This window comes from Equus przewalskii, chromosome 12, assembly GCF_037783145.1.
Source record: "Equus przewalskii isolate Varuska chromosome 12, EquPr2, whole genome shotgun sequence".
NCBI lineage: Eukaryota > Metazoa > Chordata > Mammalia > Perissodactyla > Equidae > Equus > Equus przewalskii.
In genome coordinates, this window is record NC_091842.1 from 25640262 (window position 1) to 25703050 (window position 62789).

The following is a 62789-nucleotide window of genomic DNA, read 5'->3' on the forward strand; positions in this document are numbered from 1 at the left end:
AAAGCAGTTTGCCTATCACCATCCTCCCACATCTTTCTGTACACCCGGCTCATATACCAGTGACCCTCTGCAGTGACACTATGGATCCCATACTCACACCTCCCGTACCACCTCCACGCTCAATGGATTCCATTCTCCAAAATCTTTTTCTCTTGCCACCATATTCTCATTCGCTCAATATAACTGATTTCAGCTGAACATCAGAAGGAAACGCCAATTAGAATCAGTAATATATGAATAATTAGTAATTTAAACTATACTTACTAATCTCAATAATTATCTGATTGGTGGGTTTTAAATAGTATTACAAAGAGAAGCAAAAAATATCAGGCAAGAAACACTGTATAGGTAGATCGACCCTTCCTGAGAGTCGATCTCCCAGCATACACAACCCTTCCTCCATCAGGCCTCCCCAAACCCGTTTCAAAACACACATTCTGCGTTCTTGTACCACATATTCATTTGTCCCCTTCTACATACTTTTAACAGCACAGGTCTGTGGAGGAGTGGTCATCTGTAAACCAAGAGACTGCCTGTAGAATAAATAGGCTTAGTCTGGTGGAAATGTCAAATACAGGTGTGACATGTAAATAAAACTGAACCTTCAGCTTTATTGAACCACTGCATCTTCCTCCACATTCTCTCACAAACCATTCATCTGGAATTAGATCTCAAAAACCTCACTTTGTTCACAGGTGATCTCTGGCATTTGCCTTCATCACTCAAGCTGCCATTAACAAATAAAATCTGCCTATATTCAGTATTCTGAACTCTTGCTATGTCTGAAAAACAAACATATCAGCATAAAGTGACTTTTCTCCTTCAGGAAGTGAAAGATCTTATTGCCTTATCTGCACCCTTTAAATCATCCAACCCAGGGAAATTGACTCTTGAACTTCAGGATCATGTGAAAAAAATCAACCGTACCTTACAAATATCCAAGAAAGGCAAGTATTTTGCCCAAAAGTTAAAGTGTGTGTTACCAGATAAGGGTCTAAGCTAGTAAGTATATAGATTTTATTAGCTTTTGACTTTATAGTAACTCATTACATAAGTAGAAGACACCTATTTCAACCTGTTTAACCCTAAGAATTTTGCTTTAAAAATATATTAGGATACTATAAATGCTTGCTGAAACTGTAAGTTTTTACCAACTCCAATACTGAGTAACCACCAACTGTAAGTGAGCAAAAGTGAGGCCATCTTGTTATGCTAAGTTGCCCCAGCCCCTCTGTGTGACTACTCGCTGCTTTGCACGTACTCTAAAAAATTGAAATACTCTCCTGATTTATGGCCTCCTCTTACAGATATACTCACCAATAGCTTGATAAATTAAAACTTTGTGCTATGAGTTTCTCTCCAGGAACAAGCTGACCACAGGTGGGAAACACACTTATAAGTATTTATCACAGCTGACAGAAGAATAGAACAATAAAAGACCCTGAAGTCTGTCTGGCTGAAATAAATGCCCTCCTGATCCCCCCATTTCCCCATACAACTACCTCAGGATTGAGTAATTTTTGGAAGATGGTATTTTAAAGACACTAGTTGTCATCTTCCCAATTATGCCGGCTAATTGAATTAAACATAGTTCCTTTCTCCATCCCTAATTAACTGGCTCAGAACACGGCAAGCAGAGAGAGCCCATTGCTCAGTATCACTACTAAGGATCCTTAACCATACTAATCAGTCTCATTCCATGAGGAAAAAGATAGTGGCCAATTGTTTTTACAGACAACACCTGATTCACCTCTCATAGTACACTTAGGCCATAATACTCTTATAAATCCAAAGCATGTGCCTGTAAGTACCAAGCGAGTGAATTTAAGGCTCAGGAAGAAGAAATTATCCAAAGAAATTGTGGAATCTTTCCCTAAAAACTTCTTCTTCAAAGGAGGGATTTAAGAATAATTCTAGATAAAGACTGAGAGATGGCACTGCAATTTCCTTCTAGTCCCAGATCCTTACTGGCTGATATTCACTGATCCTCTACGTGAGAATTCCCTTCAAGTGGCATCAATTCAGCTAAAAGGTAGTTAATTTCAACCTAAGAATGTGTACACATTTTCTCCATTAAATTCAAAAAATCAATGACAAGTTGATTTTCAGAAATGTTTGAGGACATTTTAAAATACAGTAGTCCTATCTTGAGGGGAGGGGAACAAAGAGAATTTTACTATCTAGTCAGGGCACAGGGGAAAATTGTATATACTCTAAATCTCATCTCTCAAAAGTCTCCCCTAGAAACTCCAGGACCCAGCTCTTAAAAGCTCAAGAGCTAAGAATTAACTTGCTGTTTCTCTTTGCTTTTAGCTGCAGCCTCTACTTCCCTGAGGCAGTAGAGGCCTAGGTCTGGTTTAAACTGGGGAAAAGCAAGGGAGTCAAGAGATTATTGTATTCTTCCAGAAAAACAGATAGGTGAATTTGCACTAAAATCTCATATGATGGAGCTCCACTGTTCTTCTAACCACAAGAAACAACAGTTTCTGGTGTCCAATAAGTTCAATGAGCTTAGGCTAAGAAAAGCCCAGAGTCTGGAACTCAATGCCAGAGTTTCAAGAAAACTCTCTCCCATTGTATTGACAGCTGGGATAGTCAAAATGGAATCAAGTGTCTCATAAGGTACGTTCCCTGTTACTTAAGTAGAATTTGTTCAAGAATTCCCAAAGACTGGGCCGGCCCGGTGGTGCAGTGGTTAGGTCTGCATGTTCCACTTTGGCGGCCTGGGTTCACTGGTTCGGATCCCGGGTGCGGACATGGCACCGCTTGGTGTGCCATGCTGTGGTAGGCGTTCCACATATAAAGTAGAGGAAGATGGGCACGGATGTTGGCTCAGGGCCGGTCTTCCTTGGCGAAAACAGGAGGATTGGCAGCAGTTAGCTCAGGCCTGATCTTCCTCAAAAAAAAAAAAAGAATTCCCAGAGACAATCACTGGGAAAACCAAGAGAAATGTTTTAAGAGATCACAAATGGGGACAGACATAGGCTGATAAGAAAACTATGGCATTAAGTAGTTACAGGGCTGCTTCTTTTAGTCCTGGCTTCCTGATAATTCAGTGACTACTCTCTAAAGTGCTTAAAGATTTTTCCTGTTGAAAAATTCAACTGAGTTTTTGTTTTGTACTTAAGCCAAAAATAAATAAAAATCTAAAAAATATTTGGGAAGAAAATTTTTATAATAACCAAACCAAGTAGCAAGGTCAAACGATTAGTTAGAAAAGCACAGTGGACAATGAATTTATCTTGTGCCTGATTAATTCAAAATAAAGATTAGAACTATTCCAAGAGAAATGTTCATGACAGAATTCTTTCTGCTCAATATCTTTATATATTTCTCATTCTTTAAAGTGGCTTAAAATATTAATGTTAGCTATAAACAATTCAAAGCCAATAAGTGAATTTAACTACTGTATTACTATACCTCATTTTGGAGCAAATTCACGGTAAAATATCTTAAGCTTGGATTATGTAAAAGTATTTATTTATTCAAGAGCAACTAATAAATTTTTGTATCTTCACTTTTTAAGACAATGTACATGACTTTTATTGATACATAATTTGACAGAAACATCTTTTTTGATACACCTACTTATTAAGCAAGAGATTTACTAAGAGGCAGAAAGAGAAAGTACAGAACACCAACCTTTAGGGAACAAATTTATTTTGATTTTTCTGAAAATATCAAGAACTACGAAAAACAAGCTGAATATTTGGCCATACCAAAAACAAAATAGAAGTAAAAATAACATTCACAAATCATGTTTAACCTTAGAGAAACATGTTTTAAAATACCAACTTTAACACTCTTTCCACCATAGTGCAAAACAAGTTTACCAAACGACAACACAGAAGTGGAGCTTTTTAACTGACATAATTATTTCTTTTTTAACAATTGGCACCTGAGCTAACATCTATTGCCAATCTTTTTTTTTCCTTCTTCCCTTCTCCCCAAGCCCCCCAGTACATAGTTGCATATTCTAGTTGGAGACCTCTTTGGTTGTGCTATGTGGGACGCTGCTTCAGTATGGCCTGATGAGCAGTGCTAGGTCAGCACCCAGGATCCAGACCCCTGAAACCCTGGGCTGCTGAAGCGGAGAGACGCAAAACCCCAACCACTCGGCCACAGGGCTGGCCCCTAACTGACATAATTTTTTAAAATAAAAATTAAAAGAAAAAAGGCATTGAATTCCCACCCTAATCTTGTCATTTATAAAATAACGTATTCAACTGTCAGTGGAAATAAACCTGAAAACAAATCTTGCAACGAATTATTTTATATTGGAGCAGAACACAGTATACTTGAGAGCTGAGGAAGAACACGTTTTTGTCACACTCAGGTCTTAACAAATACTGATAAATTCAAAAGGAGATTAGAACCAAACCACTAAGCCAAAATCTTTTGTGGAGTAGCTGCTTTCACAAAGTAAAAGGAGCCCCGTTCCACAGAGTTCTATGTTCTGTAAGCAGATGGCCAATTTTACTCCCAGAGTCTCAGAGAGTCTCGCACCATGAAAATAAAAGTATTTTTATCTTGGACAAGTCTGATGAAGGAAATAAAACCCTATCCTCCAAACGACACTTTCAAAGCTCTTAACATCCTTTCAAGATGACTTCAACCTATTAAGAGCTAACTTTCTAAAATATCTAAAGATATATCAGGAAGTTCCAGCCTGTCTGCATTAGCAGGCCCCTCAATTCCTCTTTGCCCCTCCCAAATCCTTCTAGCCTGGTTTGCCAAGCTGGACCACTAGCTAAGAGGATAAAAACATATGCCCACATTCACTAGCCATTAAATAAACAGCCATTGGTGCAGGAAGTCTTAACATTTATAATACTTCCAAACTTTTTAAAACTTAAAAATAAACCCATTTCCAAAAGCTAATTTCACAACCCCTTAATATTCTCAATCTGGACATCTTATTTTGTAGCCTTCTTCGGTGTTTGTCTTTTCAAGTTTTTTCCAGTAGTTTTACCCTGGAGGAACCCATGAAAAACTTTCAAATTAAAGGAACGTTCATGGTATGTGAGTGTGAGCACTAAGTTGAAGGAAGCTCTTGTTTCCCGCAAATCCAGAACTGTCTACTCCGGACTCACAGAGTTCTTTCTCTTCTCTCAAAGACAAAGTCTCAGGCTAAGAAGATTTAGCGAAAGGGTCCCTCACCCAGTCACACACCAGTGTTGGGGAAAAGGAGGGGAAATGCTATTGAATTTGGCTCTGCAGCTCTTCAAGGATAGCTTTAGTAAGGCTTGAGACACTGCTATTTTTCTTCATTCTCAAGCCCAATGGTGTGGAAACATTTCAAGAGTTCCTTTGCAATGTGCTTGTTCCAAAGACTCAGTTTCTTTTTTATTAAGAAGCTTATCACTTTTAGGAAAAAAAAATTTTCTCCAGGATCTCGCAGAAACTTGTTCATACAATGAAAAACATCTGCTAAAATAGACTAGTTCTAGCTATTCCTTATCTTCAAAGCATTCAGCAAAATCTCTAAGTACTCTGGCAATTCACCTTTCAACTCAAATATCCTGTTGAGACCTCTTCCTCTGATAAGCCACTGGATTTCTGTATGTAGAAGATTTTAGGTGCTCTTTGGCCAGGCTTTAGTTTTGGGTTTTTTTAAAACATTCTTACATAAAATGGGTCTTTAATAAAGTTAACCAATTTTGTAGCATTATTGAGAACTTTCCCCATTTTCATCGCTAAATATTTTATATTAGCACTTCTCTGTGAAGAAAGCAGTGTGCTGTAATGTCAAGACCAGGATTTTCTTTTATTAAAATGAGGCAAAACTTGTCATGGAGCCAATCATTGATGGGGCAGCAGGAGTACAGATGACAGACCTTTGGTTTTCAGATATGGGGACCCATTAAATTTATATTTGCCTGTGTCTGGGAGGCGCCTAGCAGCAGAAAACGTTTTCTTGAATTTCAGTATCATTTACAAATCTTACAAATTCTACAGCATGACAAATATTCGGCTAAATGTGTTGACACGTCAACACAGATAGAGAAGCTGCTGCTTTTCAGTTAATTATACAAACCTCTTTAGCATCACATGATGTCAATTTATTAAATTGAGAGTACAGTCATTTCGATTCTTGTACTGTTTCTTGCCCTAAGGATTGGAATGTTGGTATTATTAGATTCTTACCAACTATGTGAATTTTTCTTTCCTAGAATAAATTATGCTACTAAATAATTTGATTACTAAACCTTTTCACTGAATGTGATTTTCCAACAAAAGCTTTACTGTTTTATATTCCAAAAGCCATTTAAAATAATCAACACCTTTACTTATCAAATGGCTATGATTTATAGTTACAATTGCCGGAAGCACTAGATTTCTAAGTTGCGTTCCACAGACAACATACAATGGAATAGGACAGCTTGGATTTTGAGTGGCTATAAAACCACTGAGAAGTAGCTTTCCTGTAAACAAATAATTTTTGTGTCCCTTTTTGCTCCAGTAAACTGTAGTAACTCAGAACACTTAATTCTTCATCACTAACCTTATAGGAAATGTCTGCAGTTTAATACCTAGAATGGTCCTCCTCTATCTCATACCTCGCCTTCAAAAACTGCAGCACTGGACCGTCAGATCTGTTTGTAACCAACAAATGTTAATAAAATATAAAAACAGGCATAATAACTAAAAAAGAAAATCACAAAAAATAGAAAAACTTCACAGAACAATTCACTTCTAACCTATATGACCCATGTTTTTGCAATGTTTACAACAAAGTGGCAGGGGACAGCTGAGTTGCAACACAAAAAAATTCCTTCCTTAGAATGAAAATTTCCCTCTGGGTTTATCTTTCACAAAGCTTGTTTGCTCACACTAAGTCAACTGGCAGTGCAGGAGAGGCTAGGAAAGGTAGTTATAAGGGAGAGGCCATCGTCATCCTCCTACCACTCTCCTCTCTGTGCAAGTGTTCACCAATTATCCACAGCTTCTCTTAGCTCACCCAAACACATGTGGGTGACTGCATGCTGCCACACAGAGCAGAGAGAAGACTGCTGAACAAAACTGTTAACAGGGCTGCTCAATCATTGTTCACCACTGTGAGCACAGTATTATGCAGCACACACAATTCAAAAACTGTATTTTCAGTCACAGTTTTATATGGAATTCCAGAAACATCCCACAGAACCCCAGTGGAGAAACTCACCTCCAACATTGATCCATTTTTTCCCTCTGAGAGGCCATTTTCATTTGACTCACATCCTTCTGTGACCTGACTTGCAAATTCAGGTTTAGCTCCTCCCTCATTCACCACCTTAGTCTCAGATATGGTTCTGTCTGCTCCAGCTCCTCACCATCCTCTGGTACCACCTGCTCCTTACCAGTTATTCGACCCTTCAGCTGGGTCATTTTGACTAGATTTGTCACCATATTCCAATTTGAGATTCTTCCCATTTCCTGCTTGTGCTGCCTACTGTGGGTTAAGCTGTGATGGTCTGAAGCATTCTTCACCACCTCCCGGAGACTATATTTTCTAACATATCATCTTTCACAACAGTCAGGCAACAGGCAGCTTTAATGATTTCTACTACCACTGTGTACTGTCGATTGCTAAAATCCACTCTATTTTCCAAATTGAGCTGTCAACTATTCCTGCAATAAAAAGAATAGGAAACAGTCTGAGAAAGATACATGAAGCTTGATGGATACAAAAACAATCTTTCATCTCTTTCTGTTTGGGACTTGTTAAAGTAGTATATATACTAATACCCTCACCGTATATATTCTAGTCCACTACATGGACCTCAATGAAATTCCATAAACTTTTTCAATAAATAAATACAAATGAAATCCTGAGAAAGAGTTTTTTGTTTTTTGTTTCCCAAAGAAAATTCAATCTTGATTTGGAAAAGATTTAATATCTAACTATCAGGAAATCTGATATGCAACATATTGAAATCAAGTTACGTTGGATATTATTTTAGGGCTTTTTTGAAAAATTTTTTTTTGGGGGAAGATTAGCCCTGAGCTAACTACCCTCAATCCTCCGCTTTTGCTGAGGAAGACTGGCCCCGAGCTAACATCTATGCCCATCTTCCTCCACTTTATACTTGGGATGCCTACCACAGCATGGCGTTTGCCAAGCGGTGCCATGTCTGCACCTTGGATGTGAACTGGCGAACCCCAGGCCGCCGAGAAGCAGAACGGGTGAACTTTGCTGCGCCACTGGGGCTGGCCCCTATTTTAAGGACATTTTTATGTACTTGTTCTACACTCAAAAACGTAAGCCTTAAATCTTTAAAAACAAATTCTTAAAAGCATGAACAAGTATTTACTGTTGAACACCAATGTAAAATCACTACAGAAACATACCTGCCAAGTATTTGATAACTTCTGTATTCAAGTGACTGTTTCTTCAGGATTTGTAAACAATTCGAAATGTCCCTTTGTTTGGAGCTTTAAACCAGGGTTCCAAAAATGTTTCTCCTATTTTTTCCCATTCTTCTAAGAAAGCCTTGCATGTTCCTGAGATGGGTAACATTCATAGAATAACCCAAGTCATTGACTTCTTGGTTTTGTACATATCCTGGAGAATATGATCTACTAATTTCTCAGATTCTAAATAAAGAAAAAATCAGCACAGAGCAAACAAATAAGTTAAGAATATAAGTTCAGACATTTTAAAGACTCTTCAGGGGCTAATCTGGTGGCATAGTGGTCACACTTTGGCAGCCCAGGGTTCCAGGGTTCAGATCCTGGGCATGGACCTACACGCTACTCATTGAGCCACGCTGTGGTAGCATCCCACATACAAAATAGAGGAAGACTGGCACAGATGTTAGCTCAGGGACAATCTTCCTCAACCAAAATCAATCAATCAATAAAAAGACTCTTCAAACTCTTCTGAAATGAATTTTCATTGGCCATGATGTACGTTGACAGAAGAGCAGCAGAAATTATCATAATGAATTTTAAATAGGTCCAACTAACCAGTTTTCCAATTAACACTTCTTCAGTGCCTACTATGTATTAACACTGTATCTAATATTTTAACTCTTCAGTATTATACTGCTTTCACTAAAAGCAATTGTTCCTGAAGACATTGGACTTAACATTTTTGTGAAGTCTGATTTTACCCAACACCACCACCATACTGTTTCTTTTCACATAACAATAGCAAACATCAAAGTAACAAACATTACATAGGACACTTTTTACAAAAACAAACAAAACAACATCTGCAAGTCCAGGAACTCTCCCAAAACATTCCATTATCCATTAGCTACATTTGTACAGAAGTCTAGATCTCCAACTGTGGAGGAGTCCCAGAACCACGATTTGCACAAGATCATGATGTAGTCCTTATGCCACCTCCTGACTACATACAAGTCTTTTTTGTGCTGCTGGGTGTTTTCAATAGTTTTATATTAGTTAACTGCATTTCTAAATACCTAGAACTTCTCATGATTTCCAACTTCTTTTAAAAATTAGAAGATCTGGCCCTACCAGGACTACATTCCCAAATGGCTGCAACCATTCCAAATCAGCCAGCAGCCCCAGCAGCTGTCCCTTCAAACAGAACTTGTATTCTTGTTTTGCCCAAAGTTACATACAAAGAAAGTAGCAAAGCCAGGTTTCCACTTCACCACCCCATTCTACCTCTCTATATGCCTAGTGCTAACCACTCCATATGCCCAGTGCTAACACAGTGTAGAGAGGATGCAATCAAATGATTAACTGGAGGCACAACCATGAAGCCATTTTGTAGGGAGTGTTCTCTGAGACAGGGAGGTGTCCAGATATTATAGGTCCAATACTCTTAAGGCATATTGGTCAAAAATACCTAGCCCAAGTGTCACACCTATCCCAAATGCCACAACAGCTGATGTCAAAAGCTATAATTAACTACTTATGTGAAACTCCCAATGGCAGATGGCTCAATATTGACAATAAAGCTTTTAAGAGACTGAGACATCACTCTCCTCAAAATGCAGAGGAAGAAGGGAGTTCCCTCAGACTGCGGTACATATAATTTATAAATGTTTTCAAGGAGTGACGTCAGCATCATGGTAGAGTGAGCTCTTCCCTTAGACTCTCCTCTCTAAGGTACAATGAAAAGGACATTCATAAACCAACAGAGGACACTTACACAACACAAAAGACGTCTGAGAGGCCCACGCAGCCAAACATCTGAAGGTGGAGGTGCTGAACCCCCAAGAGGAAGTGGAAGGAGGTAAGGGCATCTCCTCTCCCTCCCCCAGTGACAGTGATCCAGGCCACAGGACCACAGGCGGCTCTTAGAGGAGAGAGGGAAGGGGTGGTTCTCCATGGGAACACCTTACTCTCCAAGTTGCCTCACAGCCCATGGGAAGGTTCCAGACAGAAGTGGCTAAGCTACTCTGGGCGGGTCTTCATTAAATCAGCATGCCAGGAGAGCAGATAGCAAGGGCAGAGCAGGAAAGCCCCCAGGATGGAAGCAGGTAAAACAAAGTGCCCCTCCCACTGCCCAGTGCTCCAGCTCACCCAGTCAGTAAGCGGCCACACATATGTTAGAAAAGCAGCAGCTCTGAGCTAGTGAGCTGGGGATCACAGCGGGCTCAGAATACACAACTCTTGACCCCCATCCAGTGGTGGCAAGTGGAAGCTGCAACCAGATACTACACTACGCAGAGGCACAAATTTATGTCATCAAACATTATGAAGAAATATATTAATACTCCAGAAGAGAAGAAAATGACAAGCACCCAGAAATCAATCCTGAAGGCAGAGGAATTTATAATCTAAATGCAGAGAAGAATTCAAAATAGCTACCATAAAAAAAAAAACAACGAATTACAAGAAAATACAAATAGTTTAATGAAATCAGGAACATTATTAATGAAAAGTGGTAATTCTTTACAAAAGAAACTGAAACTATAAAGAAAAACCTACCAGAAATGTTGGAGGTGAAAAATACAATGGTTGAGATACAGAAAAATCTGGACTCCCTGAATAACAGAGCTGATATTCTGGAGGACACACTTAGTCGTCTGGAGGATGGGAAATATAGCAATGCTTTAGATGGAGGAGGAGAGAGAACTAAGATTAAAAAGAGATAAAGAAATTCTCTGAGAAATATCTGAGTTGATTAGGAAATGCAACATAAGGATTATAGGTATTCCAGAGAGAGATAAGAAGAAGAATGGAGCAGAAAGCTTATTCAAAGAAATAATAGCTGAGAACTTCCCAAACCTGGGAAAGGAGTTGGAAACATAAGTGAAAGAAACTAACAGAACTCCTAATTATATCAATGTAGAAAGACCTTCTCCAAGGCATATACTAGTAAAGCTGGCAAAAGCCAATGACAAAGAAAAAAATACCAAGGGCAGCAAGGCAGGAAAAAACAACTTACAAAGGAACCCCTATAAGGCTTTCAGCACACTTCTCAGCAGAAACCTTAGAGGTTAGAAGAGTATGAAATGGTACATTCAAAATTCGGAAAGACAAAAAATTACAGCCAAGAAGACTCTATCTAGTGAAAATATCCTTCAGATATGATGGAGAAATAAAAACTTTCCCAGACAAACAAAAGCTAAGGGAGTTCATCACCAGAAGACGCCCCCAAAAGAAGTGCTCAAGAGACCCTCAAACCTGAAAAAAAAAAAGAAAGGGCTTACAAAGCCTTGAGCAAGGAGATAAAAGGGTAGACAAAATCAGAAAATTGCAGCTCTCCATCAGAAAAGGTTAGCAAACAATTAAAACATTAAAGACAAAGGGAAGGAAAACATCTAAAATAAATATAACCTTGTCATTTTAGCCATAAACTCACAAGACAAGATGGAATAAGTTGTGACAATAATAACTTAGAAGGGGGAGGGGAAAGGGATGGAATCAACTTAGTCTAAGGAAATAAGAGGCTAGCAGAAAACGGACAACCTCATCTATGAGATTTTTTATATAAACCTCATGGTAACCACTAAACAAGTAATCAGAACAGAGACACAAATGATAAATACAGAGATAACTGAGAAAACCATCATAGAGAACTATCAAAGTGAATTGATAATTGGAAATACATGGGACGAGAAACAAGGGAAATGCAGAAGAACCGGGAAATGAGTGATAAAATGGTAGGGTTAAGCCCTCACATAACAATAATCAGTCTAGATGTAAATGGACTGAATTCTCCAATCAAAAGACACAGAGTGGCAGGATGGATTAAAAAACGAGACCCAACAATATGCTACCTCCAGGAAACACATCTCACTCCTAAAGACAAACACAGGCTCAGAGTGAAGTGATGGAAGACGATACCCCAAGCTAATGGCAAACAAAAGAAAGCAGGACTTGTCATATTTATGTCAGACAAAGTAGACTTCAAGATAAAACAGGTAATGAGAGACAAAGAGGGGCAACATACAATGATAAAAGGGACACTCCCACAAGAAGACAGAACACTTCTAAATACTTATGCACCCAACAGAGGAGCACCAAAGCAACTATTAACAAACTTAAAATGAAATATTAACAACACAATAATAGTAGGGAACATTAACACTCCACTTACACCAATGAATAGATCATCCAGACAGAAAGTCAACAAGGAAACAGTGGAATTTAATGAAAAACTAGACCAGATGGACTTAGTAGATATATAAAGAACTTTACATCCAAAAGCAGCAGAATACACATTCTTCTCAAGTGCACATGGAACATTCTCAAGGATAGATTATATGTTTGGAAACAAGACAAGCCTCAACAAATTTAAGAAGATGGAAATCATATCAAGCATCTTTTCTGACTATACTGCTATGAAACTAAAAATCAACTACAATAAAAAAGCTGGGAAAGAAACAAATAAGTGGAGACTAAACAACATGCTATTGAACAACCAATGGATCATTGAAGAAATTAAAGGAGAAATCAAAAAGCATCTGGAGACAAATGAAAATGAAAATATACCATACCAACTCATAAGGGATGCAGCAAAAGCAGTCCTAAGAGGGAAATTCATTGCAATACAAGCCCACCTTAACAAACAAGAAAAATCTCAAATAAGCAATATTTTATACTACACCTAACAGAATTAGGAAAAGAAGAACAAACAAAACCCAAAGTCAGCAGAAGGAGGGAAATAATAAAAATTAGAACAGAAATAAATGAAATTGAAACAACAGAAAAGTAGAAAGGATCAATGAGATACTAATGAAGAGTTATGATAGTAACAAAGAGATATGAAACAAAGAGTTAGTTCTTTGAGAAGATAAACAAAATTGACAAAGCCTTAGCCAGACTCACTAAGAAACAAAAAGAGAAGGCTCAAATAAACAAAATTAGAAATGAAAGAGGAGAAATTACAATGGCTACCACAGAAATACAAAAGATTATAAGAGAATATTATGAAAAACTATATGCTAACAAATTGGACAATCTAGAAGAAATGGATAAAGAAGAAATGAAGAATCTGAATAGACCAGTCACAAGTAAAGAGAGAAACAGTAATCAAAAACCTCTGCAGAATTCTACCAAACATTCAAAGATTTAATACCTATCCTTCTCAAACTATTCCAAAAAATTGAGGAAGACAGAACACTTCCTAACACACTCTTTGAGGCCAACATCACCCTGATACCAAAGCCACACAAGGATGACACAAAGAAGAAAATAGACCAGTCACAAGTAAAGAGAGAAACAGTAATCAAAAACCTCTGCAGAATTCTACCAAACATTCAAAGAAGATTTAATACCTATCCTTCTCAAACTATTCCAAAAAATTGAGGAAGACGGAACACTTCCTAACACACTCTATGAGGCCAACATCACCCTGATACCAAAGCCACACAAGGATGACACAAAGAAGAAAAATTACAGGGCAATATCACTGATGAACATAGATGCAAAAGTCCTCAACAAAATATTGGTAAACCAAATACAGCAATACATTAAAAAGATCATACACGATGATCAAGTGGGATTTATACCAGGGACGCAGGGATGGTTCAACAGCTGCAAATCTATCAATGTGATACACCACATTAACAAAATGAGGAATAAAAACCACAAGATCATCTCTATAGATGCAGAGAAATCATGTGACAAGATCCAACATCCATTTATGATAAAAACTCTCAATGAGTATAGAAGGAATATACTTCAACATAATAAAGGCCATATATGACAAATCCACACCAAACATCATACTCAACAAGGAAAAACTGAAAGCCATCCCTCTGAGAACAGGAACAAGACAAGGGTGCTACTCTCACCACTCTTATCCCATATAGTACTTGAGGTTCTGGCCAGAGCAATTATGCAAGAAAAAGAAATAAAAGGAATCCAAATAGGCAATGAAGAAGTGAAACTCTCACTGTTTTCAGATAACATGACCTTATATATAGAAAACCCTAAAGAATCCATGAGAAAACTATTAGAAATAATCAACAACTACAGCAAAGTTGCAAGTGAAGGGGTTCAGGGCAGGCTGCCCCAAGATGTGCCACTCTGGTATGTGGACTATTTTGAGCTGAAGACAAAAAAGGATCTAAAGACTCAGGAAGAGCAGCTGACTTTCCCCCAAAAAACCACCTAAAAGACTTTAACATAGAAGGTGTGTTCCAGGAAGGAGCTCATACCATATGATAGCTATAGTATGATGTAAAATAGGTGTGATAAAAGGACACCAACAAACTCATTTTTTTGACATAGCAAAACCTGTTTAACAAACATTTGCATTCCATCTCGATGTAAAGTGTCTTCCTCCCCTTTGAAGCCCCAAATCACTATCCCCAACATCCTCCTTGTCTGTAGCTGAAGATACTTAAACAGGCAGCATCAGCCAGATGGCTGAGTTACTCAGTTTCTTCTGTGTTTCTCCCGTGTATACACGCTATTAAATGTTTGATTTTCTCTTGCTAATTTGCCTCTTTGGTTATTTGGCCAGCCATAAGAACCTTAAGGAAAAGCGGGGTTGGGGGGGGGGGGTAGGGTGAGGAATTCTCCCACTTCCCTGACACAAGGTACAAACTCAACTTACAAAAATCAGTGGCATTTCTATACTCCAAGAACAAACTAACAGAAAGAGAACTCAAGAATACAACCCCATTTACAATCACAACTAAAGAATAAAATATCCAGGAATAAATTTAACCAAGGAGGTGAAAGACCTATACAATGAAAACTAAAGACATTACTGAAAGAAATTGATAACGACATAAAGAAATGGAAAGATATTCCATGCAAATGGATTGGAAGAATAAACATAATTAAAATGTCCATACTACCTAAAGCAATCTACAGATTCAATGCAATCACAATCAAAATCCCAACGATATTCTTCACAGAAACAGAACAAAGAATCCTAAAATTCAAATGGGGCAACAAAAGACTGAATAGCTAGAGCAATCCTGAGAAAAAAGAACAAAGCTAGAGGCCTCACAATCCCTGACTTCAAAATATACTACAAAGCTATCATAATCAAAACAGCATGGTACTGGTACAAAAAGAGACACACAGATCAATGGAACAGAATTGAAAGCCCAGAAATAAAACCACGCATCTACAGCCAGCTAATCTTTGACAAGGGTGTTAAGAACGTACAATGGAGAAAGGAAAGTCTCTTCAATAAATGTTGTTGGGAAAACTGGACAGCCACATGCAAAAGAATGAAAGTACACCACTGTCTTTCACCATACACAAAAATAAACTCAAAATGGATCAAAGGTAAGACCTGAAACCATTGAACTCCTAGAAGAAAATATAGGTAGTACACTCTTTGACATCTGTCTTAGGATATTTTCAGATACCACATCTACTCGGACAAGGGAAACAAAAGAAAAAATAAACAAGTGGGACTTCATCAGACTGAAGAGCTCCTGCAAGGCAAAGGACATCAGGATCAAAACAAAAGACAATCAATCAATTTGGAGAAAATATCTGCAAATCATATATCTGACAAGGGGTTAATCTCCATAATATATAAAGAACTCACACAACTCAACAACAAACAAACAACCCAATCACAAAATGGGCAGAGGATACGAATAGGCATTTCTCAAAAAAAAAAATATACAGAAGGCCAAGAGACACATGAAAAGATATTCAACATGACTAACCATCAGGGAAATGCAAATCAACACTACACTAAGATATCACTTACACCCGTTAGAATGGCTATAATTACCAAGATAAAAAATAACAAATGTTGGAGAGGATGTGGAGAATAGGGAGCCCTCATACACTGCTGGTGGGAATGTAAACTGGTGCAGCTACTATGGAAAACAGTATGGAGAATTCTCAAAAAATTAAAAATAGAAATGCCATATGACCCAGCTATCCCACTACTGGATATTTATCCAAAGAACTGGAAATCAACACTTCAAAGAGACTTACGTACCCCCATGTTCATTGCAGCATTATTCACAATAGTCAAGACATGGCAGCAACCCAAGTGCCCATTGACTGATGACTGGATAAAGAAGATGTGGTGTGTATACACACACACACACACACACACACAATGGAATACTACTCAGCCATAAAAAAGACAGAATCAGCCCATTTGCAACAACATGGATGGACCCTGAGGGTATTATTTTAAGCAAAATAAGCCAGACAGAGAAACACAAACACCACGTGATTTCACTCATATGTGGAAGATAAACAAACACACAAACAAAGGGAACAGTTCAGTGGTTACCAGGGGAAGGGGGTTGGAGACTGGGCACAAAGCATGACGAGGGGCACTTATATGGTGACGGACAAATAATAATGTACAAGTGAAATGTGACACTTTTGTAAACTATTATGACCTCAATAAAAAAAGAATATCATCAATTGCCAAGGAATTTTTAAATGTACAGTATAGAAGTAATTTCTGAACCAAATCTGTTGGTTTTCAACTCATAGTTGAATAATTCTTCTGATACATTGATATACAAACCAGAGTCAATCTTCAAGCATTGAAATAAAACTAAAAAACTCATAAAAGTTTCTAGAAAGATGAAACATAACAGAAAATTATCATAATTCTCAAAGTACAAGTATCTACTTGAAAATAGGCTAGGGATTTTCATTAGTCACATTTTTATTCAAATAACTTAAAAACAGTTTAAAATTTGTTTCAAGGTCTAACTGTAAAAGAAGGATATCATATACTATGGTTGCTTATTATATTTAACGTAATAAATATAGTTTACAGAATATTTCATTTGTGGTTCTTCAAAAAAGTATGATAAATTTGGCAAATGATAATATATGAAATATAAATAAAACAGTGTAAGACATTATCAGAATACTCGTAATGTTCGGGAATTCAAGGAACAATCAGGAATCATACGTGAATAGAAGATAAATGTCAGGTAACTGGTGAATCAAATTAGAAACCTGTGAAATTTACTTTTTCTCTGTTTTCACTGTGTGTGTGTGTATGTGTTTAACAGCCTCACTGTCATCTACAGACTATGCGAAACCCTCATAACTTGCAGCCCTATACACTTTTTTCTCTTTACTATACTAAAAGTCACATTAAAGTAAAAATAGTTTAGATGGAAAGAAAGTTTATCAACTCCTCATTGATGGTCTGAGTCTCCATGAATTTTTAGTAGAAAACTCTACATTTCAGTCATAATCAGGGCTTATTTCTGGAGAACTAAAAGTGAGTCCCCTGGGGAATGAGATAGAACTATGCTATTGGCTCTTTCCTTTTGAAGTGTTTATTCCCATTTGAAATAACCTTGTCTGGTTTTTTGGTATTTCCCAATAGGGCAACAGTAGAAGACTTTTCCATAGTTTGGTCCATTATTAGAAACAAGCCTCTTAGATCTTCGGTCACACTTGCATAAAGGAGGTGTCATCCTCCCACTCTTCCAAGGCTCTCGTAGGTTAACTGTAGAAGTTAAGACAGAGGGGAGAACCTTCTGGGAAGACCTTCTCCCTGGGGAGCCAAGAGATGATGTGGGCTTTTCTTCATGACTAGTGAAGGTCTGGTTTTTGGCTGGTGGGAAAGCTGAGGGAACGGATGGACTCCTTTCAGTACCACCTAAAAGAAGAGGACGTTTCCCCAAAACTGAAGGATGAGACATACTGGCATTAACGCTGTTGAAGCTACTTGATTTGCATTCAGGTAATTTAAAGTCAGAAACATCTGAACCTGGATCTTTGGCTTCTTTTACATCATAAATAGTAGTATGTAAACTCTTATACACAATAGACTGAGAGGTTTCAGATTTTTGACAAGTTTCTTCTGTGCCTCCAAAGTTTTCATGACTTAGCACTTCAGATTCTTTTAAAACCATTAATCTTTCTCCAGAATTAAATGAAGTATCTGAGTTCGAGTCACTAATAGCAAGTGTAAATCTATATTTTGCTCAGGCTGAGAGGCTGGCAGTAAAGCTACATCCTCCCAATTGGCCAACACAGCTAAACAGTCAAGAGCAGAACTCATTTCTGTATCAGAAACATGAATAACAGATGAAATGGCAGTTCAAACAAGTACCAATTCTGAACCAATTGCTGAAGACTTAGATCTGGTATTAAATGCAAGATGTTCATTTTTCATTTGTTTCTGCATAGGTGCAGCCAAACTGGGAGACTGCAACTACCCCAGAGATGTGGAGGACTTAGCATTAAAAAAAGACAAACAGCTTTTGACCTTGTGAAGATCCACTTTTATATCGTTCTTTAGTTGTAACTGATCTTCCTGTACCATTATAGGAGAAGTGACACCAATTGATGCCATTTTAACTTTTTCATGAGGATTTATTGTATTTTTAGGCTCACTATTAAATATGCTGGGACTCTGAATGTTACTGTTGCAGGCCAATGTTTCTTCAACTTGATTTGTATTCAAATTTCTGGCCAAAACGTTGGGCTTCTTCTTAGTGGGAACCTATGATTGCACAGACAAATCCAACAGCTTTAGAAACTGTGTATTCATAATTTCTCTAATATACGTTAAATGATATGACAAAAAAGAAAAATATCTTCATTGATTGATTTATAAATGATTGCACATATGACATCTACATTTCAATGAACCTATGGTTATTTCTGGAGTCTGAGATGACAGGATAAGAGGCAAGACACCACTAACCTTGATCAAAGACCTTGTAATTTTCATGAAGCAACCATTCCTGATCATTTTCCAAGCAAGAAGGGCAGTATTCGAAGAACTATCCAACCCTGACGAAATAGATACCAAACACGAATTTTGTGGTATCAGTGTAAAGATATATAGCACAAAAGCCCCCAAAACCAAAAACCACCACTTAAATAGAAATTGGAACATACTGTTAGTTTTATGATCATCTACTAATTTTAATCATGATAAATTGGTCTCGTGGAAAGCTGTGGCAGCCTTACCAATGAAAGACAAGATCTCCCACATTCACAGAGGACGAAGTGAAATCTCGTTAGACAGTTCACATGAGGAACATTCTGTAGGGACCATGTCTCACGAGTAATCTAATAGTCTTGTTCAGGTTTTTCACTAGTCCACTGTATTATTTGGGCATTTGTTTAATCTTCACTTGGTTTGGCTAATTCTTTTCATTCTTTTTAGCAACCAGAAAACCATTAGATGGCAGTCTTTATTTTACAATACTTTATGAAAGTCAATTTGAAAGTCTTAGAAACAATTCGAATTGTATAGATTAGGAGCTTTCTTTAGGCTGAAGGATATTCCTTAGTAGTGACATCACAAAAAAGTAAGATTCATACGAAAGACTTTATACAAATAAAATGACTTAGATAATAAAGTGATTTTCAATTTACACTAACCAGAATGTTCTCATCCCAAGAATTCTATTCCCACTTCCTGCAGGGCACAACTTAGTCTTTTTGGTTTTCTTCTGCAGAAAATATAATCGAATAAAAGAAGACGTATCTACAAAAAAGGATTACTATTTGAAAGGCTTTGTATTAACCATTTACTTTTCATAATTTTTCATTCTATTAGATTTGGAAGGTTCTTACTTTTGTTGTCTTGTTTTTACATACTTTAAGAAATGTATCTATGTGAACATTTCAAAAGAAAAGATTTTATTTGTAGAAACCCATACTCATGTGGGATAAAGTTTAGTCATTTTTCTTTTTTTTTTTCTGCTTTATCTCCCTAAATCCCCCCCAATACATAGTTGTATATCTTAATTGCAGGTCCTTCTAGTTATGGTATGTGGGACGCCGCCCCAACATGGCCTGATGAGCGGTGCCATGTCCGCACCCAGGATCCGAACCAGGAAAATCCTGGGCCAGTGCAGCAGAGCGTGCGAACTTAACCACTCGGTCACTGGGCCCACCCCCTAGTCATTTTTCAAGAGAAGGAAAGTGAACATGCCTCCATCTTTGACCCTTATCTGGTAAGTTACTCTGAGATCAATTCAAGAATTTAAGAATACAGGTTTTAACAGCTGTTTTCTTTTACACTCATACTCCAAGAAAACCTCAAGTCCCAGTCTGCATGAAGTATATTAAAATAGAACAAAGTTAATGATGCCAACCTGAAGTTTACCTCCTCTGGATTTTCATTTATGTGAGCCAATAAATTCCATTTATTTATTTAAAAAAAGACAATGATGCCAGCAGTTTTTACTTATGCTATCATCATTTATAAATAAAATACTAAAAGATGATATAAAATAGAATAGTAAGATTTAGAATAATATATAGTGGTATATTATCATGCTATAATAATATAACATATAATATAAAATACTAAGATTTAATTTCTCTGTTAATATCTAACAATTTTTCACTTTACATAATTTCTATTAAGAAATTAGTTGGTAACTGAGTTTCAAAGTTTCTTAAATACCCAATAAAACACACTGATTATTTCAGGAAGAAGAGTAAGGCATCAAATTACAAAGGCTATAGGGAGAAGGTTATTTGCTTTCAACATTCTAAGAAAATATTAATGTAATTGAGAAAACAGACATCTTATAGCAACCTGAAACCAAATACGACTATCAGTGCTATGCTATCAATGGCACAGCATTGCTATTAATGACTATTAATGATAATAATACATCATGGGCATACAAAAGATCTACCAAATGGCCCATTTTTTCTCTTGATGTCTACATTAGTGAGTGTGAAAGTATAAAAGCAAAGGATGTGAGTTAAATGAGAATTGTTTTTATTCAAGGTTGTAGAAAATAGCATGATAAGAGTTTTCACTAAATCACCTTTACCTGAATTCAGAAGAACAGACAGGAACAATCTAGAAAGATTCTTAAAGTTAAGGCTTAAAATTTTAAGGTATCTCAGAATGGTAATTTTAAAAATATGACTAAATTTACTATTCTTGTTTAACATCTGCTAGGCATTTGGATTTCTTTTCCTGGCCCAGGAGGTTAACAAGTATAATTCTTACTAGGGATAAAGAATTACATACTGGTAATGCTACTCACTTATAATGGATAGATATAATTTATGTTTTACCTGACTAAGTATCAAATGCACATAATTTTACTTTGGAAGTAGAAAGATCTGCAACCCCAGAAGCAAAAATAATTTTCTTCTGTTGCTGAGTCTTCTGAATCCATTTACAGAACTGAGATAAGCAAATCTTCAGAGGGACTCCTTCATCAACTTGAGCCTCAAGAGAGTCACAAATCTGAATTCAACAATCGAATTCCATAATTACTGAGCACATTAATAGGCACTGTGGGGGAATATAACAAAGAAGAGGTTCTAACTGGCAAAGAGTTTATCTAGTGAAAAGATGTTAAAACACATGAGAAAGAGACAATATAATGATTAGAATTCTGCAAGATAAGAAAAATTAGGTTGAGCAATCTAAAATCACATCAAAATATAATAATTAAATCCAGACTGACAGAAATTTGATGTCATTTAATTTCCACAAAATAAATTTGATATTCATTTTTATAACAATATTCTTCCCTATTTTTAAAGATTTCAGTGGACTTCTGGATGGGATATTCCTCTTAACACTGAATAAATGAAATTCCAACTGGTATATAGCTTTTGCTTTCTTTTTAAAACTGATTTCTGAATTTTAGTATTTGCATCATACTCGCTTGGTTTTTGGTTGGGGGCAGGTGGAAGAGAGGTGGGGAAAAGAGAAGGGCATACCTGCTTTATGCCTGGCAGTTCTGTGCAAAATTCAGAAAGAACTGGATGTTCTGGAGACTGAACATAAGCGTGGAACTCAGATTCAATCTCTCCAGTTGATGTGTCCAGCAATACTACTGGAAATTCAACCACAGGAAAGAATCAACTGACAACTGAATATATGATTGTTAAATTAATGCTGCAATCACTCTAAATTAAACATTGATTACCACCACATAGCATTATGAAACAATCATTGTTTTAGCCAAAGCATATTAAAATGACCAAAGCAGCGTGATTATAATAAAGTTATGCCAAAGAATAAGTAAAAATATTAAAGTTATATCTACTTAAAACTCTTGAACATATTTCCACAATCAAATATGAAGACCATACGGAAGTTAAAATGTACTTCTTTTTTGCAAAGGTATTTTTTTAGCTTCTATGCAATTGAGATTTTGTACGTAACCCTAAAACAAGTATTTTATATGATAACACATGATTATTTTATACGATGACACATTTAAGTATTTAGGTTTTTGTCCTTTTTTTGTCAAATCAGGTTTTATAGTAAACTACCAATTCACAGACCATTTTGTTTTCTTAAACTAGCTGTTGACTCATTTCTATCTATAAACCTTAAAGTTACTCATCTAGTGCTACTCTTGGCCATTGGCAGTCCAAATATGCTTATTTCCTGGCTCTGGTGGGGCTTCCCATCATTCCAGCATGTCCACTCAAAATCAATGACAATTAAGTAGTCATACGGCTGCTCTGCAAAAGATCAGGGTGTCCTTAGGCGCCGCCAGTGTTAAAAGTGCAAAGCTACAACATGTAAAGAAACTAAGCACACTACTTACTGGATTTGCTTCTTTCTAGATTTCCATTTGCTGGTGCAATTGACTTTCTCCTAGTTAATCCAAGCTGCCTAAAAATGTAAAACAACCCAATATGTTCAACAAACTCATTCACACTCCTGTTTGAATAGGCTAACAAACTAATGGTATAACCCTCACTATTAATGTAGTAACGTATTGTGAGTGAGAGGAAACTGACCTAAACTTTGAAGGCAAAATTTGTACTAACTGCTAGCCTTTCTTTTGATTTCAGTTGTCATTTTACCTGCGTGGGCCTCAGTACCTATTGCAAACTTACACTAATTCTTTCTGCTCCCCTTATTTTACAGTAATACTGAAGAACTCAAGTGATTGTAGAGGTATAGATGCACTGAAAAGCTTATTTTTTTGCCTCTGCATTTTTCAAGCCCTTGCTGTGTGTACAGCCCAGTTCTGAGAGGCAGGGCAGGTCCAATCTTCCAGGAGCTTAAAATATCTGAGAAAAAAACCAGACATCCATGATAAACTACTGGAAGGTAGTATATGATAAAGGATCCCCGAAGACCCTGAGTCCACAGAAAGGGATGGGCTTCCCGAGGTCTTAAGTGCAGCGACAAACTACTTTGACAAGTAGCTAGTTTCACTAGGCAGGGGCCTCCTGTTCTAGTTTTTTGTTTATGAGGTGGGATGGGGAGTTGGGAATAATAGCTAACATTTATTCACTGCTTACTACATAGCAGGCACTGAATATGGCGACCTCATTTAATCCTCAACTGTACAAAGTACTCACTTTTGCTACCTATATTTAATGGATGAGAAAATGAATTCGGTAATTTGCCAAAGAACACAAATTTGGTACGTGAACCAGGGTCATGCAACTCCGAACCGACACTTTTCTCTATTACACCAGTTCTAGAAATCGGAAATGTGCACAGCGTTTCCAGGCATCAGGCAGAAGGCCACAACGATCCACATTATGAGTTACACGGCTCACTAGGACGTGGTGGGGTGAACGGCTTCAAGGGTGCACTTGGGGCTGCCTGAGACCTGCGGCCGGTCTACAAGGCGCTGTCACGTCCAGTCGTTTCCCGAGGCCTAGAACGCGCCGACACGGGCTCCAGGCCACACAGTCGAGAACCCTGGTCCTTCCAACCTCGCGCACAGGGCGGCCTGAGGCTCCAGGCCGACACCTCTCAGCCCGGGCGTGAGAAGGCAGGTCGGAGACGCCGGGGCTGCAGAGAACGGAGGCTGACGCCGCGCGCCCCTGCCCAGCCTGCGGCGGACGCCACCGCGGAACTTGGAGCGACCCCGCCGGGAACTCCCTCGCTAACCGCGCCAGCCTCTTAGTCGCCGTTCCCGATATGCCTTTCGCTTCAGGGGCCAACAGCCGGAAGTCGCCCGAATCCACTTCCGGTCCGTTCAAACGCCGCGCGCGGCTGAAGAGGGAGTCGCCGCGGCTGCTCAGGCTGAGTCTGAGGGAGTGGTGGCGGCGGTCTGAGCTCTCTGCTCGGCTTTTCCTCGGCGTTTTCGGGGCTCGGTGGCGTGGGAGCCGTTTTGGGGCGCCCCATTCCCTGTATCCGACGGGCAGAGGCGCGTTTGCGCTCTTGGGGAACCGTTTGGAATCCTGCCTCCGGCGCGGACGGTAAAACCGTTGGGCCTGGGGCGGCGCGGTTTGCTCCGCGGCGGGGAGCGCTGTGTGAACGGAAGTGGGGAGGGTCCGAGGGAGGCGGTAGCCGTGGACGCCCTGCTGCCCCCCGCTCGGGAAGCCGGGCGTCGGGGTTTCCTCAGCTCCCGCCCGTCTTTCTGCGCAGCCTCATGGAGCCCGAGAGGGGAAGGACCGGGGCGCTCCTCCAGAAGGGCCGGAAGAGGAGGCGCGCCCCCGGCAAGCGGGTCGGGGCGGCCGAGGCGCGGAGAGCCCGCTCGGAACCTGAGGAGAGGCAGCCCGGAGCCAAGGTGAGCGGTGGGGCTGAGGGGGCGGCCCGAGGCGGTTCGGAGCTCCCAGCCCCTCGGCCCAGCGGCCGGCAGCGCCCGGTCCGCGCTGGACGCTGCTCAGGCGCCCCGCCTTCCGGCCTCTGGGAAGCGGCTCTCCCAGCTGTAAAATGGGAGTGATGGGGCAACGCCTCCCACCTCCGGGGAGATACTGGCGGGTTAGACCTGTGTAGACCTGGCACACAGGACGGATGTTCACTCGGCAGACGTTGATTCGGGTGTTCCGTGTGCCAGGGATTGTTCTAGGTGCCGGGGACATCCCGGCGCACGGAAGCACGATTCCCTGCCCTCGTGCAGTTTACGTTCCAAAGGGGAGTCGTGAGGCTGCTGGTCGTCCCTGCCATTTGCTGAGAGCTGAGCATGGGTCGTTCATCCGTCAGTCGTCACCTGTCTCTTGTGGGCCGGGTGCTGGGCGCCGCCCTGAGCCCCTGGGCTGCAGCAGGGAGTGGAAGACCACTGCTTAGGTTCCAGTGGGGAGAGACAGAAGATCAACAAAAGATACGATGTGTCATCCAGGATGCCGGACGGGAGTTAGTGCTCGGAAACAGATTTTATTGAAGGGGGATTCCCTTTTTTTTTTTTTTTTTTTTTTGCCGATCAGGTTAGCAAAACAGTTTTTTAAAGGTTAATGTGGTAAGAAGTGTAAGGAAATTGACAGTCTCATCACTTTCTTATTTTGAAATACTGTCAAACTTACAGAAAAGTTGCAAAAACAGTACCCAAAACTCCCCCAGCTAACATTTGAAAGAAGTTGCTAACACAATGCTCCATCTCCCCTCCCCCGTTTTAGTGTATATTTCCTAGGAACGATCCTCTGTAACCACCAAAATCAGGAAAGAACTGATACATTGCTATCATCTAATCCATAGGCCTCATTCGAGTTTCTCCAGTTGTTCCAGTAACGTCCTTTTCAAGCAGTAAGATCCAGGCTAGAATGTGTTACATTCAGTTGTCATGTCTCCTTCCATCCAGACAATTCCTCAGTCTTCCTTGACACTCATGACTTTACTACTTTTGAAGAATCCTGGACCAGTTATTTAGTAAAATGTCCCTCAGGTTAGGTTTGTATGTTTCCTCATCAATTAGACGCAGGGTATACATCTCTGGCAGAAATATTGCAGAAGTGATACTCTGTTCACTTGTATCCGGTTGTGCATGATTTCGATTTGTCCCATTACTGGTGATACTAACCTTGATTACTTAATGAAGATAGTGTGTGCTAAGCTTCTCTAAACTTACTGTTTTTTCTCTAATTTTGTAGGGAGATGCTTCCTCAGACTTGCAATTTATTCCTTTTTTTTTAATCAGTATGAACTCATGGATACCTCTTTTATTCAGTGGTTTATTGATGCTGAAAAGATTCCAGATTTGGTCATGAGGCTGGCTTCTGTGTCCTTTTGACATGACCCTATCATTGTTTGAGCATTTACTTTTCTGGCACAAGAAGATTTTCCAGGCGCATGTGTGCTTTCCCTGCCCCAGCCCTGGAATTAGGCATTTCTCCTAGGATACTTAGTTTTTTTTAATGTAAAATGACATTTAGAAACTCAAGATCTGGGTGCTAGATGTCCTCATTGCTACTGGGGTATCCGTAGTCCCAAAAGAGAGCTAGGAAATATGTGCGTATATGAATATACACGTATAGCCAAACACACATACAAATGTTTACATTTAAATATTTTTCTGTATCCATGCATATTGAAAAACATGAATTTAATCAATATCTCTACTTCCAATCCGATTCCACAGGGTTGCTTGTAGTTTTCTCCCTTTTCATACTTATAACTTCCTTCTCTAACAGTGAGAAACCTGACTCCCATTATCTTCAATATATTTGATCAGTCTCCCATTGCTGCCACTGCCCCACACCCTCCTCACCCTTCTAGAGCTCTGTCACCCTGACCTTGTACCGGGTCCCACTCCTGTATCCTTCTCATGTGGCCACCCTCACCCTGTTTGGGCTCTGAATTCTGTAAAGGGCTACCATTGTCCCTCAGCATTGATGCCCTCTTTTACCCTAATGAGTTTCTGACATCTGACATGAGGCCTCACTGCTCTCTACTTCCCACAGCATGGATGTCCTCCTCATACCTCTCGGGGTTTGACACCCCACACCAGGCCACCCTCCTGCATGTGTGTCCTGGGTTCCTATCCCTAGTCCTGGGCTGTCTCCCCTACAGGATGCCCTCCTCACCCTACTCAGGCTCTGATGTCCCATGCTTGGCAACAGTGATGACTCAATGCCATATAGACCCCTACCTGACTCACTCCCACCTTGTCAATCTCATACAGTTCTGGTTGGTAATTACACATTGGTACATTCTTTCTGGAGTTAGCAATATTTATCAGAATGTAAAATATACATGGTTGTTTTGACCAGGAATTTATCCTGGAATTTAGATGTACAAAGATGTTTATACAAGGATGCTCATCACAATATTGTTTATAATTCTTTTGAAAAAACAAGTGTTGTCAGTAGGGAATTTTTTCAGGTAAATTATAAATTTTTAGGTAAATTTAGAGAATGAACTATTATCAAAATTGACGTCTGTTATATTTAACTGATATTTACAGGATTTTTTTTTTTGGTGGGTGGAGTTGGTTACAAAACAGTGTATACTGTAATCCCTTCAGGACAGAGACAGAGAGTTTCGGCTTTGGAGTCTGCATGCCAGTCTTGGTTCTAGCATTTATCTATTCCTCCATTTCTTTATCTGTAAAATGGGTATAATAGTAGAACCCACTTAAGAAGACTTTAATTATGATTTAATAGATGTAAAGTGCTCAAAACTGTAAATGGCTAATAGTAAGTGCTCAACATTAGCTTAAAAAAGTTACAGGGGAAAAGTAATAATAATAGCTGGTGTTTATTAAGTACTTATGATATGTCAGGCACCAGCCTCAGTACACTGCACTTGTGCTACCTCACTGGTCTTCCCAATAATCTCATGAAGTATAATTATTATTACTTTGTAGATGAAGAAACCGAGTCTTAGTTTCAGGCACGTGTCCCAGATGGTAGAGCTTAGTGTTGGAACTCAGGTAGTGTGACTCCAGGGCTTGAGCTCCTAACCACTATACTCTGCTGCCTCTCAGACCAAAATGACAGTGGTAATTATCTGAGTTGTACAATGACAGATGACTTTTATTTTCATTTATCTATCGTCTGTCTGTCTTTTATCTATTTTACCTTTATTATCTGACTCTTTTGTAACAAGCATGAACTACTTTAATAACCACATATAAGTGCAAAGCTATTTTAAGGAGGGGAGAAGCTTTAGGGGACTCCCTGATGCCCCAGGATAAAGTCTGAGTCCTTAGCTTTGACCACATTGATCTTGTGTGATCTGGCTCCCACTGCCCTCTCTTCTTCTATCTCCACTGTTCTGCAACGTGCAATCTTGGCTCCAGCCAAACCAAACTGTGTGTTTAGATGCAATGTTCCCTCCTACCTGGCTGACTCATTATTTTCAAGGCCCAGCCCCAGTATTTTCATCTCAGTGAAGCTATCCCCAAAACTCTAACCCCCAAGGTGGTTAGCTTCTTTGCTGCTATATCCCTGTAAAAGCACTTACCACATTGTATCTTAGTTACTTGTTTCTGCATTTTTTTCCCCTTAGTAGAATGGCTTCCTTGAGAGCATGAATGATGTTTTATCCTACTATCCCTAGCACATAAGCAAGTGTCTGTAATTAAGGGTCTGTATCAATGTTTATTAAATATTCTGTTAATAATGTCATATCACAGGATATGGTTTTAGACCTTCATTTCCAATTAATTAGAACCCTCATTTTGTTTGGATATTTGTTAAAATAATCAGAAACTAGAGTATTTTAATAATTTGTCTTGCTTTGTTGTTTGTTCTCAATAATCATAATTTGTCATACCCTGATTTATTTTTGCAGAAAGCTCGCTTATCTACTTCTTTATTGGCTGAAAACTATGAGGTAACCCATGGCCAGCTATGTGAATTGCTGAAGTATGCAGTTCTGGGAAAATCCAGTGTTCCTAAACCCAGGTATGGTATGAGCTTAAATGGTGGGTAATAGACCTTAGGTTGTTAACTGGTGTCTAGAGGGCCATATCGGCGTTAACTGACATTGTTTGTTTGCCATACAGAATGTCCTAAAGTTTTTCTTAGAATAGTTTCCAACAGTTTAATTTGGAAATTCTTTTATAAAACTCTGGATTTTTGACTTCTTCGAAAAACTCAAGATCTCCCAACTGTCAGTGTATTCCCACGTGGCAATAATTTGTCAAAGCTCCCCACTTTAGATGGGGCATGTACACTTCACTGTCCCTCCTGGCCTGCTTCCCTTGTTTATAGTGTTTGTCTGGCCACCATAGGTAATTTGGTTTGTAACCCCCAGATGAGAACCAGTTGAAATAACATGGTCATATGTTAAGAATTCTAGTCAAGGGGCTGGCCCCGTGGCCGAGTAGTTAAATATGTGTGCTCTGCTTTGGTGGCCCAGGGTTTTGCTGGTTCAGATCCTGGGCGTGGATGTGGCACCACTGATCAAGCCCTGCTGAGGCAGCATCCCACATAGCACAACTAGAGGCACTCACAACTAGAATATACAACTATGTACTGGGGGGTTTTAGGGAGAACAAGGAAAAAAAAAAGATTGGCAACAGATGTTAGCTCAGGTGCGAATCTTTACAAAAAAAGAATTCCCGTTAATATTTTTTCATTCTTTTACAAATAAAAGGCAAAGAGAATTTTACTATTTTGATATCCTCAATGCCATTGTTAAATGTCTAATGAAAATTGCCCTTGTATATGTACCAACAGAGAGATTTTTCAGATGGTCACATCTGTCCAGGGGAGGTTAGGTAGATACCTCAATAGCCATCTTCTGCGTTAACAAATATTGCCATTGCTCTGTCAATTTATCTAAAACTGGCTTGTTTTTTTTTTTTGTTTTCTCCCCAAAGCCCCCTGGTACATAGTTGTGTATTTTTAGTTGTGGGTCCTTCCAGTTCTGGCATGTGGGACGCCACCCCAGGATGGTCTGATGAGCAGTGCCATGTCCACGCCCAGGACTCCAACCGGCGAAACCCTGGGCCACCGAAGCAGAGTGCGCGAACTTAACCACTCTGCCATGGGGCCGGCCCCTAAAACTGGCTTTTTTTTTTTTTTTTTGGAGGAAGATTAGCCCTGAGCTAACTGCTGCCAATCCTCCTCTTTTCACTGAATAAGACTGGCTCTGAGCTAACATCCATGCCCATCTTCCTCTACTTTATATGTGGGACACCTACCACAGCATGGTGTGCCAAGCAGTGCCATGTCCGCACCAGGGATCCGAACCAGTGAATCCTGGGCTGCCGAAGCAGAACATGCACACTTAACCGCTGTGCCACCGGGCTGGCCCCTAAAACTGGCTTTTTTGAAGCCACTCATATGATTACTGGCTTTAGAAAAGACTGCAGAGCAAGTTGGGATCTTGAGGATATGCCTTTGTAAAGTGAGCTTAGTTCTGATTTAAAACAAGTCTTAATTTAAGATTTGAAACAAATCTTAATAGGATTTTGGATTTGAGTACATTGCATTTCACTTGGTATTCTACTTGATTTGAATGCAGTAAATAATCATCTCAAGAGATCTTTATTTGAATTCTATGCAGTAAAATAGCTGTTCTCCATTTCTAGTCAATCAGTAAGTGAAGATAAACTCCATTAGCTGTTGCTCACTGCTTTTCCCCCCACACTTCCCTTCCATATGCCTATAACTGACTTGACAGTATCACTCTTAGCTGTGTTGGTTTGATTTTTCAACAGCTGGTGCCAGCTTTTTCACCAAAACCAACTGAACAACGTGGTGGTTTTTGTACTGCAGGGAATGAGTCAGCTACACTTTTACAAGTTCTATTTGGAGTTTGGATTTCTCCGAAAGGCATTCAGACACGTAAGTTAAGAAAACTTTGTATGAGGGCCTGAGTCAGGTCCTCCCACCCAGAGACTAATGCACATGTCTCAAACCGTGCTCCTTGACAACCAGATTGAACAAGCAATAAGGGTTGTAGAAAGCAGAAAAGGCTAAGATTCAGAGACCTCATGTTGAGGTTAGATTTGTCTCTCATTTTCTTTGGTAATCTAGTCAAAGCGCTTGTTCCCAGATTGTGGTCTGTAGTTCACAGGTTGATATTTTATTTGGGCCATGGTATTTTCAAAGATTGTAAAATTTGCATAAAGTCTGTTTTTCTGCCTCTCTTGACAACATCACAAAATTGAGCACCCTTAGAACAGTGTCTGGAGCCTAATAGCAGCTGTCCTTTTTAGAAGAGGCGTATGCTCTCCATTTTCCCATTGTCTCCTCCATTCCTTATTGAACTGTTTCATCCATTTACCCCTAAGGATATTTGAGTTGGTGACTCCTAATTTAATCTCCCTATGTCTCCAGTTTTCGTTTTTGCTTTCATTTATTGAACACTAGCTGCATGCATCATCTTTAATTCTAACTATAGTCCTATAAGAGATAGATACTTTTTTTATTCCCATTTTATACATAAGGAAACTGAGTAACTTTGCATAAGTTACAGCTACTAAGTGGTGGAGCTAGAACTTAAGCCCAGGTGAGCCTGAGGCTGGAGCTCTCAGTCTCTTTGCCGTGTCATCTGTTTGCTGTTTACTGAGGTAGTAGATATGGAAGTGCTTTGAAAAATGCAAGGGACTTTCCTTTTCTAAGTTATACATTTCTGTAATGTTGGGTTTGTTTTTTTTTTTACAATGTGTAGTCAGAGAAGCAAAATTTCTGGAGTGGGATAAATGTGGCTTCACTCTCCTATTCACCTTTACACATTAAGGAAACAGTCCTCATTTTAGAATGCAAACAGTTAAGGTCCACAACTTTCATAGCACTGAGCTGACCATTAAAGTCCAGATCTTTGACAGTATTTTAACTGCTTCTAAGCATTTGTAAAAACCTGTTACATCTTTTCAGAAATTCCGCTTGCCTCCTCCATCATCTGACTTTCTAGCTGATATCATTGGGCTGCAAAAGAAACAAACCACTGGGGATCCCTCCAAGATGATGCAAGGTATGGCTGTGACCCTGCTTTCTAAATGATTTGCTCATTCTAAAGGTGTTATGGATACGCTTGTAAGTAGGTTTATCAGTCAAGTTTACTCCTGCAAGCAACAAAACTCAATTCTAACTAAGTTAAGCAGAAAAACAGTTTTTTTTGTTTTAAAGAAAAAATAGGTAAGTACCCAGGAGATTAAACAGCAGAAACCATAGCCAAGGTTTATGCCTCAGAAACCATCTGGTTAGATTAGAGAGCTCAGGCTGCCCAGAGATATCATTGACATTGGACTCTTATGAATTACTGTGAATAATTTTTAAACTGTCACTGGGTCTTTGTACTCAAAAGTATACAAATGGGAAGGAAGATCTCGCCTTTGATTAAGGTAAGGGACACCCACTAGTACTACTCATAGTGGGGAATAAGCCCTGAGATTTAGATGCTGGCCAGCTAAAAGACAAATATCCAGGATAGCAGTGTTTTTCAAACTGTAGGTTGTGTCCCAATAGCAAGTAATAGTTAACCTTCTATTTTTGGCGGGGAAGGACGTGAATGAGAGTAGAAAAGACCTTGTCAGAGTTCATTGCACAGAGAAAGGTAAATATCGTTCAGTGATGCTCTTCTTCTGTTCAGAAATAATTAAATAATTGAAGAGTTGCACTGAGGAGTTGTGAAAAAAGTGGTGAGGAGTAACCAGTGATTCCTTCCCATCTCCTTCAGGCCTGACCTTTCCATTGTTCCCCTCTCCTTCCAACAGATGCCTGTATCTGACCTGCAGCTGTGTTTCATTTGACCTGCACTATATTGTAAACATCTTTGAGTAAATCACAGAATAGTTGTTGTGAGATTCAAAGTTCGTGTAAGGACATCGAGTTATAAAAGAAAACATATGGTCAGGAAAAAGAAATTTGATATGGCTGAAGAGGAGTATAGATTGTTGGGGATGATTGTGGCAGGTGGTGGAGAATAAGACAAGGTAGTAGTGAGAGATGAGGCTGAGAGGTACGTTACAGCTCTGTCCTGCAGGCTGTAAATGCCATGCTAAGGACTTTGGATTTTATGCTGTAGGCATTGGGGAGCCAGAGGGTTATGGCTAGTTCTCTGTCCTCTTAAGGATTTTGCTTTGTTTTCCCATCCTAAATACCCAAGTCCCCCAGGCATAGTCCATAGCACTCTGATCTTCAACTCAGTCTTTCCTTTGGAATATTCATCTATTCTTCCCAATTTTACATATCACTCTTTTATGGATAACTCCTATATCTTTGTCTCTAGATCTGATATCCCAGATTCCAGGCCTGCATTTTCAGTTGCCTGCTGGATGTTATTACTTGGATATTCCACTGTTTCCTCAATCATAACAGCTAAAAGTATTTTTCCGTCTCTAAATAACAGACTCCCATCTTCAAATTGCCCTTGCTGTGGTACCATTTTTCTGTAATACACCAATTTTGAATTTTGGCTCCCCATACCCAGTGTGCATGGTTCATTCCCTTTGCTCCTATGAATCTCTATTCAGATGTCACTTTGTTAGAGACCTTCCCTGATCATAAAATATATGACAGTAACCCTTTTCTTGCTCCAGCACTCCATCTCTTCTTTTCTCTACTTTACTTTTTTTCCATAGTCCTTTTATCCTCGCCTGATATATTATATATTTGTTTGTTTATTGTCCATCTTCCCAACTAGGATTTAAGTTCCATGGAGAATTTTGTTGATTTTGTTCACTGGGGAGTCTGTTGTGGCTAGGACAATGCCAGGCGTATAATAAGTACTCAGTAAATAATTTGTTCATTGAATTGAATTATTCTGTCACTGCTGTACCAGTTTTTCTTGTGTAATGTTTCTTTCATGTTTTCTCCTTTCCTCCATCCCTTCTACCACCTTAATCCAGACTCTAATCTTTTTTTTTTTTTTTTTTTTTGCCAGAATTACTGCAAAACCTTCTCATTTCTCTCTCTACTCCATTTTCTTCATATCTTTCAGGTTGATCTTTCTTAAAATACTGTTTGGTTATGCCATTTCCCTTCTCAGAAACTTTCTTTTGCTCCCCATTATGTGTTGAAGGATGGACTAAAGTCCAAACTCTTGAGCCTGGCATTCACAGTGGTCTGCAACTCACTTTTATCCTCCTCTCTCAACTTTGTTTCCTACACTGCTGTCCTACATAGACCTTTTTTTCTGCACGACTGGTCTAGTCACTGCCATACCAAGTTTGCTTTGTACATTTCTGACTTACCTGGAATGCCCTCTTTTCTACTTATGATACTGTGGCTCTTTTGGTTGCAAGGACCAGATACTCATTCAGACCAGTTTGTGAGAGGGATATTATTTGAAGGATGCACGTGGACTAGAAAGCCATCAGGAATCTAAATGCTTCTAATGAAGAGCTATTCTCCTTCGCTTTCGTGGCATCTTCTCTGTTTTCTGTTCTCTTCTAACTCATCAATTCTCTGTATTTCCTAGTTCAGTTCTGGAAACAAACAGTCTGATCAGTTTAGCTAATTACGTCGACCCTTTCTAGCGTATCTTGACAAGAAATATCAAGTCACTGGTCAGGTGAGTCTTTCTTAATCCAGGCCCCAACTCATAATCCAATCAGTGACTACCCCTATTAAAAGAACAGGCTGGTGCTTGAGTAAGTGGCTAGGGGTCGAATAGATTTAGCTAGACTGGGCTATTAGGAGTGCAGGCACTGTAATGGATAGGCCTAATACACCAGCTATCTTAATTCTGCCTTTGTTCAAGACTCAGCTAATCTTTTCTCTCTTGAACCTTCTCTGACCACCCCACCAGTGTATTCTTCTTCCTTTCCCTTTTATAGCTTTTATTATTATGACCCATTTGGGACTTATTTTCTCTTTGTGTTCCTATAACTGTGTTAGAGTGCAAGCTCCTTAAAAGTTGGGGTTGGGTCTTATATATCTTTTGATCTTCACTGTGCTTACCCTACACAACATGAAAAGACGTGTCTTCTGAGGTCTCTTAAACACACATTCTAATGTATATTTGGTTGTCCTCCTTGTTTCAGGGTCTTTACCTTCTGCCAGTTCAGAAGTCACCATCAACCTGCAGAATGACCCCATCATTCAAAAGTATGGCTTTAAGAAAGTGGGCTTGACCAGATGCCTTCTCACAAAGGAGGAAATGAAAACATTTCACTTTCCATTACAAGGTTGGTCTTGATTGAATCTGATGTTGGTAACAATGTAAGAATATCTGGAAGTTTATTTAAAAATATTACTGTTAAAAAAAAAATTACTGTTGAAAGTTCATTTTTTTGGCTGCTTTCCAAGTGACCTATTCCATCTTCTGTTCATCAGGAAATATTTTAATTGCAGTATTTCCTCAAGTGTGGGATGTGTACCATGATAGGTAAAGTGATGATTTTAGGTAGAACATGAACATGACCGTAAATAGCATTGAAATATTTAGTGAGAAAGTTATTCCCTTTTCAGTTTTCTTTCATTCCTTCTTAATATATTAAAAAGAAGTCAATATGTCTAACATTTCAGCACTTCTCCAGTACTTCTGATCCTCCTCCCACCCCACCTTCGTTTTCTTTAAGGAACAGAACAGGTCTGGGCTCAGAGACTTGGTCAGTTGTGTAACATAAACTTAATAAAAATGCTTTGATTTCATTTTATTTTGTTTATTACCTCTTAATCACAGCAGTGTTGTTAAATTGCCTTTTTTAAAAAAAAAAAAAAAGCTCTATTGAGATATAATTAACCTACCATGTAGTTCACCCATTTTAAAGTATACAATTCAGTAGTTTTTATGTTTGCAGTTTTACAACCATCACCACAGTCAATTTTAGGACACCTTTATCACCCCAAAAGAAAACCCGTACTATCGTTTACCCCCAACACCCTTAGCCCTAGGCAACCACTAATCTACTTTCTGTCTATAGATTTATCTCTTGTGGATATTTCATATAAATGGAATCATACAATATGTGGTCTTTTGTAGCTGGTTTCTTTCACTTAGCATAAAGTTTCCAAGGTTCATCCATGTTGCAGCATGGATCAGCACTTCATTTATTTTCATTCTAATGATATTCCACGTATGGGTATACAATATTTTATTTATCCATTCATCAGTTAGTGGACATTTGAGTTGTTTCCACTTTTTGGCTGTTATGAATAATGCTGCTGTAAACATTCAAGTACAAGTTTTTGTGTGGACATGTTTTCATTTTTGGGGGGTATATACCTAGGAGTGGAATTGCTGGGTTATGTGTAACTCTTTGTTTAACTTTGTGAGGAACTGCCAGACTGTTTTTCAAAGCAGCCGTACCATTTTACATTCCCTTCAGCAGTGTATAAGGGTTCTAGTTTCTGTATATTCTCACCAGCACTTGTGATTCTCTGTCTTTTTGATTATACTCATCCTAGTGGGTGTAAAGTAGTATCTCATTCTGATTTTGATTTGCATTTCTCTGATGGCTAATGATGTTGAGCATCTTTTCATATGCTTATTGGCCATTTGTATATCTTTTCAGATCCTTTGTCCCGTTTTTTAATTGAGCTGTCTTTTTCATTATTGTGTTATTGGACATATAAATTTCCTTTTAAAATAGATTTACTTAAGTGGAAAAACTTATCTGTAAAATGGAGTTAATAGTTCATATATCATAGGGTTGCCCTGAGGATTAGATGAGTTAATGTACAAAAGGTGCTTAGTATGGTCCCTGGCACATAGTGCTTAAAAAAAGGTTTTTTTTTGTTATTATTGCCACTAATAATGTAGATAAGGAGAACAGCCAGTATAATGTCTCCCAGATTTAAGGATGCCTCTCTTTTCATTTCTAGACCATATTTTGATTCAGTTGTAAACAGTTGGAAATTTCAGGGCACTGTGACATAGAAACTGGTCAGAGCTTTTCATACTCCCCTTTGTTTCTTTTAAACAACATCTACGTATTTACCTTTACTGTTTCAGCCTCCGTCTGACAGTGGGAATCTTCAACGATTCAAACACTTTTGGGCCTCTGAGCTGAATGTGCCTGGTTATTACTTAGGGTACACAACTGAGAGGGAACCCTAAGCCTATAGCTGAGCCTCTGTAGGGATTTTTTCAGTCTATGATTTCAGAAAATGCAGGCATGTTTCTGAGCAGAGATCTCAGAGAAATCTCAAGGGTAGAGTTGGGTGCATGGGTGCACATGATGAATGTTATTTAAACTTTGCCTATAGTGAGATCCTTTGAGATCTCTACTAAGGTGAATCTCATTCCTACTTTCTCTTGCTTTATTTAGGAAAGAAAGATGCCATATACAGTCATCTGCATACTTTATTCATCATCTCTTAGTGCCTACATGGAAAAGGTCCGATGACTTTGGATTTAGCCACAATTTAGCTATAATCTCTTTTCTCATAAGGAGGACAAATTGTTACTTGGTAACTGCCAGGAAGTCCAGGCCTTAGGATCTCCTATAACAGCAGCCTACATTATTTTCCCAGAATATAAAAATAAGTGGATGGAGATTAGAACCATCTCTGGTTCTAAGGGCAAATATTTTGTTCCTTTTCCTCCTAGATTTTCCTGACTGTGAGAACTTCGTACCTACCAAATGTAATGGTTCTATAACAGAAAGCAGTCCTCTCTTTGGACTTGACTGTGAAATGGTAAGTACTACTTTTGATTTTTTCACCTGGAGTGTTGCAAACTAGGGTCTAATAGAAGATGGTTTCTTGAGTCTAGTGCATCGAGGAACCAGTACATTCAGTTCCAATATTCAAGTAACTGAAAGTAGACCCTCTTACGTTTTAGAAAACTTGCATCTATGCTTTAGGATGAAGAATAAATATCACATAAGTTTTCTAATTAGTTGCTATGTTTAATCAACTTTTTGTACGACTCTAGAAGTATTTCTGTTTTGTTTTTTTTTGCTGGAGAAGATTAGCCCTGAGCTAACATCTGTTGCCAATCTTCCTTTTTTTGCTTGAGGAAGATTAGCCCTGAGCTAACACCTGTGCCAGTCTTCCTCCACTTTTTTTATATGTGGGTTGCCACCACAGCATGGCTGATGAGTAGTGTAGGTCTGTGCCCGGGATCCGAACCTGTGAACCCCAGCTACTGAAGCAGAGTGTGCCGAACTTAACCACTATGCTGTGGAGCCAGCCCCAGTCCTTCTGTCTTCTGAACAGTGTTTTGTTGTTCCCTTGAAAACTTTGCCTCAATTACCATTGGTTTGTTTTAGGTTTACACATTTAAGATCAGAAGTAGGATTTTCCTGCTTAAGCTCCCCGTGTGTTTTACTTTGTCTAATTAGTAAATCTCCTTTCAAAGACAGTGCATCCTCTCTCACTTAGTACTCAGGCAACAGTTTCTCAATTCTTAACAGAGTGGCTAAGAGCTAATGTTTTGAAGTCTGTCATATCAGGGTGTGTATCTTGGCCTTGCCTGCTAGTGGCCATGTCACCTTAAACAAATTCCCTAACCTCTCTCAGTCTCAGCTTCTCCCTCTTTGTTGTGGGGACAATAATAACCTCATTGAGTTATTATGAGGTTGTATATATAAAATGCTTAGTACTGCATTAGATGATAATAGACTGTGCTAATAAAAATTACTTATTAGTAGCACTTAGCATAATACTGGAAAGTAGTACACACTCAGTAAAAGGTACAGGATTGATGTTATTATTTCCACTTATCTTCCTTCAGTACATCCTTCCCAGAGAAATTGTACTGTTGGTTACCTTAAGCGTGATGTTCCGCAGCCTGCCTAGCTTTAATTTCATTCATATTGGATCCTCTAGTCAGTAAAAGACTGTGCCATGGTCACAGAGATCCCAGTAGATTAGGGTAGATGGCAGTTGACATAGTCTGAATAATGAGAGGAAGCAAGAGCTGCTGCAGTTCAGCAGCCTGACTATGTCCTGGTCTTTCAGTGCCTCACATCAAAGGGGAGAGAACTAACACGCATCTCACTGGTTGCTGAAGGAGGCTGCTGTGTTATGGATGAACTTGTTAAACCTGACAACAGGATTCTGGACTACCTCACCAGGTATTTTTCACCTTGCCTTCAGCTTTTCCTCATTCTCATGGAACGAGACTTAACAGGAATAACCTGTAGATTCTGTTTAGTTAGGTGTTATCTACTTATATATTATCAAAGAAAAGGCTGGGGCACCACAACTGTAAATTTTAATACTAAAATTGCTCTTATTCTTCTTGCTGTCCAATCTTCCTGTGACTTTAGGTCAGCAGACTGTTAACTTCCTTGTGATAGAATCTCCTAATTGTAATCATTATCTAGCAACTGCCAAACAACTAGAGCTTTGCTCTCTGATAAGACCACATAAATCTGCATATCATCATTTGGCAGGCAAATGATGTTAGAGCTTAATCTGCCTTGACCTCAAAAAACAAAACAAAACTAAGTTTCTCCATAACAGAAATTTGAAGCTCAAAAATTTTAGTCTGTCTTTCCAAAGATTAGCATGTAATTTCAGAATGTATACACTACAGTGATTAGGCAAAGAAAAGCCAGTGAAACATTAGTATTTCTGCCTGTTGAAATTGCACCAATAGATTCATGCTTACTTAGGCACAGAGCTGCCATGATAGTGATACTGTCCTATTAACAGACATGATGATTTGACAGTATTCCTAAGGAACAGTCAGGTGTGGCAAAGGTGAATGTATAAGTGTGTTTGTCACAGTATTGCAAAAATATGGGACTATAAATATCTGAAAGTAGGGAATTGTTTAAAATATGTTATATACATATAATGGAATATTTTGTAACCATTTAAAAGGATGTGCTGACAGATAAAGACAATCTCTGTATGACTCCACTTATATGTGGAAGTTAAACATGTAGACAGAGAACAGACTAGTGGTTACCAGGGGAAAAGGGGGATGGGGGTGGGCACAAGGGGTGAAGGGTGCACCTACAACATGACTGACAAACAATAGTGTACAACTGAAATTTCACAAGGTTGTAAACTATCATAATCTTAATAAAAAGTAAAAAAAAAAAAGATGTGCTGAAATAGATTACTGGTATGAAAACTTGTTCATGATATATGACAAATGATAAGGTCATGTTATAAAGTAGCATATGCATTATGATTACATTTTTTATAATAATGAAATACACATGAGTATATCTCAAAAATATGAAAGCATATTTACTAAAATGTAAAAAGCAGTAATCCCTGGTTGGTGAGATTATGGGTAAGTTTTAATTTCCTCTTTGCTTATTTGTATTTTCAGTGTCTCTACACTGAGCATACATTAATTTTTTAAAATATTCTTTTTGAAATGATTTTCCAGGGAGGAAAACTTATTAGTATAGTGGCTTGTCCATCTCTTTTTTTTACTGAAAGTTTCTCAGGAATCACGAAGAAAATTCTTAACCCAGTGACAACCAGACTCAAAGATGTACAGAGACAGTTAAAAGCACTGCTTCCTCCTGATGCTGTGTTAGTGGGCCACTCCTTAGACTTCGATCTCAGAGCACTGAAAGTGAGTATCTAATTGAAGACTTGGTTTTTCTAGTATATATGCCTGTTCCATTTCTCTCAAATCTAAAGCCGTGAGCTTTTCTATCCTTCAGCCCTCTTGTTTTTGTTTTTCCTTTAGCATAGGATGCTACTCATTCTATTCTCTTTCCTCCTCAGATGATACATCCATATGTTATTGATACATCATTGCTTTATGTCAGAGAGCAGGGCAGAAGATTTAAGCTAAAGTTCTTAGCCAAAGCTATTTTGGGGTAGGTTTGTTTGCATATTATAATATTGTCCTGAGAAATTGCACATAAGTTAGCATATAGTATCTTATTTAGTGCATATTGCAAAATTGAGGGTCTCTGTTCTCCATCTTAGTTTGTAAACATTATTCCTTTAATTGCTTATGAATCCTGGCATCCTAACTCCAGAGAAGGATAACTGAGAAATGAAGAAATTGTGGTAATATAAAAAAAGGTTTACATTCACAGCTGAGGGTTGATGGATAGAACTGGTCAGGGAGGGGCAGAAAACTTAACCCAAATTTCAAAACATAACATTCTTACATTGAATGTATCCTATCATGTACAAACACATATGTGTAAAGATGTTTATTATAGTATGGTTTAAAGTATCCCAAAAAACTACAGATATTCTACGGGACTGGTTAATAAATTATGGTTATCTGTATTATTGAATACTTTGTTATTGTTGTTCAAAAGAATGTGACAAATCTGTATATGCTCATAAGGAAACCTCTCTAAGATACTATGGAGAATAAAATGGAGATGCAGAACAAGATCTGTATATGCCTAGATTATCAATATGATGTAAATTTGATTTAGATATATCTAAGACATAAATGTAGGAGTTTTTTAAAAACAACCAAGAAAGGATTTAAGTACATATAGACAGTTGTATATGAATAGGAAATTTCTGGAGAGTAACTTAGTAAACAATGGTTGCATCTAAGAAAATGAGACATGGAGTTGGCTGGGGAGTGGGCCAGAGACTTTATTGGGTAACCTTTTGTCCAGATGATATGCATGCTGTAGATGAAGCTATTCTTGATTGTTTTACGTCCTCAGTACCTCTCTCAGGTCCTGGCATTTAGGAATAAAGGAATCTTGAGTATTGTGATGCAAATATGATTATCGAAATGCTGAAATTTTACATGTAACCAGGATATTTGAGGTGGCTGAAAGAACCTATCATTAAAATACTCCCAGGTATGTCAATTTTATTTTGACTTTCCAGGAAGGATATACAGTGTCCAGATAGGCTTGGTCATGATGCCACAGAAGATGCTAGAACAACCCTTGAATTGGCTCGATATTTCCTTAAGTATGGCCCGAAGAAGGTTAGTATCTTTAACCTGTGTGTTTTGCCTTTCTTAAAATTATGGGACTAAAACAGATAATCACGGACCACCATCTCCTGTTATTACCTTTTTTAACAAAAATGGGAGTATAGTTCAAACTGAGCGTGTATTGGAATTAAGTCTTGTATCACTCGCATAATGTAGTGGTTAAGTATGTAGTCTCTGAGGTTGGACCTCCATGTTTTTAAATACTCTGCTATGTCTAGTGATAAGATCTAGGGTAATTTCTCTGAATAACTTGAGTTTCTAGATCTGTAAAATGGGAACACACTTCTCTGGGATATTGGTGAGGGTAAACGATGCCATGTATAACACTCTTAGCACAGTGCCTTGAATATATTAAGCACCATAACATGGTTTTGATTATTGTAGCTGATGCTAATACTGGTAATAATTATAAAAAATCTACATGGATTTTTGCTCTCTTGGGGTAGACACAGCATACCATTGTTGCAACAGCAGTTCAGTGGGTATAGATTAGAACAGCACAATAAGGGAGATGTTGAAGAGGACATAGTTTCTGACAGACCTTGTTATAATGTATTCTAACCTATTAGATTGTCCCATTGCATGATATATTCTGACTCCATTAGAAATAAATTGTTGCCCATGTAGAATAGTAAACAGCCAGAATAGTGTTTTGTGTCATGGTGGTAGAAAGACGTTCTAAAATATCTTATTGGGCATGTAAATAATGATAGCCACCATTCACTGAGATCTTACTTAAGAGTACTGTTTAAAATGCTTTATATACATTATCTTATCCTCATAGCAACCCTATGAGTTAACTATTATTATCGTCTCAATTTTATATGTAAGTGTCATGAGGTTTTGAAAGGCTAAATAACTTATCTAGGGTCCCACAGCCCTCAGAGGTGGAACCAGGATTCAAACCCATGTTTGTCAAATTCCAAAGCCTATCTTTGCTCTATTATAGGGGTTAGCAAACTTTTTCTGTAAAGGCCAAATAGTAAATGTTTTAGGCTTTACAGGCCATATTGTCTCTATCACAGCTACTCAACTTGCTATTGATGGTGCAAAAGCAGCCATAGCAGTATGCTGATGAATGAATGGGCAGAGCTTTGTTTCAATAAAATTTTACAAAAAACTTACTGGGCTGGACTTGACCTGAAGCCTAGAATATGCCAGCCTCTGCTCTAAACCGTTACATCAGAGGTTCTAAAAACTTAACTGGTCTCAGGATCCATTTATTCTCAGAGAGCTTTTGTTTATGTTGGTCATGTCTGTCAACATTTAGCATATTAGAAATGAAATATGAGAAAATCTTAGTGTTTATTAATTTGTTAAAAATATCCCCCAAAAAGCATTACATGTTAACACAAAAAATATATTTTTATGGCAAAAAAAGCATTTTCAAAAAAATTTAGTGGGAAGAGTATCATTTTACATATTTTGCAAATCTCTTTAATATCTAGCTAGAAAGACAAATGACTTTCTCATATCTGCTTTGACATTCAGTCTGCTGTGTTATGTAGTTGGAGATGGGAATACCTCATGAAAGGGTCTCTGGAACCCCCAGGAGTTCTTGAATCACACTTTGATAACCCTGCATTCTCTTCTGCCACTTGATTTCAGTGAAAATTTCATCCCACTTGGTTAAAAACTAAGGAAATCTGAATTAAACTTAGACTTTAGTTAATAATATATCAATAATGGTTCGTTAATTACTAATCTAAGATATTAATAATAGTTGAAAATGGGAGTAGGGTATATGGGAACTCTGCATTATCTTTGTAATTTTTCTGTAAATTTGAAACAATTCTAAATAAAAAGTTTGTATCTGACTCTCTACGTCTTAATTCCCAAGTGATCTCCCATTTTATGAAAGAAGAATAAACTAGAATAGACTTTTCATGGTTTTGTATTAAACCAATAAAAAGTCTTTTTGATGTTGCCATAAAAGCCATTCTATCATTTCCAAAAATTGTATATTTGCAGAGAAATAAGTTTTAAGTAACTGACTATAGAATGAGTAATGAGGCAAAATTGCCATCTCTTTTCACATAGCCCTGCGTGGCCCTTTCCCATATTCATGTAACAACATCAGCAGCTGGTAACATTGCCTTTCTTGTCTGAGCAACCAGAACCCATCTCGTAACTCCTGAAGCCAGCCTGGGATTGTGGCAGTGGTCAAAGCCACTGTCTACAGAAGCAGAGAGCACCACTTGAGTGGGTTTTTATTGGATTTGTTTTTTGTATTTTATTTCTTAGCATCAAATGCTTTGCGAGAAATTAAGATGATTTTTACCAATTTATTTTCTTCAAGATTGCAGAACTAAATCTGGAGGCATTAGCCAGTCACCAAGAACTGCAAGCATCAGTCCAAGAGCAGAGAAATACAGCAGAAGTAGTTCAGCAGCCAAATACAAGGTAATATTTTTCACTTCTAAACAAAAGCAAAGACAAATGGAGAACCTAGTTTCTTATTTAAATAAAACCTGGGAATTTTTTTTCCCTCTTTTGAGTCTATTGAGAAAAGTTTACCAATTGCATGAGTAACATTCTTCCATCACAAAAACTATGGAGGGAAAAATGTCACCTTCTGCCCTAAATAGTATCTAATTATCTTTCTAATTTTCTGAATCTAGTGACTGGTCTTAAATGACTTCCTTTACAAAAAAGTAAGACATTGAAATTCATTGAACTAAATAGCAGTAGGGTAAATGATAGACTGGTGGGTATTTTGATTAGAAGAGTTATCTATAGCCTTCAGGTATTGCTCAGGTCAGGGAAAAAACAAAACAAAAAACAGGCTTAGAAGAGGTTTGTCTCCATGTCATAATAAATATATCACATCCTTAGATCTGGCCTAACCTTTGATAGAGAGCTTTGAGTGTGTTTCTTGTTTATCCTTCCTCCGTCTAGATATAGAGCAACCCTGTCCAATATGATTTCTACAATGGTGGAACTGTTCCATATCTGTGCTATCCAGTAAGGTCCACAAAACACAGTATAGTACATGTGACTAGTGCAATTAAGGAACTGAGTTTTAATTTAATTTTAATTTAAATAGCCACATGTTGCTAATGGCTATCATATTAGACAGTGCAAGTATAGTGGAAATAAATCTTGGGTTAGGGAAAACTGTTTTTCTTACCTTGATCTCTTCTACTTCTTCACAGTGTTTTAGAATGCTTGGACTCAGTGGGTCAGAAGCTCCTTTTCTTGACCCGGGAGGCAGATGCTAGTGAACTTTCTTCTTCCAGAAACTGTCAAACTGTTAAGTGCCTTTCAAATAAAGAGGTAAGTGATCTGCTGTGTCTTTGAAGGTTGCATTCAGAGCAGAGGGGAGTGTTGTCCTTTGCAACCCTTAGAAATGTCAAGGTTTTTTTCATCAGCATCCCTGGCTACCATTAGCAAGTCTGGCTTCTGTCTCACATCTTGTATGGAGCACTTTTAGTCTCAGTTACCCCATGGGAGTAGAACTGTCAGCTGCCAGTGTCTGCTTCCAGAGGCCAGCAGGCCTGTCACTTTGGCCTTGCACACCACTTTAAATTTCTGTTCTGTTTCTAGTTCATGGAGACACTTATCTTCGTTTTTAGCTTGATTATATCTTCTTGGTTTTCTCTTTTTATATTTTATCTATCTTTGCTGTTTGTGTACAGCAGAAGGGATGTATCAAAGCATGAACTTATCATCTTGTTCAAAAGGTCTGCATTTTTTTTAAACATTTTATTTGGAAATAATTTCAAACTTAGAGAAAACTTGCATGAACGGTGGGTCAGCTATATACCTTCTATCTAGATTCCTCTTCTGTTAACATTCTGCCCCATTTTCTTTATTATTTGTGTGTGTGTGTGTTGTGTTTGTGTGTGCTGCCACGGTCATACTCTCTCGCTGTTTCTTGCCCTGTCTTCCTCTATATGACATTTTATTTTCTAAACCATTTGAGAGTAAGCTGCGTATATCATGGCCCTTTACTCCTAGATACTTCAGTGTGTATTTCCTAAGAATAAAAATGTTCTCTTACATAACCACAGTAAACTTCAGTAAATTTGATATTGAAAAGCAGTACTTTTAATTTTTGTTGTATTCCAGTTTTCTTAGTTGACCCAATAATGTCCTTTAACATTTCCATTCAGAACAATATCCATACTAGGGTCACATGTTGCATTTAGTTGTCATGTCTTTTTAGTTTTCTGTAATCTAACCTTTGTTTTTAATGACATTAATATTTTTTGAGTAATACATGCTCCCCTCCCCCCTGATGCCCTGAATGTTTCTCATTTTGGGTTTGTGTGGTGTTTCCTCATGATTAGAATCATGTACATTCTTAGCCAGATTACACGTAAGTGATGTGTCCTTCTCAGGGTGTCATAGCCAGAGGCACATGTTGTCCATCTGTTCCTCTTTTGTGCTGTTTATTTTGATGACCTTAACAAGATGTCTGCTTTCTCTGCTGCAGAGGTACTTCCCCCCCCTTACTTCTAATAAGTAATATGTGAGGAGATAATTTAAGAACAGCAAATATCCTGCTTTTTATCAAATCTACCCCACCCCCCTTATATTTAGCAAAAACCGATGATTCTTACCTGAATCAGTCTTTACTGTGATGGTTGCACAGTGATGGTTTTCCAATTCTAGCACTTCCTCCATATTTACTAGTTGTTAACTCAGAGTTCAGGAGTCCTTCCATTATCTTATTTATTTTTCATTCATTCATTCATTCAGTGTGGACTTATGGATTCCTTTTTATTTCAATGGTTAATAATTTATGATTGTCCTAAATTGTTTTGATTTTCAAATTTCCCAGATTTGCTTAGTGATAGCCCCTTTTAAGCTAGCTGCCCTGTCCTTGTGACATACATTCATAATTCTTTTGACCATTTTCTTTCTTTCTGGCACAAGAGATTTAGGTTTATCCTGGTATTAGAAACCAAGAGCTGAGTGCTGGATGTACATATTACTATGGGGTGTCTTTGCTTCTAGACCCTTAAAGCAGACAGTTAGGAAATATATACAGGTAGATATACATGCATACACACATACACATATATATAAATTTATATGTACACTCATACATATTTTAGAAATCGTGTCTATACAGGGTTCTTCATTGCTTTTTCCTCATTGCATATTTGTATCTCCTTTTATCCACTGTGGTAACATTGGCTCCCAACAACATCAGCATTTACTCATTTGCTGAAACCTAAACTGCGTGCAAAATAGTTTTAGAATTGATGCAGGGGCTGGCCCTGTGGCCAAGTGGTTAAGTTCACATGCTCTGCTTCGGCAGCCCAGGGTTTCACTGGTTCAGATCCTGGGCGCAGACATGGCACTGCTCATCAGGCCATACTGAGGTGGTGTCCCACATAGCACAGCCAGAAGGACCTACAACTAGAATATAGAATTATGTACTGGGGGGACTTTGGGGAGGAGGAGAAGAAGAAGAAGAAGAAGAAGAAGAAAAAAAGATGCACCCAAATCACTATAGAATGAGTTTATAATTTGGTCTTCAGTTCTACTCTCCTCCCTAGCCCCCACCGCATCTACAAATGAGAGTATTGGGTATATGCATATTTTATTTCTAAGTTAAGTTGGATTTTCTTTTTCTCTCTTCTTCAAATTAGCTGTGTTATGCATTTAAAAGACAGTTGGGTCCATTTGTTTGTTTGCTTTCAGTTTTAATTTTTTTCCTCTCTTCCATCCTTGTTAATTTATTTTTTGAATCTATAGGACATTAACTTGGTTCCAAAGGCTAAACTACAAAAAAGTATGCTCAGAGAAGTGTCATTCCTTCTCCTATCTCATTTTTAAATTTTTTGTTGTTGTTAAAATTTTAGGAGTTCCTTATATATTGTGGATCTTAACTCCTTATCAGATATATGATTTGTAAACATTTTCTCTCATTCTGTAGGTTTGCCTTTTCATTCTGCTGATTGTGTCTTTTGATGAACAAAAAATGTTAAAGTCCCATTTGTCTATTTTTGCCTTTGTTGCCTGTGCTTTGGATGTCGTACCCAAGAAATCTTTGCCAAATCCAATGTTTTTGTCTAGGAGTTCCATGGTTTTGGATCTTACATTTAGGTCTTTAATCCATTTTAAGTTAACTTTTGTATATTTTATAAGATAAGCTTCCAATCCCCCTTTTTCATTTGGATATCCAGTTTTCCCAGTACTGTTTTGTTGAAACGACTATCCTTTTCACATTGAATGCTCTTTGCAATCTTGTCAAACATCATTTGACCATATATGCAAGGTTTTATTTCTGAACTCTATTCTGTTCCATTGGTCTATATGTCTGTTTTTGTGTTAGCAACAACATTGTTTTGATTACTGTAGCTTTGTAATATGTTTTGAAATCAGGAAGTTTGTATCCTCGGAGTTTGGTCTTCTTTTTCAAGATTATTTTGGCTATTTGGAGTCCTTTGAGATTCCATATAAATTTTAGGATGATTTTTTTCTATTTCTACAAAGAATGACAGGATTTTAATAGACATTGCATTGAATCTGTAGATCACTTTGGGTACTATTGACATCTAAACAGTATTGTGTTCCAGTCCATGAATATTGGAATATTTCCATTTACTTGTGTCTTCTTTAATTTCTTTCAGCAGTGTTTCATAGTTTTTACTGTACAAATGTTTTACGTCCTTAGGTTTTTTCCTACGTATTTTATCCTTTTTGGATGCTATTGTAAATGAGATTTTCTTCTTTAATTTCCTTTTCCAGTTGTTCATTGTTAGTATATAGAAACACAACTAATTTTCGTGTGTTGATTTTGTATCCTTCAACTTTGCTGAATTCATTTATTCATTCTAAGTGTTTTTGTAGACTCTCTAGGGTTTTCTACATATCATATGTGAATAGAGAGAATTTTACTTCTTCCCCTCCAGTTTGGATGCCTTTTATTTCTTTGTCTTGCCTAATTACTTTCGCTAGATCTCTCAATACTATTTTTTTTTTCTGCTTTTATCTCCCCAAGCCGCCCCCCGCCACCATACACAGTTGTATATCTTAGTTGCAGGTCCTTCTAGTTGTGGGATGTGGGACGCCGCCTCAACATGGCCTGACGAGCAGTGCCATGTCCGCGCCCAGGATCCGAACCCTGGGCCACCGCAGCGGAGCGCGCAAACCTAACCACTCGGCCACGGAGCTGGCCCCAATACTATGTTGAATAGAGGTGGCAAGAGCAGACATCCTTGTTCCGGATCTTAGAGAAAAAGCTTTTTGGTCTTTCGCCTTTGAGCGTGGATGTTAGCTGTGGGCTTTTCATATAAGGCCTTTATTAGTTGAGTGTGTGTTTGTTTCTAGTTTGTTGAGTGTTTTTATCATGAAAGAGTGTTGAAGCTTGTCAAATGTTTTTTCTGCATCAATTGAGATGATGATGTGGTTTTTGTCCTTTCTGTAATATGGTATATTACATGGGATGATTTTCATATGTTGAATCATCCCTGCATTCTAGGAATAAATCCCACTTGGTCATGGTCTATAATCCATTCAGTGTGGTGTTGAATTCAGTTTGCTCTATGCCTCTACTTAAAGTCATTGCTAAATTGGAAGGACTTACTATTTCCATTTTGTTGTTTTCTGTATGTCTTGGCTTTTTGTCCCTCCTTTCCTCTCCTGTCTTCCTTTGTGTTTCATTGATTTTTTTGTAGTGATATGCTTTGATATCCTTCTCATTTTGTGTATATTGTGATTCTCTCTCTGATTTTGACTTTTGGCGCTTTGATTGTAACGTGTTTTTGTGTAGGTCTCTGGATTTATCCTGGTTGCAGTTCTTTGAGCTTCTTGAATTTGTATGTCCATTTCTTTCCTCAGATATGGGAAGTTTTCAGCCATTATTCCTTCAAGTAAGCTCTCTGCCTCTTTCTCCTTTCTTCTTCCAGGACTCCCATATGTGAATATTGGGCCTCTTGATACTGTCCCATAAGCCTCTTAGGCTCTATTCACTTTTCTTCATTTTTTTCCTTTTTACTCTGACTCAATTTCAAGTGATCCATCTTCAAGTTTGCTGATTCTTTCTTCTGCCTGAGCAAGTCTGATGTTGAAGCTCTTTAGTGAATTTGTCAAATCATTTATTGTATTTTTCAATTCTAGAATTTTTGTTTGATTGTTTTTATAGTTGCTATGTCTTTGTTGATATTCTCATTTTGTTCATGCATCATTTTTCTGATTTTGTTAGTTGTCTTTGTTCTCTTTTAGCTCATTCTTATTTCTTTAGGTTTCATTTCTGGAGTTTTATTTTGTTCCTTTGATTCGGCCATTTTTCCCTATTCCTTTGTATGTCTTGTAATTTTTTTTCCTGAGACCTAACCATCTGAAAAAACCCCAACTACCTCTCCCATCATTATGGCCCAGCATCATAGAAGGGAAGACTTTCACTGATCAGCCCAGCTAGAGGTTCCATGACCTCTCAAACGTGTTCTGAGGATGTGTCCTCCCTGAGCTTGTGTGTCTGCTTTTAGTTGTCTCAGATTCTCTAAGACGCTTGTTCTTGTTTCTTTCAAAGCTCACAATCTGTTGCTGTCCCTGGCATCTGGCTGTGGAACTGCAACTCTAATGTGCTGTAGTGATAACATCTGCTTTCAGTGGCTTCCAAACAAGGCCACCAGTCCTGTCAGTGCTCTGAGTCAGGCAAGACAGAAACTAGTCCCTCAGGCAGCCCCGAGACTAGCCATAACACTGGATTACCTGGTCAGCTCTGTTGTTTCCATCCAGAAGGAGGATTTCCACTGTGAAAAGGTTCTTCCCTGTTAATCCCTGCTAGGTCAGATAGGGGAGGGACACAGATGGGCACACAACACACTGCATATTTTCCTTACTCTTTTGCTGGAATTCTGTCTTGGTTTTTTTGTTGGCCTGTGTGCTGTAGCTTCTCAGTTGGTCTCCAGAGTTCTTGCAAAAGTATTCTGGTCTGTATGTTATTGTTAACTCAGTATCTCTGTGGGAGAATGAGGGTCCGAAGTTTCCTGGAAAGTTCACCATCTTGCTGATCTCACTCCTATTTAGGAGTTTCTAAACAATGCTGCTGGTACCATCAGTGCCCCGAGTCAGGTGATACAGAAACTAGTCCCTCGAGCAGCCTCCAGACAGGCGAAAATGTTGGATACAGGTCCGTTCTTATGTTTCTGTCCCAAGAGAGGATCCCTAGTGTGGGAGGTTTCCTCTGGGTTGTACTGCAGTAGTTTGGATGGGTGAGGGGCCTGAATGAGCAACCAAAACACCACAAATTTTCTTACCCCTTTTGATGGAATCTCTTCTTGGTTATATGTTGGTCTGGCTGCTGTAGCTTCTCAACTGGTCTCTAGGGTTCTCACAAAGGTATTCTAATCTGTATATTGTTAATTCGGTATCTGTGGGAGAGTGAGGGCCTGAAGCTTTCTCGTACTCCATCTTGCTAATGTCACACTCTCTTCCTTTTTGTTTTTTACTTTTTTTATTTGTTTATTTTTTTGAGGAAGATTATCCCTGAGCTAACATCTACTGCCAATCTTCCTCTTTTTGCTGAGGAAGACTGGCCCTGAGCTAACGTCAGTGCCCATCTTCATCTACTTTATACGTGGGGTGCCTGCCACAGCATAGCTTGCCAAGCGGCGCCATGTCTGCACCCAGGATTGGAACCAGCGAACCCCGGGCCGCCAAAACAGAACGTGCGAACTTAACCAGTGTGCCACCAGGCTGGCCCCCCTTTTTGTTTTTTAAAAATGTTGTTTGTTTTTAGGATGGTGTGGTGCTGGGAAGAATAAAGCATTTATAATGCTTTCGGGAGGCGTTAGCATTTATCTTATTAATCTTTTTTCAGGGTCTTTAATTTCTTCTCTTATTTCCTTCTTTCCCTTCACTGCAGTGTCTCCAAGGGAGTGTTAACTCTTCTGTATATATCTGATTTGCCCCAGAAGCACTGCTTTTCTGATCAAGCCTCTTCCCTGTAGTCAAGTGCTGTGAACTATCAAAATTGGTGACCTTTGTTCATTATTTTGGCATTTAGTTGTAATTTTTTTTCCAGGGATGATTTTGTTGGTGCTGCATCAAAGTCTTCCATGCCCCTTAATGTTTATCTAGAGCCTCTTAAGCCTCTTCTCCTTGCTCTCTTTACTCACAGGCTTGCAGCAGTGTGAGATGGTGAGAGTTCTGTTGGAATTTAATTTATTTCTTTACTTAGAGACTAGCAGTACAACCTTCAAAGTACTTCTGTTTCTTAGTGATGCCAAAGGTATGAGTTGTATGTGATTTTATTTATTCTCTTTACTGATTATTTGGCTTTTTAGGAGGCTGTGTGGTGTCACCATTTTTTCTTCCAGACCTTGAAGTCAGCCATATTATGGCTTTTCAATATGGGTAAAAAGACAACCACTGTTCATATTATTGTAGTTTACCTCCAAGAGCCACAATAGACTACTAGGTTCCTGCTTCATCCAGGCTATCTGTTCTCTGCAGGTTCTTGAGCAGGCCAGAATGGAAATCCCTTTGTTTCCCTTCAGCATCGTTCAGTTCTCTTTTGAACCCTTTTCACCCAGCCTCACTGAGGAGATGGACAAAAGGGTAAGTGAATGGGTTCTGCTAGATGATTTGTTTAATAACTTATTATAATCTCCTCCCTTAATAGGAAAGTAATACATACTTTATTAAGTTTGCTGTATATTTCTCCAGATTTTTTCTGTGCGTATATTAACATTTTAGAAAATACATTTTTGTGAAAATGGGAATCAGACTTTGCAACTTTATTTTTTCATTTAATAATGTATCTTGTGCACCTTTCCATGTCACTTTATAATCTTATTTTCCTTGTTTAATGGCTGCATAGTATTCTGTTGTGTGATACCTATTATTTTCAGCATTTGTGCTTTATGAATTTCTATTCCAAATAATGCTGCAGTGAAATCCCTGTATACAAATCCTTGGGCATTTGGCAAGTGTTTGTGTTGAGAAATTGCTTGAAGTGGAATTATCCCAATTTTTTGACTCATAATTTCTTTAGATTTGACTTAATTCTCTTTCCTTATCCACCTCCTCACTGTATTCTCTTGTTTTTCATATAGATGAGGATCAAGTGGACAGAGATGTCAACTGTCTATGCTGGGCCATTTAGCAAAAATTGCAACCTCAGAGCTCTGAAGAGACTGTTTAAGAGCTTTGGCTCAGTCCAGTCAATGACTCTTGTTCTTGAAACCCATCAGGTAAGGAGACAAGAAAACTCAGATTTTGACTTTCTAGATGAGCATTGGAAATTCAGATGGGGCCATTCAGATAACAAATATTGGTGATATGAGCTTGATTGTTACCAACTGGAGTGTGAGACATGCTCTGTCTGATGAGAGTTGTTGTTGACCGACAAGAGTGTGTACCCAGGATTGCCAGATCTTCTGATTTGCTTGTTTTGAGAATTGAGAAATCTTGCAGTTTTCATATTCTGGCTCCAATTTTCTTAAATATATACACTAGACCACAAAAAAAGGCTCTTGGTTCAATGAGCGCTATGGGCTTCCTGCTTATGACCACAGCTTTAAATGATAAAATCCCCTTTGAAAAAGAGCAGTAACTTCCATGTCTTGGGAAGTCTCTGTAGGGTTTAACCACAAAGTAGGCTCATAACTAGGTTAAGATATAGGAGGAGCTAATATTAAGGCAGGGCTTTTTTTTGTTGTTTTCAGTGTCAGTTCTCCTGTCTCTTGGAGTAAGTTGTGTTTATTCGTTTGTTATTTACATAAAAACCCTATAAAGAGTTTATTTTTAATTTTTAAAATATAATGCTTGTGTATGGTTTAAAAAATTCATACTATTCCAAAGGACTTAACGAGTAAGCGTCCATCTTTATGGTCACAGCGGGAAGTCAGTAGATAAAGACTAAAGTTACATGAAGCAGTAACAACATTATAAGCACATTATTTAGAGACAGAGAGGAAACCATGGAAAGAATTAAAAATAGAAACTATATAACAGATATCTGTGGAATGATATACAATAACTGGTAATAATGGGGCCTCTAGGGAGAGGAACTAGGTGGCTAGAAACAGGTTAGGGGAAGACTTTTCACTGTAAATTTTTTGTACGTTTAGAATTTTGACCTAGGCAACTGTTAAACTGGTGCGTTAAACTATTATGTTTAATAACTATTTAACTTAACTATGATGTTTAAAGACTATTAAAGTGAAGCAAAAATTAAAGACTTCCAAGTTATCTAAGTGCAGAATCCTAGATGTTTAAAATGTGTTTTCCCCAAATCTTTTATTAATGTCTTTCCTATACCTAAAAATAGAAATAAAAGGATCATCCTTGGGAAGATGGACTGAGGGATAGGAAGAGTATGTCAAGGGACTAACTTCTTCCTAGAAGTCTTTCTTTTTTGCCCCTTTTTTGGGTAAAATATACATAAAATATGCCTTTTTAATGATTTTTAAGTGTACAGTTTAGTGTTATTAAGTACATTCTCTCCAGAGCTTTTTCATCATCCCAAACTGAAACTCTATCCCCATTAAACAATAACTACTAGTCCCCACTCCCCCAGGCCTGGTAAGTACTATTGTACTTTCTGTCCTTGTGAATTTTACTGCTCTATGAACATCATGTAAGTGGACTCATACAGTATTTGTCCTTTTGTGTCTGGCTTATTTCACTTAGCATAGTGTCTTCAAGGTTCATCCATGTTGTATCGTGTATCAGAATTTCATTCCTTTTCAAGGCTGAATAATATTCCATTGTGTGGATATACCAGATTTTGTTTATCCATTCGTCTTTTGATGAACATTTGGATTGTTTCTACCTTTTGGCTATTCTGAATAATGATGCCGTGAAATCGGATGTACAAATATCTCTTTCAGTCCCTGTTTTCAATTCTTTTGGGGCATATACCCACAAGTGGAATTGTTGGGTTGAATGATAATTCTTTGTTTAATTTTTTGAGGAACTGCCATACTGTTTTCCACAGCAACTGTACCACTTTACATTCCCACCTGCAATGCCAATGCTTCCAATTTCTCTATATCCCAGCTGACAGTTTTTTTCTTTCTTCTTTCTTTTTTTTTTTTATAATAGCCATCCTAATGGATATGAAGTGGTATCTTGTGGTTTTGATTTGCATCTCCCTAATGATAAGTGATGTTGAGCATCTTTTCATATGCTTATTGGCCATTTGTACATCTTCTTTGGAGAAATGTCTATTCAAGTCCTTTGCCCATCTTTTAATTGAGTTATTTGATTGTTTATTGTTGAGTTTTAGGAGTTCTCTATATATTTTAGATATGAACCCTTCATTATATAGGTAATTTGCAAACATTTCCTCCATTCTTTGGGCTGTCTTTTGATATTGTTGATAGTGTCCTTTGATACACTTTTTAATTTTGATAAAGTCTATTGTGTCGTATTTTCTTTTGTTGCCTCTGCCTTTGGTGTCATATTCAGGAAATCATTGCCAAATCCAGTATCATGCAGCTTTTCTATGGGAGAACTTTTATCTCTATGATGATATTATGGCTCAGATCATCAAAAGGATTTAGCTACTCTGCGTTATCAAGCAGAAAAGCAGTCAGTTGAAGATGCAGCCTATCCGATGGAAGAACTTAACCTCCCCAAGCTTATACGAAAAGCTGCCTGTCTAAAATTAAGCTCACAGGACAAATGAGGATCTCTACCTGTGACTTGCAGTGATGACTTTAGTGATTCATAATAAATAGCATGAAAAGCAAGTTAGGTAGTAAAAAATTTGTTAGTGCTTTCCCCATACCACCCAGGGAGAGGGGCTTCAATTTTAAATGACAAATAAAGATTATTTATTTTCTGAGAAACCAGTTCCTAAGCCTTGGTGATCTCACTTAAAATTGATGATCTGCAATCACTCTCCAACCCAGCACAACAAGGACATCGATTCTGGTTGCTTTGCCACTGTAGTTTATGCCCCCTTCCCAGCTCCTTCTCTGGCAGTTTAAACCTGGAAAGCAGAAGTAAGGAAGTCTTGGTTTTTCTGCAGCCACATCTCTGTATACAATACGAAGTCCTGGAAGCTGCCCAGCTGGCCATAGAGTCCTTGCATGGCGTTCTGGTCGATGGTACCTGCATCAAGGTAAGGTCACCAGAGAAAGCAAAAAGCAGTACCCTTCACTCAGCCTTCGCCTAGCACATCCTGCATTTATGGTGCCCTAAGACATAACACCTAAGAGAAATGCCCTCGAGAGGCCCAGGCACAAGACTTTCTGTTATGGAAAGTCTTCAGCTAAGCCTGGCATTCTTGTAGCAGTGACCTAAGACATGACAGCTTTTGTTTTTGTCAAAATCAGCTTTGGCTATATTGTGGTCTTCCTTGTACTCTTTTGATTACTTAGACTCCAAATGATTTATTCTGAGTGGTTTTTCTTGTGGTTGCCCTTTCCTGTAGCTTTCAGGGGGATCAAATGGTGATATTTTGATATTTGTCTGCAAGTAAACAGAATTTCATTGAGGCAAAAGACAGGAAACTGATGTCCATTGTAAGATGGTTAGGGGAAGAAGGAAAGGGAGGAATGAGTATATTTACACAAAAATATTTACATCTATGCATTTATTTATCTATTAAGTTTGTACCATAGTCCTGGGAGGCAGTTATCATTAGCCTCCTCATACAGATAAGGAAACTGCAAAATTTAGTTACTTGCTGACTTCCCACCAATAACACTATCTTTCCTCGGTTAGGTGCAAAGGCCTGTGACAGAGCTCACCCTTGATTGTGACACCCTTGTGAAAGAACTGGAACAAGATTCTGAGAATCGAGGTACTATCTACCTGTCTGGAGTGAGCGAAACCTTCAAAGAACACCTGTTGCAGCAGTCCAACCTCTTCTTTGGCCTAGAAGCTGTGATCTTGCCTAAAGATCTTAAAAGTGGAAAGCACAAAAAATACTGTTTCCTGAGTAAGTCTATGCCATTGAATGTAGCCTTGGGGAAGGAGATTGGGGATGGTGATAACATGAGGTGAGAGAAAGGAAATGTTCACCAAACAAGCCCTCCTCAGCTGTACTGGGTCAACAGCTCCTGATTCTGTCCTTCTCCCTTGATCCTGGCTGGGCTCCAACTTTTTTGGCCTTTAATAACAGAAGGGGGTATTCTTGCTTTCAGAATTCAAAACTTTTGGCAGTGCCCACAGAGCCCTCAGCATTCTCACAGGCAAGGACTGGAAGCTGAAAGGCAGGCATGCCCTAACCTCCAGGCACCTCCACGCATGGCTCAGGGCCTTACCTCCTGAATCAAGAAGACCCCTGGGGCTTCGTGTCATACCTCCCGCCTCGGAACAGCAGGCCTTGCAGGTGAGTAAGTGAGTGAGTGAATGAGTGTATTTTGGGGTCAGAGGGGAGAGGTAGCTGCTTTGGTTTGGTGGCTCTGGGCATTGGCCTTCTGATATTTATGGAAATTAGGAGAGTCCTGCTCAAGTGTCACTTAAGCCTTCAGTCTTTTTTTTCCTGCCCTGGCACTAGTCTTATTTCACTCTCTAGCTTTTTCCAGCCCTGGACACATCTTTTCTTCAAGATCTCACATGCTTTCACCCCCTCCCTACCTACTGAAATCAGGTTTTTAGTCCTCCAGGTGGCTCTCCAAGGGACTTTGAGGGGCTGATGTAGGAGGGTGGAGAGCTGGACAAGTCTTTAGTAATCTAGGGTTTGTCAAAGTGTGGTACATACACAAGATGATTTTTGTTGGTCATAGATGGACTTTTGTTTTCACTTTTATACTTATGACCTTGTTTTTCTAACATTCATTAAAGTATACAACCACCACAACCACAAGGACCTATGATTTCATGGATAGGATTAGTTAGATGAGGCTACGGAAGAAATGGACTGATTTTAAAGAAAAACATTAAAGGGATACACAAGCAGAAGAGTGAAGGTAGAAGGTGAATAGCTGAAGTTTAGGAAACCCTGTCCTAGTCTAATCTCTCACACTTAGCCAATGAGAAATAGAGGCAAGAGCTGGTGAGTGACTTGCCTAGGTGCCAGAGATACTTAATGGGAGAGATCAGACTAGAGCTCTCATTACTATGTGGTTCCCCTAGCTCTGGACCCTAGAAGACCCATCTGGAGGAGAGGACAGCAGCTATCCTTCTAAACTGACTTGGAGGCCTTGGGGATGCTGGGGTGGATAGGAAACCCTGAGTATGGGCTCCAGCTTCAGATTGAGGATTTATACAGAACCTTTCCTGGGATCCCTTGGCCCTAGAGCCTGAGGAAGAATGTTGCAGCCCCTCCAAAGGTGAGCAGAGGATATTCTGGCTGAGTGTCAACACATGGCTTTGATCCTAGACTCTGAAGGTGGACCACCCGAAGATAGCAGCCTGGCGTTGGGGCCGGAAGATAGGAAATCTCTCCCACAGCCTGTGCCCAGGCACCCTCTGCCTCATCCTGTTGCCAGGAACCGAGAGGTAAGGACTGCAGGGTAGTCCCTTCATGATTCTGGTGTTTGGACTTTAGCTGTTCTCAGAGAAAGGCCTTTTGTTGACATCCAGGGACACAAATGAGGACTTAACATGCATCATCTCTTAATTCTCACATTTCTAAGAGAAAGGTATTGTATTCCCATTTGACATGCACATGCTCTTCTATAACTACACTTACTGTTCCCTCAAGGACACAGCTCGTTCCAGAGCCAGGGCTCTTAGGTCCTGCAGCCTTTTTAGAATAAGAGGCAGCTGCCTAACCCCCACTTCAGTGAAAATGGTCAGGTTCAGATCAAGGCCCAGGCTTAGATGTAACCAAGGCCTTCCTTTCCCACGTAACAGGAGTATGCTCCTGCCTTCCCTGCCCTCTCCTTCTTTGCCACCTCTGTTAACTCTTAAGAGATAGGGCCTCTTTTGTTGTTTCTAAGCCTGAGGAATACTGGAGCAGGACACTGCGTCCAGTCCCAGCTCTATTACCTATGTCCTCTGACAAGTGGCCATGCCACTTTCCCACTGCAGGTCTCAGTTTCTCTTTGGTAAAATGAGGAATTTGGAGTAAATCAGTGATTTTCAAACCCTTTTAACTATAAAACCCTTCTTGTAAAAGTTACACTCTGATTTCTGTAGCCATATTGATCAAACCCAATAGCAGGAGCATGCCTTTCCCCAAACTATAAGCTTGCTGTATGACTGACTTCTCTGGGCCTCATCTGTGCAGCTGTCTCCATAATGCCAGCAAATACCTTTGGGAAAGGGTAAAAGTGGCTCAGGAAGGAGGAGTAGCAAAGAGGATAGGTTTCCTTAGGCTGGGACCCTGACTCAGCTCTTAATCTTTGTTTCTGTTAGCTGCTAAAATTAATATTGAAAATACTAATTGCTATAATTCATCAAACCCTTAATAAGTGTCAGATACTGTGCTAAATACTTTTATCTGCATTTTTGGTTGAGGTTGTTGAATCCCCTTTAACAAGTGGAGAAAAAGGCTCAGATTAAGCAACTTGCCTAAAGCCACACACTAGTAAGTGTACAGTTAGGATTTTAGCCCTGATGGTCTGTCTGACTCCAGAGCCACTCACCAGCACTCAAAGCTCCAGTCCTCCATACCCAAAAGGCTATTGCTTGTTAGCTTAAATTTAGACCTAGGTGGAGACAGATTCTGTGTTTGTCTTTGCTCATTTCTGCCTGCTTTGCCTTGGAGAGCTCCTCAGCCCTCTAACCCAATTCTATGAATATTCACTACAAGGTGGCAGGGAACTAACATGTATTGGATGACTCCTAAGTTCTAAGCACTGTGCCAAGTGTTTTCAACATACATTATTAAATGAGTTAATGTTTTGTAAAGTTTTTCAAACAGTGCCTGGCACATGGTAGGTGCTACAAAAGTGTTTTAAGTAAAATGTACAAAGGAATAAACTCTAACAGCAATTTAAATGGACCATGATGGCAGATTGCCATCAATATCTAGTTCTGTCACTAAACATTTGTGTGACTTGAGCAAGTTCTATGTCTATGAGACTGTTTCTGTATTTGAAAAGTGGACATAACAACTGTACCTACATCAGTAGCCACATTAGGTACATGAGCTGTTTTGAGCATTAAATGAAAACCCATATAAAGTGCTTAGGAGAATGCTTGGCATGTAGTAGGTGCTTCAAATATGTTAGGTATTATTGTCTGTAGTCCTCACAAAACCCTGTGAGATAGTAATGTAAATATTTGGTAATTTTATAGTTGAAGAAACCCTTGGTTAAGATGTGCCTCACATCTATTAAGTGGCGGAGCTATGATTTGATTCTAGGCCTCTGGCACTAGTCAGTGTTCTTTTCACTGAACCATTTTCAGCAGGCAGCTTTCCATAAACTGTCTACCTGCCCACCCCCTGCCTCATGGCACATACACATAGCCCCCAAAACTTACCTCTTCTACCTGTGAATTTATAACCATTCATTCAGCCTTGTGGATAAAAACGTATCTTCATTCCTTATTTGTTGCAGCACTCATGGATCACACTGTGGCCTAGGACTGATGGGAATAAAAGGTGAAGAGGAAAGCACCACCCTAAATATGTGTTCGTGAGTCTGCCCACCACTTTCCACATGCCATTTCTTATTTGTTGTGAGCAATGGCAGAGAATGTGGTCAGGCTTCAGCCTCTCCAGAGGCTGCGAGGCCTCTCTGTCCAGCAGACAGCTTTTGTGGAAACGGTGTACCAGCTAAGTAGTCTAGTCCATTTATATGGCATGTACAAATTTTCAATAAATGCCTAAAATTAAAGCATTCCTCATCTTAAGACAGTGAGGGGAGGAAACCACAGTTTGTACTTTCTTTGTGTCAGTGAGTTTATACACAATTACTATGGCAGGTGCTCATTCCATGTAGCACTCCTATTAAATGGTAAATATAGGTAAGGAAACCAGGAGGAGGAATGATTTCTATGTGGAGAAAACCCAGCCATTACACAGTTTGTCAGAGTTGTAGTATCTTTGAAGCAAATTTTTGTAAGACACACTGTTTTCTCATTGATAGCTGTTTAAAAAATTGAAGGAAAAAGACAGGATGAACTGAAAAATCTGGCAGGTGCACCAGACAGAGGAGAGTGGAAGACTCTTAGCTTTTTACTAATACTGGAAGACCCCTTCCAATTCCATTTTTAGGACTGCTTCCTTCCCTTCAGTGAGACTGCAGTGTCACCCTTCACCAATAGGTGCCTCCATCACACCAGATCCCCCCCTTAGGACTAGAAGCTTCAATTTCAGTAAATGCCAGTGCTCTGCTTTTTTATCAGCTCTCAAACTGTTAACATTTTCTGTTGGAAAAGGACATGGGCATAGGCATACACAATTCTAAAACTGATAGAGAGATTAGCTGCCCTTCAGAAAAGATGAACAAATCTGGCATACACTTATACCAAAAAACCTTTTAAATTGGTCCATACATTTGGACCCAGCAATTATAGAGTATTATCCTACAGTAATAGGATAGTTTCACAAAAACATGTTTAGAGGAGATATCACAGGGTTATTACTACGGAATTCTAGGTAGCCATTTAAAAAAAATTATGTGTGGGGGGCCAGCCCCGTGGCCAAGTGGTTGGGTTCACGTGCTCCACTTTGGTGGCCCAGGTTTTCGCTGGTTCAGATCCTGGGCACGGACATGGCACCACTCAGTGGGCCATGCTGAGACAGCGTCCCACATAGCATGGCCAAAGGCACTCACAACTAGAGTGTACAGCTGTTTGCTGGGGGACTTTGGGGAGAGGAAGAAGAAAAACAAAAAGATTGACAACAGATGTTAGCTCAGGTGCCAATCTTTAAAAAGAAAAATTATGTGTGTATGCATGCACACGTGTAAATAAAATCTGTAGTGAAAGAGATCTGCAAGAAGTGCAGTAGACCTCTAGATCCAGGCTGCCTGACTTTGAATGCCAGCTTTCCTACTTATTAGTTGAATGAACTTGAGTAAATTACTTAACATATTTGTGCTTGGGATAATATGGATACATCTGTCATAGGATTGTTGTAAATTGAGATTATGCATTCACAGTATATTATGTGTTGTATGAAGCATGGAGGGTTACAGAATAGTATGTATAGTTTGGGTCCATTTTTGTAGAAAAAGATACGCATAAGCTTAGAACAAAACCTGGAAAGCTATATGCCAAAATGTTAACGATATTTATCTCTGGTGAGTGGGATTGGCAAATTAAGTTTTACCAAATGCTTTTCTGTGTGTAGGCTGTTTTTTGTTTTAAAATCAGCATATATTGCTTTTATAATTAGAAAAAAATAATTCTGCTTAAAATTAACTCTGGCAGAGAATTAAACACTGGCATTTAAGGCAGTGTTTAAACTTTTAGAAGTAATTTCTCTAAGATCTGGCCCTGTGTGAAAGTTGGGAACCAGGAGCCAGAATTGAGGAGATTGATTTGGGATCGAGACACTGCAACTTGAAGCTCCTTTGTAAAGAGGAAAGTTCCCCAGGTATACTGCCAACCTCAGCTGCTAGGCCCTGAAAACATCTTGAAACTGACAGTGTTGCTGGATTCTTTCCAGTGCAGCTGAGCTCCAAAGCTGTGGGAGCTTAGCTGCTATTTACTTCTTGAGACTCCAGTCCTGAAAGACAAAGTAAGTGTCTGCCTTTCGATACAGGCCTGGGTTGCCACTTCAGCTCTGCTCCTGGGCAAGTCACTTAACCTTGTTTAGGTTCATTTCCACAGCTGTATAAAATGAGGAATTATGTACTTTTAAGGATTATTGTGAAATTTCAAAGATCCAGTTTGTGGAAAATGACAGAGTAGTGGGCTGTGTATGAATTATTTTCTGTCTTTGAGCCTCAGTTTCCTCACCTTTAAAATGGGGACATTAGGGGCCAGCCTGGTGGCGCAGTGGTTAAGTTCACATGTTCCGCTTCGGCAGCCCAGGGTTCACCGGTTCAGATCCTGGGGTGCAGACATGGCATCGCTTGGCAAGCCATGCTGTGTAGGCGTCCCACATATATGGTAGAGGAAGATGGGCATGAATGTTAGCTCAGGGCCAGTCTTCCTCAGCAAAAAGTAGAGGATTGGCAGGAGATGTTAGCTCAGGGCTAATCTTCCTCAAAAAAAAAAGGAGGGGGGGGAACATTAGTGGGGCTGACCCAGTGGCGTAGTGGTTAAGTTCGTGTGCTCTGCTTCAGTGGCCCAGGGTTCACTGGTTCAGAATCCTAGGTGCAGACCTACACACTGC

The 62789-nt window shown here is 38.9% G+C and overlaps 1 protein-coding gene and 1 pseudogene across 3 annotated transcripts; one reads left to right on the forward strand and one right to left on the reverse strand.

The window, feature by feature from the left end:
- Positions 1-17370: 17370 nt before the first annotated feature.
- On the reverse strand, positions 17371-23822 carry LOC103544910 (ERI1 exoribonuclease 2-like; annotated as a pseudogene).
- A 144-nt stretch (positions 23823-23966) lies between these two features.
- REXO5 (RNA exonuclease 5) lies at positions 23967-60373 on the forward strand. Of its 3 annotated transcripts, none has more exons than XM_070568383.1 (20): positions 23967-24489; positions 24659-24800; positions 28742-28854; positions 30618-30744; positions 31780-31876; positions 34890-35033; positions 37400-37488; positions 38755-38870; positions 40198-40336; positions 40492-40586; positions 41578-41680; positions 43989-44092; positions 44845-44965; positions 52106-52210; positions 52708-52845; positions 55632-55724; positions 56330-56546; positions 56752-56939; positions 57933-58051; positions 60061-60373. In XM_070568383.1, the coding sequence occupies exons 1-20, from the start codon at positions 24209-24211 to the stop codon at positions 60140-60142; spliced, it is 2613 nt and encodes an 870-aa protein (XP_070424484.1). In that variant the 5' UTR covers positions 23967-24208; the 3' UTR covers positions 60143-60373. The 3 variants fall into 3 exon arrangements, 1 of the variants encoding a protein (XP_070424484.1); XR_011524839.1 differs by having other exon boundaries at positions 23981-24489; positions 57686-58051; XR_011524840.1 differs by having other exon boundaries at positions 23981-24489; positions 57850-58051.
- Positions 60374-62789: the final 2416 nt, after the last annotated feature.

Bases quoted from the DNA above. Each gene is read 5' to 3' on its own strand.
- REXO5 (XM_070568383.1), top strand. From the start codon at position 24,209: ATGCCTTTCGCTTCAGGGGCCAACAGCCGGAAGTCGCCCGAATCCACT. The intron at 37,489-38,754 runs GTAAGTACTACT...CTGGTCTTTCAG, and splicing joins TTGGACTTGACTGTGAAATG to TGCCTCACATCAAAGGGGAG. The intron at 58,052-60,060 runs GTAAGGACTGCA...TATTTGTTGCAG, and splicing joins CTGTTGCCAGGAACCGAGAG to CACTCATGGATCACACTGTG.